At 42.6% G+C, this 72,089-nt stretch overlaps 1 non-coding gene across 1 annotated transcript; it reads right to left on the bottom strand.

Moving 5' to 3' along the window:
• Positions 1-36,474: 36,474 nt before the first annotated feature.
• On the bottom strand, positions 36,475-36,555 carry trnaa-agc (transfer RNA alanine (anticodon AGC)). The gene has a single exon. It is a non-coding gene; the product is annotated as a tRNA-Ala (tRNA).
• Between the last annotated feature and the right edge of the window lie 35,534 nt (positions 36,556-72,089).

The raw sequence follows: 72,089 nt of genomic DNA, 5'->3' as shown, positions 1-72,089 counted from the left end.
ATAAATCTTAGAATGACAATATTACATTTTAAAAATGTTTTCGAATAGTAATTTAGTAAATTGTAGCGCTGTTTCACCGGATGCATTTGAGGGAAAATAGTTAGTCAACGTCACGCACCGATGTAAAATGCTGTTTTTATATATAAATATGAACTTTATCGAACAAAAGAATGCATGTATTGTGTAACATGATGTCCTAGGAGTGTCATCTGATGAAGATTGTCAAAGGTTAGTGCTGCATTTAGCTGTTTTTTGGTTATTTGTGATGCATGTGGTTGGTCGGAAAATGGCTATGTGGCTACTTTTACGATATACTCCTCTAACATAATCTAATGTTTTGCTTTTGCTGTAAAGCCTTTTTGAAATCGGACAACGTGGTTCGATTCAGGAGAGGTGTATCCATAAAACGATATAACATAGTCCTATATTTGAAAAAATATATATATTAAATTTTGTTATGCTAATGGCGATAGGATTTTTCGCTGGATGTCGCCCGACCAGGGGTTAATTGCTATATTGTAGTTACTTCGCCACCATGGCCAATGTATTGCCTTAACTCCCTTATCTTATTTGCACTCACTGTATATAGACATTTTTTTTTCTACTGTATTATTGACTGCATGTTTTGTTTATTCCATGTGTAACTATGTTGTTGTATGTGTCGAATTGCTATGCTTTATCTTGGCCAGGTCGCAGTTGCAAATGAGAACTTGTTTTCAACTAGCCTACCTGGTCAAATAAAGGCGAAATAAAAAAAATGTTTGTAACTCCCTTCTTTGCCACCCTCTTTTCCCAATACTGCTTTCTAGTTCTGCTGCTATGACTGAATTGCATCAACAACGCTACTGCCATCCTAAATGTCCCGTTTTACAAAATAGTTAATGTCAACAGCTGGCAGTAAAGTGCCATGGCAAACGAGACGTCCATGTCCTCTCCACTCTCCATACAGCAACCATGTCGGCCACAGGGAAGGTGGACCAGAGAAACCAACCAGACAGAAAAACATCAAACCAGACTGCGGGTTTGACTATAACCTCAAAATGGGGGCAGTGGATAAGGCTGACATTACATTTTACATTTACATTTAAGTCATTTAGCAGACGCTCTTATCCAGAGCAATTTACAAAATGGTGCATTCACTTGAATGATGAAGAGCTTTGTGGAATTCACTCAGAAAACGACCAAGTGGTATAAGATATTTTTCAATTTTTCCAGGGTAGCTTCAAAATAAAACAAGCCAATACTTCTGACACAATTAGCATTGTTTTACAGAGCTAATAGAAGAATGTAACTAGCTACATAAGCACGATTGAATATAACACCATAAAGGTTATGACATGAGTAACGTTACCTCGCATGTCCGTGGTTATAAGGAATATACACAAATATACACTGCTCAAAAAAATAAAGGGAACACTTAAACAACACATCCTAGATCTGAATGAAATAAATAATCTTATTAAGTACTTTTTTCTTTACATAGTTGAATGTGCTGACAACAAAATCACACAAAAATAATCAATGGAAATCCAATTTATCAACCCATGGAGGTCTGGATTTGGAGTCACACTCAAATTTAAAGTGGAAAACCACACTACAGGCTGATCCAACTTTGATGTAATGTCCTTAAAACAAGTCAAAATGAGGCTCAGTAGTGTGTGTGGCCTCCACGTGCCTGTATGACCTCCCTACAACACCTGGGCATGCTCCTGATGAGGTGGCGGATGGTCTCCTGAGAGATCTCCTCCCAGACCTGGACTAAAGCATCCGCCAACTCCTGGACAGTCTGTGGTGCAACGTGGCATTGGTGGATGGAGCGAGACATGATGTCCCAGATGTGCTCAATTGGATTCAGGTCTGGGGAACAGGCGGGCCAGTCCATAGCATCAATGCCTTCCTCTTGCAGGAACTGCTGACACACTCCAGCCACATGAGGTCTAGCATTGTCTTGCATTAGGAGGAACCCAGGGCCAACCGCACCAGCATATGGTCTCACAAGGGGTCTGAGGATCTCATCTTGGTACCTAATGGCAGTCAGGCTACCTCTGGCGAGCACATGGAGGGCTGTGCGGCCCCACAAAGAAATGCCACCCCACATCATGACTGACCCACCGCCAAACCGGTCATGCTGGAGGATGTTGCAGGCAGCAGAACGTTCTCCACGGCGTCTCCAGACTCTGTCACGTCTGTCACATGTGCTCAGTGTGAACCTGCTTCATCTGTGAAGAGCACAGGGCGCCAGTGGCGAATTTGCCAATCTTGGTGTTCTCTGGCAAATGCCAAACATCCTGCACGGTGTTGGGCTGTAAGCACAACCCCCACCTGTGGACGTCGGGCCCTCATACCACCCTCATGGAGTCTGTTTCTGACCGTTTGAGCAGACACATGCACATTTGTGGCCTGCTGGAGGTAATTTTGCAGGGCTCTGGCAGTGCCCCTCCTGCTCCTCCTTGCACAAAGGTGGAGGTAGCAGTCCTGCTGCTGGGTTGTTGCCCTCCTACGGCCTCCTCCACGTCTCCTGATGTACTGGCCTGTCTCCTGGTAGTGCCTCCATGCTCTGGACACTACGCTGACAGACACAGCAAACCTTCTTGCCACAGCTCGCATTGATATGCCATCCTGAATGAGCTGCACTACCTGAGCCACTTGTGTGGGTTGTAGACTTCGTCTCATGCTACCACTAGAGTGAAAGCACCGCCAGCATTCAAAAGTGACCAAAACATCAGCCAGGAAGCATAAGAACTGAGAAGTGGTCTGTGGTCACCACCTGCCGAACCACTCCTTTATTGGGGGTGTCTTGCTAATTGCCTATAATTTCCACCTGTTGTCTATTCCATTTGCACAACAGCATATGAAATTTATTGTCAATCGGTGTTGCTTCCTAAGTGGACAGTTTGATTTCACAGAAGTGTGATTGACTTGGAGTTACATTGTGTTGTTTAAGTGTTCCCTTTATTTTTTTGAGCAGTATATTATGCTCCATACACACAGTGAGCTACAGTAGAAACAGTATAACACGACACACAGAAACTATTATAACGTAATAAGGCACTTACTTTGATAGAAACGCCGTCTGGATTTGAAGATGGTGTCTGTAGTGACGCCTCTAGAACTGAGACGCTGTGCCACTTGGGAGTCATAAGGTCAGGGTAGCTTCAAATTACAACACATGCTAAAACTTCCCTGAAGCAATTAGCATTGTTTTCCAGAGATAATAGAAGAATGTAGCTACCTAAGCATTGAGTATAACACCATAAATTTTATGCAATTAGTAACGTTACATCGCGTGTCCGCGGTTATAAGGTATATACACAAAAACATCATGCTACAGTAGAAACGACATAACACGACATGCAGAAACTATTATAACGTAATAAAGCACTTACTTTGATAGAAACACACACATTTCCAAAGTTATTATTGGTAATGAAAACAACTTTGATTGCGATGCAGGCAACAGACGGAAAATATGGACACGTGTATGCAGGACAGCAGATGAACAAATGTCTGCAGACTTGTACTGCACAAACAATTGGGAAGTGTTTGGGGAATTTTGTCCGGGTCAGAAATGTCAAAAAATTGTATTGGTCTGCAAAAGTAAAAATGACTACTTTTATGTGAATGAATGAGGCGGAACACACTTCAATTCAAACTGTTATTAGAAAATAAAAAAAACTTGGTTTGAGGGCAGCGCGGATTAAATGTACTGTTACGTAACAATCACATCCTGGAATGGAGAGAACGTTCTAACATCACGTGCATAAAAAAACTCACGCTGGGGTGACCGTTTAGAGATATTTGGAACTCACACATGAATTAAATTATGAGCCTAGTTGGTTTTGCCACGGAAAGAGACAGGAACCTATATGCCATGTAGAATGCTTGTGTCTATAAATGTGAGCTGGTCAGTATTTGTTGCTATTCTTTCTATTGTGCCGTTTTTGAAAGTTATAACGTTAGCGATCGAGACATACAAAAGTTTTGCTACTTTTCTCAACAACATTGATGCCCTGAATTTAGCAGACGCTATTGACAGATCAGTTGGAAAAAGTGATGGGCTAATTTCTGCACACACACCACGGTCAGTGTGAACCGGAGTGACTTAGCACAACGCTGGCCAAACAAGATGTAGCTACAAACCAAACAGAGTTAAATGGTTCCAGTCTGCTGTGAAGCATTCATCCATGTATACTGGTAAGAGTTTAGCTACATTTTCAGATATTAAACATTTGTAATTTTGTCTACGTTGTTTTCATTGCAAGTTTAAGCATACTATTAGTTAATGTAGCTAGCTAACGTTGTGTATGATCTGTGTAGAAATATTATTTGAATCAGAAATCTATTTGCATTGCTAGTTATAGCCTAATGTTAGCTAGCTAACATTGAATATAGATGGTTAGCTCTTTAACTAGTGCAGATTCAAACTATAGCTATGATAATGTTTCTATTGGTAGTTGTAAGAGTTGGGATTATGCCAGTTCATTGTTTAGCTAGATAGCTACATGTCTAAACAAGACTCCACTTTGCCATATGATTAAATGACCCATCAAGTTATCCAGGTGTGTCCGGGAATGAATACAGCCATCTATTGTACTTCATGAACATGTGTACATGTCTATACAATAGTGACCCATCCACTTAGCTCGATGTGGCTGGGGGTGGTTATAGCATTTCCTTCACATCAATCTAGTGTGTCAGGTAAATGTAATTTAAAATATATTTTTATCTGGACACTTTCACTTTATTGCAACTATGCAAGTAACCATTTCACTGTATCGTTGACACCTTCTGTATGTTGTGCATGTGACAAATAAACTTAGATTTTATCTGATAGTGTGTTTACCAGTGATGGTAATGTGAAGAACAACATGACCTGCACCAGTTTTTCCTTATAGTAGGCTACTACTTTTACCACTTTTAGTAGAATGGCGCCGGAGAGCATGGCTGACGTTTTATGTGCCGCAAATCAACTGTGCTATTTTGTTCGTTTTTTTGCATTGTTTGTAACTTATTATTGTACTTAATGTTGCTGCTACCATCTCTTATGACCAAATATAATTTCTGGACATCAGAACAGCGAATATTCAACTCAAACTGGAAGAAGCTTTCTCTTTTAACCTGTTATGGCTAGGGGGCAGTATTTTCACGGACGGATAAAAAACGTACCCGATTTTATCTGATTAGTACTCCTGCCCAGAAACTAGAATATGCATATAATTATTAGCTTTGGATAGAAAACACTCCAAAGTTTCTAAAACTGTTTGAATGGTGTCTGTGAGTATAACAGAACTCATTTGGCAGGCCAAAACCTGAGAAGATTCTGTACAGGAAGTACCCTGTCTGACCATTTCTTGGCCTTGTTGATTATCTCTATCAATTACAGGGGATCTCTGCTCTTACGTGACACTTTCTACGGCTCACATGGACTCTCAGAAGGCGGCAAAATGCTGAATCGTGGCTTTGCAGGCTCTGGCTGAAACAAAGTAGCGCGTTTGGGTAGTGGCTGGTTACAGTACGGTGAGACTCAGGCTCGTGCCCGCGTCGACAGAAAGCTTTGTTTTCCTTTGTCTGTTTAGCTAAACGGAGATTCCCGGTCGGAATATTATCGCTTTTTTACGAGAAAAATGGCATAAAAATGGATTTTAAACAGCGGTTGACATGCTTCGAAGTACGGTAATGGAATATTTAGAAATCTTTTGTCACGAATTGCGCCATGCTCGCGACCCTGATTTACCATTTCGGATAGTGTCTTGGAACGCACGAACAAAACGCCACAATTTGGATATAACGATGGATTATTTTGGACCAAACCAACATTTGTTATTGAAGTAGGAGTCCTGGGAGTGCATTCTGATGAAGACAACAAAGGTAATGAAACTTTTGTAATAGTAAATCGGAGTTTGATCAGGTCTAAACTTGGTCGGTGTCTAAATGGCTAGCCGTGATGGCTGGGCTATCTACTGAGAATATTGCAAAATGTGCTTACACCGAAAAGCTATTTTAAAATCGGACATATTGAGTGCATAGAGGAGTTCTGTATCTATAATTCTTAAAATAATTGTTATGTTTTTTGTGAACGTTTATCGTGAGTAATTTAGTAAATTCACCGGATGTTTGCGGGGGGTATGCTAGTTCTGAACGTCACATGCTAATGTAAAAAAAGCTGGTTTTTGATATAAATATGAACTTGATTGAACAAAACATGCATGCATTGTATAACATAATGTCCTAGGGTTGTCATCTGATGAAGATCATCAAAGGTTAGTGCTGCATTTAGCTTTGGTTTTGTTTTTTGTGACATTATATGCTAGCTTGAAAAATGGCTGTCGGATTATTTCTGGCTGGGTACTCTGCTGACATAATCTAATGTTTTGCTTTCTCTGTAAAGCCTTTTTGAAATCGGACAGTGTGGTTAGATTAACGAGAGTCGTGTCTTTAAAATGCTGTAAAATAGTCATATGTTTGAAAAATGGAAATTTTCAGATTTTAGAGGAATTTGTAATTCGCGCCACGCCCATCATTGGATATTGGAGCAGGTGTTCCGCTAGCGGAACGTCTAGATGTAAGAGGTTAACGAGTCCAACAAAAATGATATACTGCATTCTTTGGAACAGGCCCAAATCCCCATCATTTACATGAAGAAAAGACGGAGAAAAAGGGAGCGGATTTCGGCCTGCCTTCTGAGAATTCGCAGGCGAGCGAGTAAACCCCCACTGCCATCCGTTTTATTGGCCAACATGCAATCATTGGAAAATAAAATCGATAACTTAAGATCAAGATTATCCTACCAACGGCACATTTAAAAACTGTAATATCTTATGTCTCACCGAGTCGTGGCTGAATGACGACACAGATAATATAGAGCTGGCGGGATTTTCCATGCAAGACGAGGGATGGGTGTGTGTGTGTCTATTTGTCAATAACAGCTGGTGCGTGATGTCTAATATTAAAGAAGTCTCAAGGCATTGCTTGCCTGACGTAGAGTACCTTATGATAAGCTGTAGATCACACTATCTACCTAGAGAGACTCATCTACATTATTCGTAGCAGTCTATTTACCACCACAAACCAATGCTGGCACTAAGACCGCACTCAACCAACTGTATAAGGCCATAAACAAACAAGAAAAAGCTAATCCAGAAGCGGTGCTCCTATTGGCTGGGGACTTTATTGCAGGCAAACTTAAATCCGTTTTACCTCATTTCTACCAGCATGTCACATGTGCAACTGGAGGAAAAAAACTCTAGACCACCTTTACTCCACACACAGAGAGGTACACAAAGCTCTCCCCCGCCCTCCATTTAGCAGATGCTATGCTACAGGGCTGTTATGCTAGCACAGACTGGAATATGTTCCGGGATTCATCCAATGGCATTGAGGAGTATACCACCTCAGTCGTCGGCTTCATCAATAAGTTGACGACATTGTCCCCACAGTGAACGTATGTACATATCAATCAAGTGTATTTATAAAGCCCTTCTTACATCAGCTGATCTCACAAAGTGCTGTACAGAAACCTAGCCTAAAACCCCAAACAGCAAGCAATGCAGGTGTAGAAGCACGGTGGCTACGAAAAACTCCCTAGAAAGGCCAGAACCTAGGAAGAAACCTAGAGAGGAATCAGGCTAAGAGGGGTGGCCAGTCGTCTTCTGGCTATGCTGGGTGGAGATTTTAACAGATTGCCAAGATGTTCAAATGCTCATAGATGACCAGCAGGGTCAAATAATAATAATCACAATGGTTGTAGAGGGGGCAACAGGTCAGCACCACAGGAGTAAATGTCAGTTGGCTTTTCATAGCCGATCATTCAGAGTATCTCTACCGCTCCTGCTGTCTCTAGAGAGTTGAAAACAGCAGGTCTGGGACAGGTAGCACGTCCGGTGAACAGGTCAGGGTTCCATAGTCGCAGGAAGAACAGCTGAAACTGGAGCAGAAGCACGGCCAGGTGGACTGGGGACAGCAATGAGTCGTCAGGCCAGGTAGTCCTGAGGCTTGGTCCTAGGGCTCAGGTCCTCCAAGAGAAAGAAAAGAAAGAATTAGAGATAGCATACTTAAATTCACACAGGACACTGGATAAGACAGGATAAATAATACTCCAGATATAACAGACTGACCCTAGCCCCCCAACATATAAACCACTGCAGCATACATACTGGAGGCTGAGACAGGAGGGGTTGGGAGACACTGTGGCCCCGTCCGACGATACCCCCGGACATAGCAAAAAAGGCCGGATATAACCCCACCCACTTTGCCAAAGCACAGCCCCCACACCACTAGAGGATATCTTCAACCACCGACTTACCATCCTGAGACAAGTCCGATTATAGCCCATGAAGATCTCTGCCTCGGCCCAACCCAAGGGGGGGCGCCAACCCGGACAGGAAGATCGCGTCAGTGACTCAACCCACTCATGTGACGCACCCCTCCTAGGAACAGCATGGAAGAGAACCAGTAAGCCAGTGACTCAGCCCCTGTAATAGGGTTAGAGGCAGAGAATCCCAGTGGAGAGAGGGGAACCGGCTAGGCAGAGACACCCTGTTCAATAACTGTTGTAAATTTTATCAACGTTTATGATGAGTATTTTTGTAAATTGATGTGCACATTCACCGAAAGTTTTGGTGGGAATACATTTTCTGAACATCACGCGCGAATGTAAAATTCTGTTTTTGGATATAAATATCAACATTATCGAGAAAAACTTACATGTATTGTATAACATGAAGTCCTATGAGTGCCATCTGATGAAGATCAAAGGTTAGTGAATATTTTAGCTGCACTTTTGGTTTTTGTGATGCATGTCCTTGCTTGGAAAATGGCTGTGTGGATTTTCTTGTGAAGTTTATGTCCTTTCATAATCTAATGTTATGCTTTCGCCGTAAAGCCTTTTTGAAATCGGACAAGGTGGTTAGATTACCGAGAGTCTTATCTGTAAAATCGTGTAAAATAGCTGATTGTTTGAGAAAATGAAATTATGAGATTTTTGCTGTTTTGTATTTCGCGCCATGCTATTTCACTGGCTGTTGAATAGTGTGGGACGGTCACGTCCCACCTAGCCCAGAGAAGTTAATAGGTAATTTACCACCTTCACAAGTGCAGTCTCAGTGCTATGATGGGGTCTAAAACCAGATTGAAGTGTTTCGTATACATTGTTTGTCTTCAGGAAGGCAGTGAGTTGCTGCGCAACAGCTTTCCCAACCAGAAGCCATGGATTACAGACAACATCCGCATTGAGCTAAATGCTCGAGTTTATGTCTTCAAGGAGCGGGACACAAATCTGGACGCTTATAAAAAAAATCCCACTCTGCCCTCAGACGGACCATCAAACAAGCAAAGCGTCACGTCAATACAGGATTAAAATTGTAGTAGGATTCACCGGATATGACGCTCGTCAGATGTGGCAAGGCTTAAAATATTAAGGACTAGAAAGGGAAACCCAGACACGAGCTGCCCAGTGACGCAAGCCTACCAGACGAGCTAAATGCCTTTTATGCTCGGTTCGAGACAAGCAACACTGAAGCATGCACGGGAGCACCCGCTGTTCTGGATGACTGTGTTATAACGCTCTCGGTAGTCGATGTGAACAAAACCTTTAAAGAGGTCAACATTCACAAAGCCGCTGGGCCAGACGGATTACCAGTATGTGTACTCAAAACATGCACGGACCAACCGTCAAGTGTCTTCACTGATATTCTCAACCTCTCCCTGACCGAGTCTGTAATACCTACATGTTGCAAGCAGACCACCATAGTCCCTGTGCCCAAGGAAGTGAAGGTAACCTGCCCAAATGATTACTGCCCTGTAGCACTCACATCGGTAGCCATGAAGTGCTTTGAAAGGGTGGTAATGGCTCACATCAACAGCATCCTCCTGGATACCCTAGACCCACTCCAATTCACATACCGCCCCAACAGATGATGCAATCTCAATCAAACACCTAAGTGAGAATGCTATTCATTGACTATAGCTCAGCGTTCAACACCATAGTGCCCTCAAAACTCATCACTAAGCTAAGGACCCTGGGACTAAACACCTCCCTCTGCAACTGAATCCTGGACTTCCTGACGGGCCACCCTCCACGTGGTAGGGTAGGCAACAACACGTCTGCCACGCTGATTCTCAACACTGGGGCCCCTCAAGGGTGTTTATTCTTAGTTCCCTCCTGTACTTGCGGTTCAACCACAGCTGTGTGGCCAAACACAACACCATCATTATGTTTGCTGACGACACAACAGTGGAAGGCCTGATTACCAACAACGATGAGACAGCCTATAGTGAGGAGGTCAGAGACCTTGTAGTGTGGTGCCAGGACAACAACAACAACAACAACAACAACAACAACCTCTCCCTCAATGTGAGCTGTAGTGGAGCAGGTTGAGAGCTTCAAGTTCCTTGGTGTCCACATCACCAACAAACTATCATGGTACAAACACACCAAGACAGTTGTGAAGAGGGCAAGACAAAACCTTTTCCCTCCCAAGGAGACTGAAAAGATTTAGCATGGTCCCCAGATCCTCAAACGTTTTTACAGCTGCACCATCGAGAGCATCCTGACCTAATGCATCACCGCCTAGTATGGCAACTGCTCGGCATCTGACCATAAGGCGCTACAGAGGGTAGTGCATACGGCCCAGTACATCATTGGGGCCAAGCTTCCTGCCATCCAGGACCTATATACTAGGCAGTGTCAGAGGAAAGCCCAACAAATTGCCAGAGACTCCAGTCACCCAAGTCATAGACTGTTTTCTCTGCTGCCACACTGCAAGCGGTACCAGAGCACCAAGTCTAGGACCAAAAGGCTCCTTTATGGACAGGAGTTCCACTAGCGGAACCCCTAGCCAGCAGCCAATGTAATAGCAGGGCGCAAAATACAAAACAGCAAAAATCTCATAATTCAATTTTCTCAAACATACAAATATTATACACTATTTTAAAGAAAAGATTCTCCTTAATCCAACCACAGTGTCCGATTTCAAAAAGGCTTTACGGCGTAAGCAAAACATTAGATTATGTTAGGACATCAACTTCACAAGAAAAACCACACAGCCATTTTCCAAGCAAGGAGAGGCATCACAATAATCAGAAATACAGCTAAAATTAATCACTAACCTTTGACGATCTTCATCAGATGACACTCCCAGGACTCAATGTTAGACAATACATGTATGTTTTGTTAGATAAAGTTCATATTTATATCCAAAAACCCAATTTTACATTGGCGCATGATGTTCAGAAAATGTATTGCCACCCAAAACTTCCGGTGAATGAGCACATCAATATACAAAAATACTCATCATAAACGTTGATAAACTTTAAAACAGTTATTGAAAGAATTATAGATACACTTCTCCTTAATGCAACCGCTGTGTCAGATTTTAAAATAGCTTTACGGCGAAAGCACATTTTTCAATATTCTGAGTACAGAGCTCAGCCATCGAAGCAAGCTATACAGTTACTCGCCAAATTCTGGAGTCAACTAAAATCAGAATTAGTATTATAAATCTTCTCTTACCTTTGCTGATATTCATCGGAATGCACTCCCAGGACTCCTACTTCCACAATACATTTTCTTTTGTTTGAAAAACTCCATATTTATGTCCAAATACCTCCTTTTGTTCGTGCGTTCAGATCACTATCCAAAGGCAAAATGTGCGAGCGTAAAACCAGAGACAAAAAGTCAAAGTTCCATTACCGTTCTTAACCTCTATGGGCTAGGTGGGACGCTTGCGTCCCACCTACGTAACAGCCACTGGCAGCCTGTGGCGCGATTTTCAAAACGTTAAAAATCCTATTACTTCAATTTCTCAAACATATGACTATTTTACAGCTATTTAAAGACAAGACTCTCGTTAATCTAACCACACTGTCCGATTTCAAAAAAGCTTTACAACGAAAGCAAAACATTAGATTATGTCAGCAGAGTACCAAGCCAGAAATAATCAGACACCCATTTTTCAAGCCAGCATATAATGTCACCAAAACCCAGAAGACAGCTAAATGCAGCACTCACCTTTGATGATCTTCATCAGATGACAACCCTAGGACATTATGTTATACAATACATGCATGTTTTGTTCAATCAAGTTCATATTTATATCAAAAACCAGCTTTTTACATTAGCATGTGACGTTCAGAACTAGCATACCCCCCGCAAAATTCCGGGGAATTCGCTAACATTTTACTAAATTACTCACGATAAACGTTCACAAAAAGCATAACAATTATTTTAAGAATTATAGATACAGACCTCCTCTATGCACTCGATATGTCCGATTTTAAAATAGCTTTTTGGTGAAAGCACATTTTGCAATATTCTAAGTACATAGCCCAGGCATCACGGGCTCGCTATTTAGACACCCGGCAAGTTTAGCACTCACCATAATCATATTTACTATTATAAAAGTTTGATTACCTTTTGTTGTCTTCGTCAGAATGCACACCCAGGACTGCTACTTCAATAACAAATGTTGGTTTGGTCCAAAATAATCCATCGTTATATCTGAATAGCGGCGTTTTGTTCGTGCGTTCCAGACACTATCCGAAATAGTAAAGAAGTGTCGCGCGCATGGCGCAATTCGTGACAATAAAATTCTAAATATTCCATTACCGTACTTCGAAGCATGTCATCCGCTGTTTAAAATCAATTTTTACGACAATTTTCTCGTAGAAAAGCGATAATATTCCGACAGGGAATCTCCTTTTCGGCAAACAGAGGAAAAAATCCCAAAGGCGGGGGCGGTCGGGTCACGCGCCTAAGCCCAGTGTCCCTTGATCGGCCACTTGAGAAAGGCGATAATGTGTTTCAGCCTGGGGCTGGAATGACGACATTCTGTTTTTTCCCGGGCTCTGAGCGCCTATGGACGACGTGGGAAGTGTCACGTTAGAGCAGAGATCCTTAGTAAATGATAGAGATGGAAAAGAAGTTCAAGAAATGGTCAGACAGGCCACTTCCTGTAAAGGAATCTCTTCAGGTTTTGACCTGCCATTTGAGTTCTGTTATACTCACAGACACCATTCAAACAGTTTTAGAACATTTAGGGTGTTTTCTATCCATATGTAATAAGTATATGCATATTCTAGTTACTGGGTAGGAGTGGTAACCAGATTAAATCGGGTATGTTTTTTATCCAGCCGTGTCAATACTGCCCCCTAGCCCTAACAGGTTAAAATATGTCAAACGATGTTTACAATCAAACCTTAGGGTCTTTTTAACATAAAACGTTGATAATATTCCAACCGGACAATAGCGTATTCATTACAGAAGAAAAAGAAGAAGCGGCACACCAATGTGCCCGCGCAGTAAACAACTCACAGCTCCCAGGCAGTCCACTGACTGAAGTGCAATGTGACCCCACAGACACTGTAGTTTCGATAGGGATTAGAAAGAAAAACTACAAGCCTCACATTTCCCACTTCCTGGTTGGATTTTTCTCAGGTTTTTGCCTGCCATATGAGTTATGTTATACTCACAGACATCATTCAAACAGTTTTAGAAACGTCAGTGTTTTCTATCCAAATCTACTAATAAAATGTAAATATTTGACTCTGGGCCCCGAGTAGCAGGCAGTTTACTCTGGGCATGCTTTTCATCCGAACGTGAAAATACTGCCCCCTATCCCTAACAGGTTTTAACAGCTTCTACCCCCAAGCCATAAGACTGCTGAAAAATGCATCAAAATTGCCACTGGACTATTTACATTGACACCCCCCCCCACCATTTGTTTTCTACACTGCTGCTACTCATTGTTTATTATCTATGCATAGTTACTTCACCCCTACCTCCATGTTCAAATTCCCTCGACTAACCTGTACCCCCGCCCATTGACTACGGTACCGGTACACCTTGTATATAGCCTCATTATTGTTATTTTGTGTTGCTTTTTATTTTTTTAATTCGTTTATTTGTTAAACATTTTCTCAACTCTTTCTTGAACTGCACTGTTGGTTTATGGCTTGTAGGTAAGCATTTAGCGGTAAGGTCTACACTTGTTGTATTCGGGGCATGTGACAAATAAAGTTTGATTTGATTTGTAATCTTTGGTTGTTTACTAAACTACTCTGTTTAATAAATGGTCTCACATGTAAATCCTTAAAGAGATAGGGAGGATGTGAACAATGCTGAATGGGTGTAGAGAAAGAGCTCTCCAGTAGGTGTACCAAAATATTCAAGGGCCATTTTCTCAAAAGTGAGGTTATAACTGTCAAATTCAGAATTACTTTCCCATTGTTCCTCAACTGCAGTGTATGATAACATTTTGTAGCTCTAAATCTCTTTCTTCCAATGTAAAAAACACTATTTCAAATTTTGCTACATAAGACCTAATCGAGGTGGTTTGCCAGCCATTAAAGCTGACTGTAAAATAGCTCTTGAATGTAAACTGTTTTATTTTCCCCTCATGCCTTACATTTTGAGTATTCATTTAAGTTAAACTAGATGTACTGTTATTTGTTTTATTGCACTATTTAGCACTTTTTTTTGGTCTAGCTGCGTCCTCGTGTACTGCAAACATCCACCTCATGACGGTCTAGGACTGCACGTAGCATTGAATGATTGGTGAACAAAAATGTTTTATTTGATTTCATGTTGAAATGTTTATTTTGTGCCAAAGTGAATTGAATAAATGTTATTTATTATACTTGAACTTTTCTATAATGTGACTCTGTTGATGCTTAGTGTCTGTTTTGGGCCTTGTTTGCATAACAGGTCAGTTGTTAGTTGTGAAGATTCAATTCTCTGTTCTAACCAAGAATGGTGAGCCAACCCTGATAACGGACCTCAGCTGTTTTTTTGCATGCAAAGACTTGTGTTTCTTCCTTGGAAGGACAATGGGCCCCTTTATTTGCTGCACTTACTCCGGTGTAATAGGAGAAAACTATTCACAACTCACACATTGCACTACACCTATCAGTGTAGGCTCAACTCTCACATTTCTATTGGATTCACTTTGGTTACACTGTGGGTTGTTTACTGACGTTGTGGGATTATTGTATTATTGAATGGGTGAATTAATTGTATTGAACTATTTATCTTCTCATACATTTCTGAAACTGATTTTGTGTACTAAATTCTATTGGTACATTCTATTTCTATCAGGTTTAGATTTAAAGGCTGCACCCGATAAATTATAATTACCCAGTTAGATTATAATTACGATGCAACGCAGAGTGCCTGGACACAGCCCTTAGCCGTGATATAATTGTGTCTTGGTCTTATTATTGACTCATTCTGTTCCATCAGCGAACCTAGACTGACCCAACCCTTGACTGTGGTTTATTATTGAGCGCAGCGGTAATTTACAGTGGCAAGAAAAAGTATGTGAACCCTTTGGAATTACCTGGATTTCTGAATAAATTGGTCATCAAATTTGATCTTCATCTAAATCACAACAATAGACAACCAGTGGGCTTAAACTAGTAACACAGTGTATTTTTCTTGTCTATATTGAATACATCATTTAAACAATCACAGTGTAGGTTGGAAAAAGTATGTGAACCACTAGGCTAATGACTTCTCCGTAAGCTAATTGGAGTCAGGAGTCAGCTATCCTGGAGTCCAATCAATGAGACGAGATTGGAGATGTTGGTTAGAGCTTCCTTGCCCAATATAAAACACTCACAAAATTTGAGTTTGCTATTCACAAGAAGCATTGCCTGATGTGAACCATGCCCCGAACAAAAAGAGATCTCAGAAGACCTAAGATTAAGAATTGTTGACTTGCATAAAGCTGGAAAGGGTTAAAAGGAGCTCTAAAAGCCTTGATGTTCATCAGTCCACGGTAAGATAAATTGTCTATAAATGGAGAAAGTTCAGCACTGTTGCTACTCTCTCTAGGAGTGGCCGTCCTGCAAAGATAACTGCAATAGCACAGCGCAGAATTCTCAAGGAGGTTAAGAAGAATCCTAGTGTCAGCTAAAGACTTACAGAAATTTCTGTAACATGCTAACATCTCTGTTGACGAGTCTACAATACGTAAAACACTAAACAGGAATGCTGTTCATGTGAGGACACCACGGAAGAAGCCACAGCTGTCAAAAAAAACATTGCTGCACGTCTGAGGTTTGCAAAAGTACACCTGGATGTTCCACAGTGCTACTAGCAAAATATTCTGTGGACAGATGAAACTACAGTTGACTTGTTTGGACGGAACACACAACACTATGTGTGGAGAAAAAAAGGCACAGCACACCAACATCAAAACTTAATCCCAACTATAAGTATGTTGGCGGGAGCATCATGGTTTGGGGCTGTTTTGCTGCCTCAGGGCCTGGACAGCTTGCTATCGTCAACGGAAAAATGAATTCCCAAGTTGATCAAGACATTTTGCAGGAGAATGTTAGGCTATCTGTCTGCCAATTGAAGCTCAACAGAAGTTGGGTGATGCAACAGGACAACGACCCAAAACAAAGAAGTAAATCAACAACAGAAGAAAACATGCCTTCTGGAGTGGCCCAGTCAGATTCCTGACCTCAACCCGATTGAGATGCTGTGGCATGACCTCAAGAGAGCAGTTCACACCAGACATCCCAAGAATATTGCTGAACTGAAATAGTTTTGTAAAGAGGAATGGTCCAAAATTCCTCCTGTTGTGCAGGTCTGATCCGAAACTACAGAAAATGTTTGGTTAAGGTTATTGCTGCCAAAGGACAGTCAACCAGTTATTAAATCCAAAGGTTCACATACGTTTCCCACCCTGCAGTGTGAATGTTTACACAGTGTGTTCAATAAAGACATGAAAACGTATAATTGTTTGTGTTATTAGTTTAAGCAGACTTTGTCTATTGTTGTGTTCTAGATGAAGATCAGATCACATTTTATGACCAATTTATGCAGAAAACCAGGTATTTCCAAAGCGTTCACATACTTTTTCTTGCCACTGTACATCACAAGTGCGACATGTAAATTAAAACAACTTTGTGAGCCATTGACCCAACAGATTTTGATGCTGCATTTTTAAAGTCTTTACTGTATTTGTAAATCTCAACTGTAAATTCAGCCCTAACAAAACTATCACATCGACCCCCTAATCCCCAAACTTTTACTCAGAGAGCAAGTGAAGCTTGGCTGCAGTTTTAACACATGTTTTACATTGTTGTGATTAATTGTGTGGTAATCAATCGATCTGTTCCCTTTCTTCCTCTCCATCCCTCTCCCGGTGAACGTGCCCTGTGTGTGCCCTGCCAGCGTGTGGCCCTGTGTCCTGCCTCTGTTTGGCTGGTTATTAATGGAAGCAGGTGCTCTGGCGGACAATAGTGGAGTCGGTCTCCTGCATCTGTCAACCAGGGCCTTGGGGACCAGGGGACTCATGACTCCACTGCCCCTGATCTCCTCCTCTGGCACATGGGGCCATTACTCTGCGTCCCTGCCAGCTTCCCTCCTCTCCCCTGGCACTACTGGACCGCTGATTATACAAAGCTGCCAGTGACATTTAGCAGGCAGATATGTTTTTTGTGGACTGTGCCTTCTTTTGAAGAAAAAATAAGGAAGAATGAAGGAGAAAAAAATAACTTGCGGGAACAGTGTTGAACTTCAGAGTGTGAGACAAATGTCATTTCCACTTTGATGTTTATTCAGAGCGTTCCTTGGAGAGTATTTGGGCAGCAAAGAGAAAGGGGCTCGAAGGGAATGTCTCCTTCATATACAGTGCATTCGGAAAGTATTCAGACACCTTGACTTTTTCCACATTTTGTTACGTTAGCCTTATTAAAAAATATATATATATTATTGTTTTTATCCCCTCGATCTAAACACTATACTCCGTAATGACAAAGCTAAAACATTTTATATATATAAATAAAACCTGAAATATCACATTTACATAAGTACTCAGACCCTTTACTCAGTACTTTGTTGAAGCAACTTTGGGCAATTACAGCCTCGAGTCTTCTTGGGTATAACGCTACAAGCTTGGCACACCTGTATTTGAGGACTTTCTCCCTTTCTTCTCTGCAGATCATCTCTGTCAGTTATTTTCAAGTCTCCAGAGACGTTTGATCGGGTTAAAGTCTGGGCGCTGGCTGGCCATTCAGACACTTGTCCCGAAGCCTCTCCTGCGTTGTCTTGGCTGTGTGCTTAGGGTAATGTCCTGTTGGAAAGAGAACCTTTGATTGCTCTGGAGAAGGTTTTCAACAAGGATCTATCTGTACTTTGCTACGTTCATCATTCCCTCGATCTTGACTAGTGTCCCAGTCCCTGCTGCTGAAAAACATCTCATCAGCATGATGCTGCCACCACCATGCTTCACTGTAGGGATGATGCCAGGTTTCCTCCAGACGTAACGCTTGGCATTCAGGCCTTGTTTCTCACGGTCTGAGAGTCCTTTAGGTGCCGGGCTGTCATGTGCCTTTTACCGAAGAGTGGTCAGACAGATCAACTCAATCATAAAGGCCTGATTGGTGGAATGTTTCAGAGATGGTTGTCCTTCTGGAGGGTTCTCCCATCCCCACAGAGGAACTCCAGAGCTGTGTCAGAGTGACCATTGGGTTTTGATCATCGCTCTGACCAAGGCCCTTCTCCCCCGATTGCTCAGTTTGGAGGGCGGCCAGCTCTTGGAAGAGTCTTGGTGGTTCCAAACTTATTCCATTTAAGAATGATGGAGGCCATTGTGTTCCTGAGGACCTTCAATGCTGCAGACATTTTTTGGTACCCTCCCCAGATCTGTGCCTCAACAGAATCTGGACCTCTACGGACAATCATTTCGACCTTATGGCTTGGTTTTTGCTCTGACATGCACTGTCAGCTGTGGGACCTTATATAAACAGGTGTGTGCCTTTCCAAATCATGTCCAATCAATTTAATTTAACACAGGTTGACTCCAATCAAGTTGTTTAAACATCTCAATGATGATGAATGGAAAAGGATGCACCGGAGCTCAATTTTGAGTCTAGTATCAAAGTGTCTGAATACTTATGTAAATTAGGTATTTCTGTTTTTTATTTGTAATACATTTGCAAACATTTCTAAAAACCTGTTTTCGCTTTGTTATTATGTGTATATTGATAAGGATTTATTTTATAAGACTAACTTAACAAATGTGGTAAAAGTCAACAGATCTCAGTACTTTCTGAATGCACTGTATAATACACTGCTCAAAAAAATAAAGGGAACACTTAAACAACACAATGTAACTCTAAGTCAATCACACTTCTGTGAAATCAAACTGTCGACTTAGGAAGCAACACTGATTGACAATAAAATTCACATGCTGTTGTGCAAATGGAATAGACAACAGGTGGAAATTATAGGCAATTAGCAAGACACGCCCAATAAAGGAGTGGTTCGGCAGGTGGTGACCACAGACCACTTCTCAGTTCTTATGCTTCCTGGCTGATGTTTTGGTCACTTTTGAATTCTGGCGGTGCTTTCACTCTAGTGGTAGCATGAGACGGAGTCTACAACCCACACAAGTGGCTCAGGTAGTGCAGCTCATCCAGGATGGCACATCAATGCGAGCTGTGGCAAGAAGGTTTGCTGTGTCTGTCAGCTTAGTGTCCAGAGCATGGAGGCGCTACCAGGAGACAGGCCAGTACATCAGGAGATGTGGAGGAGGCTGTAGGAGGGCAACAACCCAGCAGCAGGACCGCTACCTCAGCCTTTGTGCAAGGAGGAGCAGGAGGAGCACTGCCAGAGCCCTGCAAAATGACCTCCAGCAGGCCACAAATATGCATGTGTCTGCTCAAATGGTCAGAAACAGACTCAATGAGGGTGGTATGAGGGCCCGACGTCCACAGGTGGGGGTTGTGCTTACAGCCCAACACTGTGCAGGACGTTTGGCATTTGCCAGAGAACACCAAGATTGGCAAATTTGCCACTGGCGCCCTGTGCTCTTCACAGATGAAGCAGGTTCACACTGAGCACATGTGACAGCCGTGACAGAGTCTGGAGACGCCGTGGAGAACGTTCTGCTGTCTGCAACATCCTCCAGCATGACCGGTTTGGCAGTGGGTCAGTCATGGTGTGGGGTGGCATTTCTTTTGGGGGCCGCACAGCCCTCCATGTGCTCGCCAGAGGTAGCCTGACTGCCATTAGGTACCAAGATGAGATCCTCAGACCCCTTGTGAGACCATATGCTGGTGCGGTTGGCCCTGGGTTCCTAATGCAAGACAATGCTAGACCTCATGTGGCTGGAGTGTGTCAGCAGTTCCTGCAAGAGGAAGGCATTGATGCTATGGACTGGCCTGCCCGTTCCCCAGACCTGAATCCAATTGAGCACATCTGGGACATCATGTCTCGCTCCATCCACCAACGCCACGTTGCACCACAGACTGTCCAGGAGTTGGCGGATGCTTTAGTCCAGGTCTGGGAGAAGATCCCTCAGGAGACCATCCGCCACCTCATCAGGAGCATGCCCAGGCATTGTAGCGAGGTCATACAGGCACGTGGAGGCCACACACACTACTGAGCCTCATTTTGACTTGTTTTAAGGACATTACATCAAAGTTGGATCAGCCTGTAGTGTGGTTTTCCACTTTCATTTTGAGTGTGACTCCAAATCCAGACCTTCATGGGTTGATAAATTGGATTTCCATTGATTATTTTTGTGATTTTGTTGTCAGCACATTCAACTATGTAAAGAAAAAAGTATTTAATAAGATTATTTCATTCATTCAGATCTAGGATGTGTTATTTTAGTGTTCCCTTAATTTTTTTGAGCAGTATATAATTCCACTTAAACCACTTAACCTCTATGGGCTAGGTGGGATGCTTGCGTCCCACCTACTCAACAGCCAGTTGAATCCCGTGGCGCGTTATTCAAATACCTTAGAAATGCTATTACTTCAATTTCTCAAACATATGACTATTTTACAGCTATTTAAAGACAAGACTCTCGTTAATCTAACCACACTGTCCGATTTCAAAAAGGCTTTACAACGAAAGCAAAACATTAGATTATGTCAGCAGAGTACCAAGCCAGAAATAATCAGACACCCATTTTTCAAGCCAGCATATAATGTCACCAAAACCCAGAAGACAGCTAAATGCAGCACTCACCTTTGATGATCTTCATCAGATGACAACCCTAGGACATTATGTTATACAATACATGCATGTTTTGTTCAATCAAGTTCATATTTATATCAAAAACCAGCTTTTTACATTAGCATGTGACGTTCAGAACTAGCATACCCCCCGCAAACTTCCGGGGAATTCGCTAACATTTTACTAAATTATTCACGATAAACGTTCACAAAAAGCATAACAATTATTTTAAGAATTATAGATACAGACCTCCTCTATGCACTCGATATGTACGATTTTAAAATAGCTTTTTGGTGAAAGCACATTTTGCAATATTCTAAGCACATAGCCCAGGCATCACGGGCTCGCTATTTAGACACCCGGCAAGTTTAGCACTCACCATAATCATATTTACTATTATAAAAGTTTGATTACCTTTTGTTGTCTTCGTCAGAATGCACACCCAGGACTGCTACTTCAATAACAAATGTTGGTTTGGTCCAAAATAATCCATCGTTATATCCGAATAGCGGCGTTTTGTTCGTGCGTTCCAGACACTATCCGAAATAGTAAAGAAGTGTCGCGCGCATGGCACAATTCGTGACAATAAAATTCTAAATATTCCATTACCGTACTTCGAAGCATGTCAACCGCTGTTTAAAATCAATTTTTACGCCATTTTTCTCGTAGAAAAGCGATAATATTCCGACAGGGAATCTCCTTTTCGGCAAACAGAGGAAAAAATCACAAAGGCGGGGGCGGTCGGGTCACGCGCATAAGCCCAGTGTCCCTTGATCGGCCACTTGAGAAAGGCGATAATGTGTTTCAGCCTGGGGCTGGAATGACGACATTCTGTTTTTTCCCGGGCTCTGAGCGCCTATGGACGACGTGGGAAGTGTCACGTTAGAGCAGAGATCCTTAGTAAATGATAGAGATGGAAAAGAAGTTCAAGAAATGGTCAGACAGGCCACTTCCTGTAAAGGAATCTCTCAGGTTTTGACCTGCCATTTGAGTTCTGTTATACTCACAGACACCATTCAAACAGTTTTACAAAATGTAGGGTGTTTTTTATCCATATGTAATAAGTATATGCATATTCTAGTTACTGGGTAGGAGTGGTAACCAGATTAAATCGGGTATGTTTTTTATCCATCCGTGTCAATACTGCCCCATAGCCCTAACAGGTTAATCTAACCACACTGTCCGATTTCAAAAAGGCTTTACAACGAAAGAAAAACATTAGAATATGTCAGCAGAGTACCCAGCCAGAAATAATCAGACACCCATTTTTCAAGCTAGCATATAATGTCACATAAACCCAAACCACAGCTAAATGCAGCACTAACCTTTGATGATCTTCATCAGATGACAATCTTAGGACATTATGTTATACAATACATGCATGTCTGTTCAATCAACTTCATATTTATATCAAAAACCAGCTTTTTACATTAGCAGGTGACTAGCATGTGACTAGCATTCCCACCGAACACTTCCGGTGAATTGACTAAATTACTCACGAAAAATGTTCACAAAAAAACATAACAATTATTTTAAGAATTATAGATACAGAACTCCTCTATGCACTCGATATGTCCGATTTTAAAATAGCTTTTCGGTGAAAGCACATTTTGCAATATTCTAAGTAGATAGCCCGGCATCACAGGGCTAGCTATTTAGACACCCAGCAAGTTTAGCACTCATCAAAGTCAGATTTACTATAAGAAAAATGTTATTACCTTTGTTGTCTTCGTCAGAATGCACTCCCAGGACTTCTACTTCAATAACAAATGTTGGTTTGGTCCCAAATAATCCATAGTTATGTTCCAACAGCAGCGTTTTGTTCGTGCGTTCAAGACACTATCCGAAGGGTAAATAAGGGTTACGAGCATTGCGCATTTCGTGACAAAAAAATTGTAAATATTCCATTACCGTACTTCGAAGCATGTCAACCGCTGTTTAAAATCAATTTTTATGCCACTTTTCTCCTAAAAAAGAGATAATATTCCGACCGGCAAAGCCTGTTTACATTCAACGAGAGAAAAAGTAAAAGCATGCTATTCCCTCATGCACGAGCCTCGTCTAATGGCCGTCTGATAGAGCACTTGCCAAACGAGCAAATGTGTTTCAGCCTGGGCATTGAATTACGTCATTCAGCTTTTTCCCGGGTTCTGAGAGCCTATGGGAGCCGTAGGAAGTGTCACGTTACAGCAAAGATCCTAAATGTTCAATAAACAGAGGCAAGAAGAACAACCACTTGTCAGACAGGCCACTTCCTGGTGAGAATCTTCCCAGGTTTTTGCCTGCAATATGAGTTCTGTTATACTCACAGACACCATTCAAACAGTTTTAGAAACTTTAGGGTGTTTTCTATCCAAAGCCAATAATTATATGCATATTCTAGTTACTGGGCAGGAGTAGTAACCAGATTAAATCGGGTACGTTTTTTATCCGGCCGTGTAAATACTGCCCCCTATCCCCAACAGGTTAAACACATAGCGTTTAATCTTTGGTTTTAGAAGTGGGGGGGACAATTTTTTTTTATCCAGGCTTCCGCATGGTCCTACAGCACACTGTTGCCTCATTTTGTATCAAATTCCAACGATAAAATTGGGGGGGATGCAATTTCAGAATGTGGCGGCGTTATGTCCCCAGTGAATGCTAACTTTGGACATCTGTGTACAATCATGAAACAGTTATGTTACCATTACCTCGACATTAGCAGAGTACAGTTTTTGAGATGATTCTTGCTGATTATGACCTTCAATATAACTCACATGCAAACTCATTTCACTTACAATTTCAGTGCCCAGCGTCAACCGGGGCCGGCCCCTCGTTTATTTTGGTGTTGGGCTGTCTGTGATGTGACCTGGTTAGCTTGTTAAATCCTGGAATGAGGCAGCCCTTGCTATGTGATGGGCATATGCAACCAACACTTTTCTCCCAACACATCGTGCCCAGGAGGCTAGCAGGCATCAGCGGCCATCCAGGCGTGAAGCAAAGGATACCTGCTTCAAAACCCCAAATTTCACCAGGGGCACTGGCCTGTTAGATTTCCTGTCTGAATGTGCTGGTAATGACTCTTATAGAGTCACACAGGGCTGATTTGATGTTTTCCAGTCAATAGATAATTCATAACTGTTGTATTATACTGCCATTTCACTGGTTTGGAAGAGGTTTAGAACTTTCTCTCCAGGTTATCTAGTTATAGCTGTGTGAGCTTGTAGCGGTATCTGACTTTTTTTTTTAAATCTTTACCACTGCTTCACAGTATTCCCATCAAGCTACAGTATGTCTATGTATTTTTTGGGCATAGCACAGCACATATACCAGGCTCCAGTGTTAACAAACCTAAACTCAATAATATCCTTGAATTTCATTTGTTCCAGTTTTCAATTAATTACAGTGATCTGGTGAACATCCATTGTGGAAAAGATGGCTTTATTCCAATGGAGATGGATGGCACAGTTTATCAAAAAAGGCTTGACGCCAGAGAAACACCACACACACAACAAATACTACAATAGATTTAGCTACACATTTAGCTACATAGCTAATTTACATCTTCAGTCCCTGTTTTTTTGTCATAATGTCCAAGTTCCTGATATGCCTAAGTAGTCAGAGTTTTGCTGTCACGTCCTGACCAGTGAGAAGGGTCATTTTGCCATAGTAGTATGGTCAGGGCGTGGCAGGAGGGTTGTTTTGTGTGTTTTGGGGTTGGTTTGTTTCTAGGGGAATTTGTTCCTATGTTTCATTTTCCTTGTGGGGCCGAGTATGGTTTCCAATCAGAGGCAGGTGTCTTTCGTTGTCTCTGATTGGAAGCCATACTTAGGCAGCCTGTTTTTCTTTGGGTTTTGTGGGTGTTTATTTTCCGTTTAGTGATTGTACCTGACGGAACTGTTGAGCGTTTATTATTTTGTTGTTGAAGTGCATTCGTTAAAATCCAAAGATGATCACTATACACGCTACACCTTGGTCTAATCCTTTCGACACTTGTGACATTTGCCTGAATACATTTTGTTAAACTGTAAAACTTAAAGTTCTTGATGGTTGACAATTGGTTCAATTTCAGTCACACTCTCTGGGAAGAAACTCTTTCTGGATAAAATGCATGTTGTGCTGTTGGGAACATGTGGGGAACACACTTATGGGTGCTTTTAAAAGCTATCACAGAAATGACAAACGAGCAATTTGACATCTCACAGCAAAAATGTCAATGCTGCCAATCTGAGACAAGCAGCCCTCCACAGATGCATTTTGTACATGACAGCAGCAGATGTAGATTTCCTGGATCCATGACGGCACCGTCCCAGTGTGGTACTGGGCTGTTTTCATCACCTGCTGGAGGGCCATGTGGTCGTGGACAGAGCAATTCTTGAAGCAGGCTGTTACGCTTCCGGTCAGGACACTCGATGGTGCAGCGGTAGTATTTGGAGAGGACCCTGGGCGGCATGCCAAATTTCTTCTTGTTGGTGGTCCGTGACAACTCCTCAGTGATGTTGAAGCCAAGAAACTTAAAACTTGTGACTCTCTCTACTACAGTCCCATTGATGTGGATCGGAGCATGTTCCCTCCTATGCTTCACACAATCCAGATGCCTACCTCCATAAATTCATTAGGCCCTCATCTATGGATTTCACATGACTGGGCAGGGGTGCAGCCACTTGGCAGCTATGTCCACACACTGGGAAGCCAGGCCCAGCCAATCAGAATGAGTTTTTCCCCCCAAATTGGCTTAATTACAGACAGAAATATTTCTTAGCACGCCCCCACAACCCTTCAGATGATCCTGCAAGTGTAGAAGCTGGATGTGGAGGTCCTGGGCTGATGTGGTTACACATGGTCTGCGGTTCTGAGGCTGGTTGGGCGTACCGCCAAATTCTTTAAAACAACGTTGGAGACAGCTTATGGTAGAGAATTTAACATTCAATTATATGGCAACAGCTCTGGTGCACATTCCTGCAGTCAGCATGCCAATTGCATGCTTCCCTCAACTTGAGACATCTGTGGCAATGTGTTGTGTGACAAAACTGCACATTTTATTAAAATGGCCTTATTGTGTCTGCAGCACAAAGTGCACCTGTGTAATGATCATGCTGTTTAATCAAATACAATTGTATTTGTCATACAACAATGTAGACCTTGCAGTGAAATGCTTACTTACAAACCCTTAACAATGCAGTTAAGAAAATACCCCCCAAAAAAGTAAGAGATAAAAACAAATAATTAAAGAGCAGCAGTAAATAACAATAGCGGGGCTGTATACAGGGGTTACCGACAACAACCTCTCCCTCAACATGATCAAGACTAAGGAGATTGAGGACTACAGGAAAAAAGAGGGCCGAGCACGCCCACATTCTCATCGACAAGGCTGCAGTGGAGCAGGATGAGAGCTTCAAGTTCCTTGGCGTCCACATCACCAACAAACTAACATGATCCAAGCACACTAAGACAGTCGTGAAGAGGGCACGAGAAAGACTATTCCCCCTCAGGAGACTGAAAAGATTTGTCATGGGTCCTCAGATCCTCAAAAGGCTCTACAGCTGCACCATCGAGAGCATGCTTGGCCTCTGACCACAAGGCACTAGAGGGTAGTGCGTATGGCCCAGTACATCACCGGGGCCAAGCTTCCTGCCATCCAGAACCTTTATACTAGGGGGTGTCAGAGAAAGGCCCTAAAAATGGTCAAAGACTCCAGCCCCCCCTAGTCATAGACTGTTCCCTCTGCTACCGCATGGCAAGTGGTACCGGAGCGCCATGTCTAGGTCCAAGAGGCTCCTAAATAGCTTCTACCACCAAGCCATAAGACTCCTGCTAATCAAATGGCCACCCAGACTATTTTCATTGCCCCCCCCCCCCCCTCCCCCCCACCTCTGGAACACTGCTGCTCCTCTCTGTTATTATCTATGCATAGTCACTTTAATAACTCTACCTCCATGTACATATTACCTCGACACCAGTGCCCCCACACATTGACTCTGTACCAGTACCCCCTGTATATAGCCTCGCTATTGTTATTTAGGAAAATTGAGAGTGGACATCTCTATTGATGCATTTGTTTATGTCAATACTATCTCAGGGTGTCCACTGATCTTTATATATTGAAACTACTCAATAAAATAGTTCGAAGAATATGTATCTATTCATCTCATGTTCACATGTAATATTCTTGTTATGATCTGTCAAGGGCATGACATCTAGGGTTGAATATTTTCTCTGTGTTCCATCCCGAGAATGAATCCCTTTTCTCCCAGGTAACCCGGTATTTTCCACCAAAATTGGAAGTGTTGGATTTGATTAGAGCTTTGATTGAACATTCAAGCCTGATGCTACCTGAGCCTGATGAGCCATACATTAAATATGTTTTATGTTCCCTACATTAAAGACATTTTATAAGCCCAAAAAAGGCCAAATGATCCAATACATATATTATATATAGGCTACTGCACATTATGCAAAACAGAGAAACATTAAAGCCCAAAGATGTAGCTTTCATAAATGCTTTCTTGGGTAAATAAATGAAACAATCTCCTTGAATAATATAGGACTAAAATTAGATGCAGATGGCTTCCAATTCTCTTCACAAAGATTGAATGGTAATGGGTCTGAATAAATAACTGCTATAGCCTACCGCCACGGCGTGTTCGCCCTTCTTTCAAACTCCCCGTGAGTTCTATTGGCTACTGTATTTAACATTCAGAAAACAAGAGCTTCGTCGCTCTTCGAATTGTCTATTGGTATAAGAAATGTAAAATGTCCAGCAAGCTATTCTAGTCTAGCTTTTCCTATATGGGACTCCAAGAGCTAATGAGCATTTTTTAAGTAGATGCCAGCGGAGCACAGGTGGGTGCATATTGCGCAAGAGACAGAGGTTATTTAGAAGCTTATTATGCATAACCCATCATTCAGTAGCTAAATATAAGGCTAATATGGCATTGAATGTATTATCTGAAAGAGGTATGCTAGGACATATATCTCAATCTTGTGCATGATTTTGATGCAATTTGAATGGAATTGATGCGAGAGAGAAAGACTGCTTGTGCATGCTCTGATTTAAGCAATGATATTCGAGAGATAGGCTGTTTCAAAACTCTGCAGATGCAATAAAAAAATGAAGATGACCCCCAAAAGCCAGATGGAGATGTGGAAATTGGTCCTTATATTACTGTAGCATAGGCTATGCTGCAGCAAATGTAGGCCACCTGTCACAAGAAAAAAAGTTACCATGATGAGATGATAGGTCTACATGCATTGTGAACTGCACATTTTGAGATGGGCTGTCTGTCCCCACCATGAGCATTGATTGATCATGCAGAGACCAGAGAGAAGGCCGAAGAGAAGCCATATTTCGACATTGCATATCATTTAACAGTTCAATTTTACGTCATGCTGTTGACATAAATAATTCATTATAATTTACCTGTTTCTCACAGTTATTTATCCCAAGAAAATTGAGTGCTTTTGGGTGGTAAATCTCGGTAACCAGGTTCCCACCATTCAACCCTAATGACATCACTATCTAAAGTGCCTTAGCCTCAGTATCTGTATCTGTCACTATCACTAGTCAATATCAGTCCTACTGTGTATCATTCATTATAATTTACCTGTTTCTCGCAGTTATTTATCCCAAGAAAATGGAATGGTTTTGGGTGGTAAATCTCGGTAACCAGGTTCCCACCATTCAACCCTAATAACATCACTATCTAAAGTGCCTTAGCCTCAGTATCTGTCACTATCACTAGTCAATACCAGTCCTACTGTGTATCATTGCCATGGAAAGGTATTTTATTTGGATAAACAATAAGATCATACCAAGGCAAGTACAACAACTCCAGACCTCCAGGGGCTGGATGCTGAATATGTCTGGCTGCCTATGGAGACTAGAGATGGATTAGTACCTACACATGAGCAAAGACTGAAGCAAAGAACAGAGCAGCTGACGCTGAACCCATGCTAAGTTCTGCCTTGTACAACTGTTGTAATACACTCCCCTTCCCACCTACTTCTATGCTTAATTACTCACTATCTCCATACCTTCACCTACCCATCCATTCTCACATCTCGCCTTCTCCATACCTACCTCCTTCCACCTGCCTACCCCCTCTATCCACTTTCTCCTTCATCCACTCCTCCATTCCTCCCTCCTCCATCGCCATACCTCCCTCCATGCCAGCTCCTCTGACACTACATCACTCTGGCAGCACCGGGGCGGGTTCTGCTCTGCTGTTAGACTGCTTCCCGGAACCACCGGCCATCCTCCAAGTGGTGAGTCAGTGTGTCACAGCAGATGAATGCCTAGCCTGCTGATTGATCAACGCCCGCTGATGTGGTCCCTGAAGGGGCTGTGGCATGGCCCTGATAGGGAGGTGATGGTGTCCTGTGTCACTGCCCCTCAGATGGTCCAACCCAGGAAAACTACTAGGCTCCTCACATCTCATCTCCCAGACAGTGTCATGGAACACGGAGGGGTCAGGGGGGTGGTGGGGGATGAACGTACAGTAGCAGTCCTCTACGTTGTTGTGAGGAGTGTGTGTGTGCGTGTGTGTGAGAGAGAGACAATCAGTGTAAGTGCCTGTTTATGAACAGGAAGATGGTTTGTGTGATTAAACTTTGCATTCCTCATAAAGCCTGTGTTGTTGATAGGTGCTTGTGACTTATTTTCCTAGAGACAAGGCATCCTTTTTAAAGGGGCAATCAGCAGTTGAATTAATTATTGAAGAATATAAGTTATAAATGCCTCAAGCTTAGTTCAACTGTTGTACACCATCAGAAGCCAAAATATAAGCTTGTTTTACTCCAATGTCGGTAAACCAAGTACATGTAATCAAACACTATATAGCCTCAACATGGTTAAAACCATAATTTTGATATCATGGATGGTCATTCCTTGCATCCATCGCTCTGTCTATGAATTTGAGAGTGGTTACATTTCTCCAGCCCCATCCCTCAGCTTTTTAACAAAACAGAGGTGGTGAGTTGGCTTTGTTATTGTTTCAACTGCTGAATGCCACTTTAGAAGTGTAGTATTTCTGACTAGAATGCATGGCAAATTGCAATTAGGTGAAGTGAGATCTGACTGGAGAAATTACCTAATATTTTTATTGTACACACAACATTTAAACAATGTTTTATTAAACAATGTATTATCTTCCTACATAATTTTCATATTTATTTTAAGTAGTAATTTCAATACATAATCATCTTTGGCATTCGACTAAATCTGGTTTCCAATTCTGTCTATGTCATTTACTAATCAGAAATTATGTATTCAGTATCCTACACTAAAATCCTCTCCAATCTATTTAGCTTTGTCCTTTTTTCCTCCTCGACAATTTGTCAAAGAGGATTATAGATGCCTGTAAAAAGGGGGAATCAACACCTGGACTGGTTAAAATAATTTGCCAAATTACAGTAACACGGTCAGCATGCCTGTTGTCCTCAGCCAATTATTACCCGTAAAGGGAACTGACATGGAAAACATGAAATATCCCATTTCTGAAAAAGCTTGCCCCAACCCCAGTAAAAAATTATGGGGTCATTATTTTATCCCCTCTTTCCTGAAGATGATAGTGTCGTTCAAAACTCAATTACACATTAGTATGATGGTTTCTGCCTTTACCTATGACACCTAATCAAGTGGAGTCCAACCTCACACTAATGATTACCCATTAAAACTATCACAGTGACCAGAGAGTAACTGCACAAGGTCCCACTTCCAGGTCTTCAATGGTTGAATATGGTCATAAACCCAATAATGGAATGGATTTGGAAAAATGTATGGCATGCGTAAGCTAACAAGAAAGAGGGCCTAGCAGTGGATAGCAGCTGTCTTATGGGCTCCTGAGCAATTGTTTTATGCTGATTTTAACTTTTGTTGTACATAATGTCTCCGCCATAATTTCATATGACCAAAAACAGCTTCTGGACATCAGATCAGCGTTCATTATCCTCGATTTGGATGAACATTTCCACTGCAATGAGTCGGCAGCTCTGGACGTTCTGCATACTCCGGACCAGGCCCTAATCCCCAGAACTCAAAAGAGGAAGCAGCAGCGAAAAGAGAGGCAGGCGAGCCGGCACCCTGACTGCCCTTTGTTCCATTGGCAAATGTGCAATCACTGGAGAACAAACAGGATGAGCTCCGTTTGAGACGGTCCTTACAACGAGACCTAAAAACATGAATATCTTATGTTCCTCAGCGTTGTGGCTTAACCTGTTATGGATAGGGGGCAGTATTTTCACGGCCGGATAAAAAACTTACCCGATTTAATCTGATTATTACTCCTGCCCAGAAACGAGAATATGCATATAAGTTTCTAAAACTGTTTGAATGGTGTCTGTGAGTATAACAGAACACATTTGGCAGGCCAAAACCTGAGAAGATTCCAAACAGGAAGCGCCCTCTCTGACCATTTCTTGGCCTTCTACACTCTCTTTATTGAAAACTGAGGATCTCTGCTGTAATGTGACACTTCCTACGGCTCCCATCGGCTCTCAGAATGCAGCAAAAAGCTGAATGATGTCTTTGCAGGCCCTGGCTGAAAAATACTAGCGCATTTAGATAGTGGTCGATCAGAGAACAGAGACTGGAGGCGCGTGCACAAGGCAACACCATGTTGTTATTCTTTCGTCTTTGAACGAAAACAACGACTCCCGGTTGGAATATTATCGCTTTTTTACGAGAAAAATAGCATAAAAATTGATTTTAAACAGCGGTTGACATGCTTCGAGGTACGAAATCGTCCCACCTACTCAACAGCCAGTGGAATCCCGTGGCGCGATATTCAAATACCTTAGAAATGCTATTACTTCAATTTCTCAAACATATGACTATTTTACACCATTTTAAAGACAAGACTCTCGTTAATCTAACCACACTGTCCGATTTCAAAAAGGCTTTACAACGAAAGCAAAACATTAGATTATGTCAGCAGAGTACTCAACCAGAAATAATCAGACACCCATTTTTCAAGCTAGCATATAATGTCACATAAACCCAAACCACAGCTAAATGCAGCACTAACCTTTGATGATCTTCACCAGATGACACTCCTAGGACATTATGTTATACAATACATGCATGTTTTGTTCAATCAAGTTCATATTTATATCAAAAACCAGCTTTTTACATTAGCATGTGACGTTCAGAACTAGCATACCCACCGCAAACTTCCGGTGAATTTACTAAATTACTCACGATAAACGTTCACAAAAAACACAACAATTATTTGAAGAATTATAGATACAGAACTCCTTTATGCAATCGCTATGTCTGATTTTAAAATAGCTTTTCGGCAAAAGCACATTTTGCAATATTCTGAGTAGATAGCTCGCCATCACGGGCTAGCTATTTAGACACCCACCAAGTTTGGCACTCACCAAACTCAGATTTACTATAAGAAAAATTGGATTACCTTTGCTGTTCTTCGTCAGAATGCACTCCCAGGACTTCTACTTCAATAACAAATGTTGGTTTGGTTCAAAATAATCCATAGTTATATCCAAATATCCTCTGTTTTGTTTGTGCGTTCAAGACACTATCCGAAGGGTAACGAAGGGTGACGCGCCCGGCACGTATCGTGACAAAAAATGTCTAAATATTCCATTACCGTACATCGAAGCATGTCAACCGCTGTTTAAAATCAATTTTTATGCGATTTTTCTCGTAAAAAAGCGATAATATTCCGACCGGGAAACCCTGTTTTCGTTCAAAGACTGAAAATCTAAAATGGACTCTTCACGTGCAAGCGCACGCCCGTCTCATTGTTCTCAGATCTACCACTATCCAAATGCGCTACTGTTTTTCTGCCATGGGCTGCAAAGTCATCATTCAACGTTCTGCCGCCTTCTGAGAGCCTATGGGAGCCTCACAAAGTGTCACGTTACAGCAGAGATCCTCAGTTTTCAATAAAGAGAGTGTAGAAGGCCAAGAAATGGTCAGAGAGGGCACTTCCTGTTTGGAATCTTCTCAGGTTTTTGCCTGCCATATGAGTTCTGTTATACTCACAGACACCATTCAAACAGTTTTAGAAACTTTAGGGTATTTTCTATCCAAATCAAACAATTATATGCATATTCTAGTTTCTGGGCAGTAGTAATAACCAGATTAAATCGGGTACGTTTTTTATCCGGCCGTGCAAATACTGCCCCCTACCCTAGAGAGGTTAAACAGGTCAACATTCACAAAGCCGCTGGGCCAGATGGATTACCAGGACGTGTAGTCAAAGCATGCACAGCCCAACTGACATTTTCAACCTGTCCCTGACCGAGTCTGTAATACCTAAGGGTTTCAAGCAGACCACCATAGTCCCTGTGTCCAAGGAAGTGAAGGTAACCTGCCTAAATGATTACCGCCCTGTGTTACTCACGTCGGTAGCCATGAAGAGCTTTGAAAGGCTGGTCATGGCTCACAAAAAACAGCATCCCCCCAGACACCCTAGACTAACTCCAATTCACATACTGCCCCAACAGATCCACAGATGACGCAATCGCACTCCACATCGCCCTTTCTCACCTGGACAAAATCAACACCTGTGTGAGAATGCTGTTCATCGACTACAGCTCAGCGTTCAACACCATAGTGCCCACGAAACTCAGGATCCTGGGACTAAACACCTCCCTCTGCAACTGAATCCTGGACTTCCTGATGGGCTGCCCCCAGGTGGTAAGAGTAGGCAACTATAGTCTGCCATGCTGATCCTTAGCACTGGGGCCCCTCAGGGGTGTGTACTTAGTTCATCCTGTATTCCCTGTTCACCCACATCTGGTGGCCAAACATGACTCCAACACCATCATTAAGTTAGCTGACGACACAGCAGTTGTAGGCCTGATCACCGACAACGATGAGATGGCCTATAGGGAGGAGGTCAGAGAACTGGCAGTGTGGTGCCAGGACAACAACCTCTCCCTCAATGTGAGCAAGACAAAGGAGCTGATCGTGGGCTACGGGAAAAAAAGAGGGCCGAACAGGTCCCCATTAACATCGATGGGGCTGTAGTGGAGCGGGTCCAGAGTTTCAAGTTCCTTGGTGTCCACATCACCAACAAACTATCATAGTCCAAACATACCAAGACAGTCATGAAGAGGGCAAGACAAAACCTTTTCCCCCTCAGGAGACTGAAAAGATTTGTCATGGGCCCCCAGATCCTCAAATGTTTCTACAGCTGCACTCTCGAGAACATCCTGACCGGTTGCTTCACCACCTGGTATGGAAACTGCTCGGCATCTGACCATAAGGCGCTGCAGAGGGTAGTGCGAATGGCCCAGTATATCACTGGGGCCAAGCTTCCTGCCATCCAGGACCTATATAATAGGAGGTGTCAGAGGAAAGCCCATAAAATTGTCAGAGACTCCAGTCACCCAAGTTTTCTCTGCTGCCGCATGGCAAGCGATACCGGAGCGCCAAGCATAGGACCAAAAGGCTCCCCAACAGCTTCTACCTCGAGCCATTAGTCTGCTGAACAATTCATAAAATTCGCCGCTGGACAATTTACACTGACATTCCCCCCTCTTGCACACTGCTGTTACTCGCTGTTTGTTTGTTACCTATGCATTGTCACTTCGCCCCCACCTACATGTACAGATTACCTCAACTAGCCTGTACCCCTGCTCACTGACTCAATACCGGTGCCCCCTGTATATAGCCTCGTTATTTTTATTCTTATTGTGTTACTTTTTATTATTAATTTTTATTTTAGCCGACTTGGTAAATACTTTTTTCTTCTTGAACTGCACTGTTGGTTAAGGGCTTGTAAGTAAGCATTTCACGGTAAAGTCTCAACTGTATTCGGCGCATGTGGCAAATAAAGTTTGATTTGACCAGTGCTTAACACGGAAGTGTTCTGATGAAGTTGATGCTAAGTTACAGGACTGTTTCGCTAGAACAGATTGGAATGTATTCCAGGATTCATCCAATAACGTTGAGGAGTTCATCACATCAGTCACCGGCTTCATTAATAAGGGCATCGACGACATCGACCATACATATACTGTACATACCCCGAAAAGAAACTATGGACTACAGGCCACATCCGCCCTGAGCTAAAGGCTAGAGCTGCTGCTTTCAAGGAGAGGGACACCAATCCGGACACTTACAAGAAATTCCACTCCGACCTCCAACGAGCCATCAATATAGGACTAAGATCGAATCGTACAACGCCGGCTCTGACACTCGATGGAGGTGGCAGGGCTTGCAAACTATCAGGGATTACAAAGAGAAACCTAGCTGCAAGTTGCCCAGCGACGCGAGCCTACCAGACGAGTTAATAAATGCCTTCTATGCTCGCTTTATGCCCACTCCAATTCGCAAATCCGCCCCAACAAATCCACAAATGAGGCAATCTCTATTATGCTCCACACTGCCCTCACCAGCATTTTTACAAAGGAATACATACTGTATGTAAGAATGCTGTTCATTTACTATAGCTCAGCATTGAACCCCATAGTCCCCTCCAAACCCATCACCAAGCTCAGGACCGTGGGACTGAACACCTCCCTCTGCAACTGGATCCTGGACTTCCTGACCACCAACACAGGGGCCCCTCAGGGGTATGTGCTTAGTGCCCTTCTGTACTCACTTTTCACCCATGACTGCATGGTTGTGCATGACTTCAACACCATCATCAAGTTCGCTTAAGACACAACAGTGGTAGGACTGATCACCAACGATGATGAGGCAGTCTATAGGGAGGTCAGAGACCTAGCAGAGTTGTGCCAGGTCAACGATCTCTTCCTCAAAGTCAGCAAGACATAGGAGCTGAACGTGGACTACAAGAAACGGAGGGGTGAACACGCCCCCGTCCACATTGATGGGGCGGTAGTGGAGCGGGTCGGGAGCTTCGAGTTCCTCAGTGTCCACATCACTAAGGAATTTACATAGTCAGCGCATACCCGCACAGTTGTAAAGAGGGCGCAACTGTGTCTCTTCCCCCTCACAGACTGTAAAGATTTGGCATTGGTCCTCAGATCATCAAAAATGTTTACAGCTGTACCATTGAGAGCAACTGCAAGGCACCTGACCGCAAGGTGCTACGAGGGTGGTGAGTACAGCCAAGTACATAACTGGGGCCGAGCTCCCTGCCATCCAGGGCCTCTATACCAGATGGTGTCAGAGGAAGGCCCCAAAAATGTCCAACTCCAGCCACCCAAGCCATAGACTCTTCTCTCTGCTACTACACGGAAAGGGGTACCAGTGCACCAAGTCTGGAAACAACAGGGCCCTGAACAACTTTAGCAGTCTCACAGCCATGAGACTGCTAAACAAGACAGCTAAATAGCTAATCAAATGGCTACCTGCTGCTGCTACTGTCTATCATGTTGCCTAACCACTTTAACCCTACCTAATGTATGTATACATAGTTACTGCACCTCTATTAACTCATACCCATGCACAGCAACTCAGTAGTAGTTCTCCCTGTATATAGCCATTTTTTTTTTACTCATTATTTACATTTTAGTCATTTAGCAGACACTCTTATCCAGAGCAACTTACAGTAGTGAATGCATACATTTCATACATTTTTTTCCCATACTGGTCCCTGTGGGAATCGAACCCACAACCCTGGCGTTGCTAACACCATGCTCTACCACTGAGCCACACGGGAGCGCCATTATTCACTTTGTCTTTATTCTTTGCGTCACTAATTCCATTTTTATATTTTCTTTTTTATCTTTAACTCTGCATTGTTGAAAAAGGACCCGTAATTAAGCATTTCAATACAATTTCAATGCATGTGACAAATGCAATTTGATTTGATGACATACAGTAGTGAAGTGAAAGGGAACACATGGGCTTATTTTCTCGAGGGACTGCGTTCTGGAGGGACTACTTTCAGTTGTAGACTACTTTCTGGAAGGACTAATTTCTGTAGGGTCTAATTTCTCAAAGAGGGACTAATATCTGGATGCACTACTTTCTGGAAGGACTACTTTGGAGGATTGACTTCTTTTTGTTGTTAAAATATTATACAACAAAGAAAACCTATGGGAAAACAAAAAACTGCATTGAGATTCAAACAGCAATGCATTCATTTAAAAAAGAAACAGGCCTGAGGAAGGCACCTTGGGTTGTGAGTCTCACCGTTACCATAAGGCTAATTTCTCCCAAATGTACTTTGCTGTAGGTATGATGAACTGTCACCAGCTTAAATAGGATCGATTTCACATTCCTCTTTAGAGCCACGCGAGCCGAGCATCACACACCCACCACATCCTGTTCACACCCACCTCAGTGCCTCCATGTTGGATGGCTGGACCGGAGTTAGCTTCTGGGCTTTGGGCTTTGGCATACATGCATATCATGAAACTGGCTCCCAAAATTCATGTTGTTATTATTCTGTCTTATGTTCAAGGTCATCCATCTAGCTGACGTGTGTGTGTGTGTGTGTGTGTGTGTGTGTGTGTGTGTGTGTGTGTGTGTGTGTGTGTGTGTGTGTGTGTGTGTGTGTGTGTGTGTGTGTGTGTGTGTGTGTGTGTGTGTGTGTGTGTGTGTGTGTGTGTAGTGCTCTTATGAAGTCTTCCTCATGCATTACTTCAACAGAGCTTGCTGGAATAGTTGGACGCTTAGGCTTAGTGTAGTAATTTAATAAATGCAGATGCATTATGATGCCAGTCAAAGAAACATTTGCTACCATTATACTTTTTCATTTCAACAACTTGTTCCAATGCATCGTCTTTTCATCTCTCTCTCTCTCGCTCTCTCGCTCTCTCGCATACACACACACATATATTCATGAAATGACTGTATTTGCATTCCACTTGATTAGTGATATGTATTTGAATTGCTCTTTGTTCTTTCGGGCTAAATGCTATGTCATACATGCACTTCAGAATTTACAGCCATTAGCCTTTAGCTGCACGATCCTTTTCATGAAACCACTTCACTGTCCATGTTTAATGAGATGACACTCAATTCACACTTTAAAACAGCTTCATTTATGTTTTGCATTAACGTCCATATATTTGACATGTTACCTTGCCACACTACAAATGTTATCTCATCTCTATCACAACCATATATTCCTCAGGAACACAATCCAGCTTCTCCAATCATGAACATTATAACTTTTGAGTAAAAAAAAAAAATTAACATGTATGTATTACCAATATTACACTACATTGCTTCATTTCCCCAGCCATCTGTGTCTGAAAGCAAATAGTTAAAATATGAGGTTTACCTGAGTTTACCCTCCATAAACACATATATACATTTGATTATATTACCTGCTATTTTATTGACTTTGTCCATATTGCTAGCATCTTCTCCTTCATGTATCTTTTCATCTGAAGAGAACCAAATGTATTTTCTTGGAACCTGAAATGAACTCCTATTTCAATCATTCAGTGCATGAAGGATGTTTATATTGGATTTTTTACAAGACTGGGAGTTCTGCATTAGTGCTCCTGTCATGCAGTCAGGTCACATCCCAAAGTTTATTATACTGATTTAAAACCTACAGATACAGATTTTTCTACATATCCACCACCACAACTGACTTCTTGTAATAAAAACAGCAGGGCCATATTCTTGCAAACATTAGCAAGCATTTCAAGTTAAATGGGTTCTCGCTCACAAAATGCATATCAGCCAATGAAAAGCGTTGGTTTACTTGCATGTGACAGAACACTAAATTGTAGCTGGTCCCATCAGATAACATGGCACATGTTAGCCTTACGCTAACCTCAACAGGTGGTAATGATTATATACTGGCACAACTTCTTCATCAGTCTATGAAAGATCTTAGACTTTATATCCATATTTCATATTTCTTAAAATGTGTCAACACTGGCCACTAGAGGGATATTTTAAACCTACAAATTCAAGATGTAATTGTTTGGTTGGTCTGTAACAAAATCTTGCGTGCCAATATTGCACTGCTGCATTCTTGACTAGGCTACTAGCTACAAAAGAAATGGGGGTGATGGTTCTATGTGGAACAATAATGACTCAAAGAACCATTTCAGCTCTTCAATGGTTGTTTACAGATCACAAAAGGGTTCTTTGCTCTTTTAGTGATAATTCAAATGTAGTGGAGGCGGCTCATTAGAATATTGTGGGGTGTGGTTTGCACACCACTTTTGTGCAACCGTGAGAGTGTCATACCAGTTTAACTAATGTGTGATATAGCCATTGACATATAGTATTGTTTCCCAGTTGTCTTGAACATACTGACGTCAGAAGTCTGAGATTTTGAGTTGTCCATTCTGAGTTCCCAGTTGTTTTGACCGTGGCATTAATTCTCAGAGGGAAATGGCAGCGTGTATTCCCTTAGAGTCAGGAAGCAAAACTCCTCTGTAGTGACCTGTGAATGCGTTGTCTGCAGCATTCAGTCACATGACAGCTCAATCAGCTTTTTAATTTCACTTCCCAGGATGTGAACTGAGCCATCCTGGTAAGTGAAATTAATGTGAACTGAGCCAGTACAGTCAAAAGTATTGGGAAGTAGTTCCCAAAGTGCTCTTACAAGCACTGGAGGTTAGCAGTCATCACACATGTGAAGGGGTGCACGGTTAGCTTTTGAAAGACTCTCCAATAATAATTATTTCCTCTGAATGCACTAATTTGGTCACTCACGTGTAGAACGTTTTTGTATTTCCCCTGCATGCTTTGTTCAGTTTACTAAATATGTCTGTTATATAGGCAAGGAGATACATTTTATTTTCATTACACAGAAAGACATTCCAGTCTTTTTTTTTTAGATCCAATGTGAAAAATGTTTCCTACTCTCTCCCTCGATAACCACCAAGCCTCGGTGTGAAAAGGAACATTGTCATGCTCTGACCCCATATCTCCACATAGTTTTGTGAACAGGCTTGCGCGCAGTAGATATGGTTGATTTATACTGACCAAAAATATATATACGGCACATATAAAGTGTTTCATGAGCTGTAATAAAATGTTTCATGAGCTGTAATAAAAGATCCCAAAAATGTTCCATACTGTATGAATAAAAAAGCTTCTTTCTCTCAAATTTTGTGCACAAATTTGTTTACATCCCTGTTGGTGAGCATTTCTCCTTTGCTAAGATAATCCCTCCACCTGACAGGTGTGGCATATTAAGAACCTGATTACACAGCATCATCAATACACAGGTGCACCTTGTGCTGGGGACAATAAAAGGGCACTCTAAAATGTGCAGTGTTGTCACACAACACAAGGCCACAGATGTCTCAAGTTTTGAGGGAGTGTGCAATTGGCATGCTGACTACAGGAATGTCCACCAGAGTTGTTGCCAGAGAATTGCATGTTAATTTCTATACCATAAGCTGCCTACAATGTCATTTCAGAGAATTTGGCAGTACATCCAACCAGCCTCAGACCACGTGTAACAGCAGACCACATGTAACCACACCAGCCCAGGACTTCCACATCTGACATCTTCACCTGCGGGATAGTCTGAGACCAGCCACCTGGACAGCTGATGAAACTGAGGAGTATTTATGTTTGTAATAAAGCCCTTTTGTGGGGTAAAACGAATTCTAATTGGCTGGGCCTGGCTCCCCAGTGGGTGGGCCTTGCTCCCAAGTTGGTGGGTCTATTCCCTCACAGGACAAATCATGGCTGCGCCCATTCCTAGTCATATGAAATCCATAGATTAGGGCATAATTAAATTATTTATAGTGACTGATTTTCTTATATGAACTGTAACTCAGTAAAAGCGTTTAAATTGTTGCATGTTGCGGTTATATTTTTGTTCAGTATAGTTTGCAATTGAAGTTACCTGCTCCAGTATATCTTTGAGTTCTGTGCTCAGCTCTTTTGCCGCTAGTTGCTCTCGGCGTATCATACAATTCGAACCCATGGAATATTTTTGTTGTTGTTGCCAATATAGCCACACAGCACACTGAACATCCCCTGTGCCGTTTCATGTTCGGTAATCGTGAGACAGAACAGTATGTCCTTGAGAATAGCTTCCCCAGACATGTATAGCGAACAAAAGTCAATACATGGGCATCTCGGCCCCTACAGTTTATTTATCTATTTGGAGAGTATAAGCTGGGGAGTTTGAGTCATTCAGTCAGAGTTTCCTCTTGATTGCTAGTAATAGCATACATTCTTCGTTTTACAGTGATATCTGAGAAGGGTATTGACTTGATTTTCTGTGCCTCTTCCTCACCACACATATAAATTGTGGCCGGTAATATCAAAGTCTTTGTTATAGTGTGTGGTTTCCTAGTGTAGCCATTCCCCGTGGGAATGATTCAAGTCAACCATGATTTAAGGGCGCTCTGTTTGAATTTTATTTTTTAGATTTTAATCATTTGTATTTTATTTATTTTTAAGGTTAACCTTATTACAAAGACAATATTATGATATATATATATATATATATATATATATATATATATATATACACTACCGTTCAAAAGTTTGGGGTCACTTAGAAATGTTTTTGAAAGAAAAGCACATTTTTTGCCCATTAACATTCATAAAATTGATCAGAAATACAGTGTAGACATTGTTCATGTTGTAAATGACTATTGTGGCTGGAAACGTACGATTTTTTATGAAATATCTACATAGGCGTACAGAGGCCCCATTATCAGCAACCATCACTCCTTTGTTCCAATGGCACATTGTGTTAGCTAATCCAAGTTCATCATTTTAAAAGGCTAATTGATTATTAGAAAACCCTTTTGCAATTATGTTAGCACAGCTGAAAACTGTTGTCCTGATTAAAGAAGCAATACAACTGGCCTTTAGACTAGTTGAGTATCTGGAGCATCAGCATTTGTGGGTTCGATTACAGGCTCAAAATGGCCAGAAACAAATACTTTTTTCTGAAACTCGTCAGTCTATTCTTGTTGTGAGAAATGAAGGCTATTCCATGCGAGAAATTGCCAAGAAACTGAAGATCTAGTACAATGCTGTGTACTATTCCCTTCACAGAACAGCGCAGAACTGGCTCTAACCATAATAGAAAGAGGATTTGGAGGCCCCGGTGCACAACTGAGCAAGAGGACAAGTACATTAGTGTCTAGTTCATTAAACACCAGTGCCCAAAGTAAACTGCCTGCTACTCAGGTCCAGAAGCTAGGATATGCATATAATTGGTAGATTTGGATAGAAAACACTCTAAAGTTTCCAAAACTGTTAAAATAATGACTGAGTATAACAGAACTGATATGGCAGGTGAAAACCTGAGGAAAATCCATCCAGGAAGTGCTATTATTTTGAAATGCCTGTTTTTTCATTGAAAGCCTATCCATCATACAAAGGCTTATGACCCAGTTCACGATCCCTATGGCTTCCACTACATATGGCCAGTCTTTAGGTATTGTTTCAGGCTTTTACTCTGAAAAATGAGGGAGAAACACCACTTTCAATGAGAGGACAGTGGAAATTTCCAGACATGAGTTCGGTGTGTGACCGGGAGTGTGCCTTTCTTGTTTTTCCTTTTCTATTGATGAAGCTATTGTCCGGTTGAAATATGGTCAATTATTTAAGACAAAAACAACCTGAGGATTAATTATAAACATTGTTTCACATGTTTCTACGAACCTTTATGGTACTTTTTTGATTTTTCGTCTGCCTGCTGTTGACCGCGCTTTGTTCCAATGGATTACTGAACAAAACATACCAACAAAACAGAGGTTTTTGAATATAAAAAGGAACTTTATCAAACAAAACAAACATTTGTGTAACATAGAGTCTTGGGAGTGCAACCATATGAAGATCATCAAAGCTAAGTGATTCATTTTATTGCTATTTCTGACTTTTGTTACTCCTCTACTTGGCTGGTTACTGTTTGTAATGATTTGTCTGCTGGGTGCTGTTCTCAGATAATCGCATGGTTTGCTTTCGCCGTAAAGCCTGGTCTGTCGTATGGTCTGACCATTTGAGCAGACACATGCACATTTGTGGCCTGCTGGAGGTCATTTTGCAGGGCTCTGGCAGTGCTCCTCCTGCTCCTCCTTGGACAAAGGCAGAGGTAGTGGTCCTGCTGCTGGGTTGTTGTCCTCCTACGGCCTCCTCCACGTCTCCTGATGTACTGGCCTGTCTCCTGGTAGTGCCTCCATGTTCTGGACACTACGCTGACAGACACAGCAAACCTTCTTGCCACAGCTCGCATTGATGTGCCATCCTGGATGAGCTGCACTACCTGAGCCACTTGTGTGGGTTGTAGACTCCGTCTCATGCTACCACTAGAGTCAAAGCACCGCCAGCATTCAAAAGTGACCAAAACATCAGCCAGGAAGCATAGGAACTGAGATGTGGTCTGTGGTCCCCACCTGCAGAACCACTCCTTTATTGGGGGTGTCTTGCTAATTGCCTATAATTTCCACCTGTTTTCTATTCCATTTGCACAACAGCATGTGAAATTTATTGTCAATCAGTGTTGCTTCCTAAGTGCACACTTTGATTTCACAGAAGTGTGATTGACTTGGTGTTACATTGTGTTGTTTAAGTGTTCCCTTTATTTTTTTGAGCAGTGTATTTAGACCCCTTGATTTTTTCCACATTTTGTTATGTTAAAGCCTTATTCTGAAATGGATTACATTTCAAAAAATCCTAAGCAATTCACACAATACCCCATAATTACAAAACAAAAACAGCTTTTTAGACATTTTTTGAAATGTATAAAAAATAAAAACAGAATTAACATATTTACATAAGTATTCAGGCCCTTTGATATGAGACTCGAAATTGAACTCAGGTGCGTCCTGTTTCCATTGATCATCCCTGAGATGTTTCTACAACTTCATTGGAGTCCACCTGTGGTAAATTCAATTGATTGGACATGATTTGGAAGGGCACAGACCTGTCTATATAAGGTCCCACAGTTGACAGTACATGTCAGAGCAAAAACCAAGCCATGAGGTCGAACAAATTGTCCGCAGAGCTCTGAGACAGGATTGTGTCGGGGCACAGATCTGGGGAAGGGTACCAAACAATTTCTGCAGCATTAAAAGTCCCCAAGAACACAGTGGCCTAGATCATTCTTAAATGGAAGAAGTTTGGAACCACCAAGACTCTTCCTAGAGCTGGTCACCCGGACAAGGGCCTCGGTCAGGGAGGTGACCAAGAACCTGATGGTCACTCTGACAGAGCTCTAGAGTTCCTCCATGGAGATGGAAGAACCTTCCAGAAGGAAAACCCTCTCTGCAGCACTACACCAATGAGGCCTTTATGGTAGAGTGGCCAGACAGTAGCCACTCCACAGAAAAAGGCACATGCCAGCCAACTTAGATTTTGCCAAAAGAAACCTAAAGACTCTCAGAACATGAGAAACAAGTTTCTCTGGTCTGATGAAACCAAAATTGAACTCTTTGGCCTGAATGCACAGCGTCACGCCTGGAGGAAACCTGTTACCATCCCTACGGTGAAGGATAGTGGTGGCAGAATCATGCTGTGGGGATGTTATTCAGCGTCAGGGACTGGGAGACAAGTCAGGAATGAGGTAAAGATGAACAAAGCAAAGTTCAGAAAGATCTTTGATGAAAACCTGCTCAAGAGCACACAGGACCTCACACTGGGGTGAAGGTTAACTTGAACCAGATGGAACATCTCTGAAGAGAACGGAAAACAGCTGTGCAGCAACACTCCCAATCCAACCTGACAGAGCTTGCGAGGATCTGCAAAGAAGGATGGGAAAAACTCTCCAAATACAGGTGTGCCAAGCTTGTAGCGTCATACCCAGGAAGACTGTAATCACTGCCAAATGTTCTTCAACAAAGTACTGAGTATAAGTTCTCAATACTTATGTACATGTGATATTTCCATTTTTTAAACCTGTTATTGCATTGTCATTCTTGGTTACTGTGTGAAGATTGATGAGGGGGAAAAAATTATTTAATCAATTTTAGAATAAGCCTGTAATCTAACAAAATCTGGAAAAAATCTGGGGATCTGAACACTTTACGAAGGCACTGTACATGGAACCAAACGGGGTCCTCCTATGGGGACAGCCACATAAGCCTTTTGGAATATTTTTTTTCTAAGAGTGTACATATCTATCCAACCTATCAATGAACAACACTCACCCCATGCCCAAAGACATTGTTGTTGATAAAATCCTTCTTTATATCCCAAAAGTCTGTTTTGTTGGCACCATCGATTTGAGTAATCCACGCTTTCAACATGCAGAGAAAGGAATCCATAAAGCTACTGATAAACTTTGTTAAAACAAGTCAAAATATGTTTCTATGTAATCCTCAGGTACTCTAAAAAGGGCCCAGGTCTGACAGAATCTCTGCAGAAGATCTAGATGCTGCTGTAGGCAATCCTTGGATCGGGACAGAAGCACCAGATCATCAGCAAACAGTAGACATTTGACTTCAGATTCTAGCAGGGTGAGGCTGATTACTGCAGATTGTTCTAGCGCCCTCACCAATTTGTTGATATATATGTTGACGAGAGTACATCCCTGTCTCACCCCATGGCCCTGTCGAAAGAAATGTGTTTTTTGCCAATTTTAACCGCACACTTGTTGTTAATGTACATGGATTTTATAATGTCTAATGTTTTTCCCCAACACTACTTTCCATCAATTTGAATTGCAGACCCTCATGACACATTTAGACAAAATCTTTTTTGAAATCAACAAAGCTTGAGAAGACTTTGCCTTTGTTGTATTATGTTTCTTTGTCAGTTAGAGTGTGCAGGGTGAATACGTGGTCTGTCGTATGGTCATTTAGTAAAAAGCCAATTTAACATTTGCTCAGTACATTGTTTTTACTGAGGAAATGTACGTGTCTGCTGTTAATGATAATGCTGAGGATTTTCCCAAGGTTGCTGTTGACGCATATCCCATGGTAGTTATTGGGACCAAATTTGTCTCCATCTTTGTGGATAGGTGTGGTTAGCCATTGGTTCCAAATATTGGGGAAGATGCCAGAGCTAAGGATGGTGCTAAAGAGTTTAAGTATAGCCAATTGGAATTTGTGGTCTGTATATTTTAGCATTTCATTTAGGATACCATCAACATCACAGGCCTTTTTAGGTTGGAGGGTTTGTATTTTGTCCTGTAGTTCATTCAAAGTAATAGGAGAATCCAGTGGGTTTTGGTAGTCTTTAATACTTGATTCTAAGATTTGTATTTGATCAGGTATATTTTTTGCTGTTTGCCAAAAAGATTGGAGAAGTGGTTTATCTATACATCTCCGTTTTGGATAGCTAACGCTTCATGTTATTGTTTGTATAGTATGTTCCAATTTTCCCAGAAGTGGTTAGATTCTATGGATTATTCAATTACATTGAACTGATTTCTGACGTGCTGTTCCTTCTTTTCCCATGGTTTATTTCCGTATTGTTTTAAACATTCACGAAAGTGTAGCCGTAGACTCAGGTTTTCTTTGTCTATGTTTTTGGTTGGATAGGTTTCTCAATTTCTTTCTTAGGTATTTGCATTCTTCATCAAACCATTTGTCATTGTTTTTCATTTTCTTAGGTTGTCTGCTTGACATTTTTTTGTTGTTGCGTAATTGTTTTTTGCTAGGTTTCTACACTACTTTCCTTCCATCTGTCACCAGGACCAGGACCAAGCAGCGGAAGAGGAAGGAGCAGCGACAGGAGAGAAAAAGGGAGGAATGGACATAGGAGGACGTCCTGGACGGCAAGGGAGCCTACACCTGGGAAGAGATCCTGGCCGGAAGGGATCGCCTCCCATGGGATCAGGTGGAGGCACTCAGGAGAGTGGAGGCAGCTGGACAGAGGAACCATCGGGAATGTTACGCTGGAACACGGTTGGTTAGGAAACCCGAGAGGCAGCCCCAAGATATTTTTTTTGGGGGGCACACGGGTAGCTTGGCCAGGCCAGGGAAGAGCCGTAAGCCAGCTACCCGTGACTACAGGGAGGTGCAGAGGAGGTGGAGGGCGCCATGTTACGCTGAGGTACGCACCATCTCGCCTATACGGACGCACAGCCCAGTTCGCCCAGTACCAGCGCCCCGCAGGTGCTAGGGCAAGGTGAGCATCGAGCCGGAAGGGGGGATGCCAACCCTGCAATCAAGACCGCCAGCGCGCCCTTTCGGTCCGGTGTTTCCCGCCAGACGCACTAGCATGGATGTGCGTGCCTCCAGGCTGGCACGTCCTATACCAGCCCCACGCATCAGGAGTCTAGTGTGTCAGCCCAGCCTCGCCAGTCAACAGTCACCAGAGCTGCCCGCCAGTCAACGGTCACCAGAGCTGCCCGCCAGTCAACGGTCACCAGAGCTGCCCGCCAGTCAACGGTCACCAGAGCTGCCCGCCAGTCAACGGTCACCAGAGCTGCCCGCCAGTCAACGGTCGCCAGAGCTGCCCGCCAGTCGTAGGTCGCCAGAGCTGCCCGCCAGTCGTAAGTCGCCAGAGCTGCCCGCCAGTCGTAAGTCGCCAGAGCTGCCAGACTGCCCGGTTCTGCCAGGGTGACCAGACTGCCCGGTTCTGCCAGGGTGGCCAGACTGCCCGGTTCTGCCAGGGTGGCCAGACTGCCCGGTTCTGCCAGGGTGGCCAGACTGCCCGGTTCTGCCAGGGTGGCCAGACTTCCCGGTTCTGCACGAGTGGCCAGACTGCCCGGTTCTGCCCGAGTGGCCAGACTGCTCGGTTCTGCCTGAGTGGCCAGACTGCCCTGAACTGCCCGAGTGGCCAGACTGCCCTGAACTGCCCGAGTGGCCAGACTGCCCTGAACTGCCCGAGTGGCCAGACTGCCCTCCGGCCCAGCCCGAGGGGCCCTCCTGCCCTCCGGCCCAGCCCGAGTGGCCCTCCTGCCGAGGGGCCCTCCTGCCCTCCGGCCCAGCCCGAGTGGCCCTCCTGCCCTCCGGCCCAGCCCGAGGGGCCCTCCGTCCCCCGGCCCAGCCCGAGTGGTCCGTCTGCCAGGGTCAGCCCGAGTGGCCCGTCTGCCCGGCGCCGCTATCGCCACCATCAAAGTGAGCGACGCCGAGGGTGGAGCGAGGTCCACGGCCTGCACCTGAGCCACCTCCAGGATAGGTGGGTTGGGGAGGGAGGGTGTAGCACAGTGCTGTCGGTGACGGCAGCCACCCTCCCTTCCCTCCCTTATTGTTTAGGGTTAGTGTTTATGGGTTTTGTTGGGGATTTTGTTTGTTGGTGTTTTTTTTGTGTGGTTAGGTGCATTCCGGGGTCTGCACCTTGAGGGGGGGGTACTGTCACGTCCTGACCAGCAGATGGAGCTGTTGTAGTAGTTTGGGGGTCAGGACGTGGCAGTCTTGTGTGTCTTGTGACTCCTGATCAGGAACAGCTGGGAATCGTTGTTCCTGATTGGGAGTCATATATGTAGGAGTTGTTTGTCACTGGGGTTTGTGGGTGGTTGTACTTGCACTGCGTTTTGTATGCCTGTAAGACTGTCACTGTTGTGTTTATTGTTTATTCAGTGGATACTTTACTCCTTTTTTTGAAAATTAAAATATGAGTATCCATATTCCCGCTGCGCCTTGGTCCTCCTTTCAACAGCACGAAGGATTTTGTGACACCATCTATAACATTTCTTAATATTGTGTAGTTCCTTTGCATTTGATGCCTCATGATTGAGTATTGCTCTGTTCAGGTAGACTGTGATTTTTCTGTGATCTGATAGGGGTGTTGGTGGGCTGACTGTGAACACTCTGAGAGAGTCATTGATAAAGTGTACCTACCATAGGAATTCTCCTCGAAGCCTACCATTGACTATGAGCGCATGATAGAGCTGCAGGGGTTGTGACCCATTTTTGTTGGTTGTTTTGTCATAGTCTAGGGGGACATATTTGGGAGGGAATATTGTCACCTCCAGGTAGGTGTTTGTCCCCATGTGTGTTGCGAGTGTCATGTTCTTTCAGTGCAGTTCTTTCGGGTGGGGGTTTCGCAGGTCTGAGAGGGTGTCTCACTGGTTGGCGGGGTGTCCGTTGCTGTATTGGTCCTGTGTGAGGTGCTGGGGTTGCGGTTGTGGCTGACGTCCTTCAGGGTCCTGGCAAATGTTGTGATTGCTGCCTTGTAGAGGTGGACCTGTTCGTAAAGGCTATTCAAGGCCAGGGTGGAGTGGTGGGCCAGGTAGACATTAGGTTTCGAGGCACAGTCCCAGGAAATGCTTGCATTCACCTGCTGTATTGTGGCAAGGTGAATGTCTTTTCGTAGTAGGATGGAGAAAGTGGAAGTTTTTCCAGTCACTCCCTTGAGTGCTGTGGCCACCATTTCCTGCTGGGCACTCAGGTCATTTGTGCCCGTGTGAATTAGGATGTGGCTTGGGGACCCTAGTCTGTCCTCTGACAACAGCTCCAGGGCATACTTAGTTTTTGGGCAACAGTTTACCACTTTGTTCTTGGAAAATGTTTTATTCTAGAGAGAATAAAGGAGACGGCATCGGTCAAAATCGTGATTTATGACCCTATGCGTCTGATTTATGACCCTATGTCCGGCTGGTTCGTACATGCCCAAATAAGGGCATCGGGTCTGGACATCCTGGCGGGAAGGTGTCACGTGGTTAGGGTCATATAGTTTTATCCTGTTCTGTCACGTGTTAGAGTGTGTGTTATATCTATATTGCATCTCTTTGAAGTAGTCATGATGATTGATGTGTAGGGCCCTCATTGAACTGGGGGGGTTGTGTTTGAACATTTCAAAGAGGATGACCCCACACCCCCCTATTTTATTGCTCTTAGGGTTGTTGTCTATGAATTAGGAATGTCCGGGGGGTTATGTGTTGGAGGCAGACGTCTTATAAATACGCCCCAGACACACATGCGGCCCCAGAACACTAAACAAGATTTAAAAATAAAAACCCTGAACATTAAACAGCAAATTATGACTCCTAGGCCAATTCTCGGGGTACTATGCGTCTCTTGTCGCGAACCCAATGATAAAAGCATCGAGGATCTTTGGGGTGAGGCCCCAGAATGTTTTAAAGAGTTTTTGGATACTAGTGATGGCCACATGACATATATGTTCAAACCTGAGGATTCAACGGTGAAGATTTTCACAGACAGCGGCCCCAGACCCCTTTATCATGCAAAAGCCGGGAGTTTTTCTCCTGCACTGCGTATGAGAGAATGGCTTAAGATACGGCTAGCGCTCTGTCAAATTGAACAGGCCCTGAGTGGTACAGCCGTGCCAGGTTATGCTATGGAAGAGAGGGTGAAGGGTCGCTATGATTTACAAGCCATCAGGATCTCTTCAATGGCTTATAGCCCCGACTCCAAAGTGACAATTTTAGCATGTGAAAAATATGATAGTACAAATGCTACCAAGTCTGTAAATTCATATGTATTATCGAAAGCCTGCAAGGATGTGAATTTTTTTATGCCTGTGTTTAGCTTTAAATGGAGGGATTACCCTATATTCATAACCCTGATGAATAAGCTGGACAATCTTTTCAAAAATCGTGAACAATTACGTCGATGGCCGCTTCTATCCTTAAGACACACGGGCGAGAGTCTACAGGCCAGACGTAGGATATATCCCTGGGGTGAAAACTTACCGAGTCTTGACGCTGGGGAGTTGGACACAGACGGCGGTTGGGGTTCAGTGACAACCCTATAGCCGGGCCCGTTATCCGTAAGAAAGGAACAGTAAAAATGTATTGTATTAATTATGCAAAGGTCTGTACTAAATATTATGAATTAAATAAATGGTTTTAAAGCTACCCCTTAACGAACGGGAATCTGTCATTTCTTCAAACGTTGTTTATAGCTCGAACATTAATGCGTGTTACAATATTGCACAAGCTGTTAAAAAGGTCTGTACTAAATATTATGAATTAAATAAATGGTTTTAAAGCTGTATCTCACCTTTAAAGTTAGGGGCTATGCATTTTCGAGCCATCCCCAGGCAGCGCTTGAGAAAAAAGGAATTCCGGAAAGACGTGTGCGTGCGCAGGGGGGTGTGTGCGTGTGAGGGTGGGTAATTGTGTGTGTGTGTGGGTGTGTCTCTGCATGGGGGTGCTTTTGAAACCAGAAAAGGTGTGTGTAAGTTTGTTTAGGATTGCCGGCTTCTCTTCAATTGGTCTGGGCACTTTCCATTTTATTACCCCCCATGCCCTTTCAAATACGTATTTATCTCACCTTCAAACATGTGGGGGCTAAAAAAGTGAAAAAGCCCAGGCATAAGACATCAGGTCTAGACGAACTCCTAATGTTTAAAACATATGTTATTTTCTAATCAGCGCATATACTAACGGTCCCCCACCCCGGGATATAAATTTACAACGGACACCCCAACGCTGTGCTATGATGCATAAGTGCAATATCGGCAGACCGAATATGTCGAGACACCCGCCTGTGGTTTGGGGTCTCTAGACATTCGAGTACTTTATATGGCCCTTTTTTTTTGCATACAGGATGACGCCCGAAAAAAAACGGCACCCCCGCTCTGTAAACTCATTGCAGGATAGTGAAGCCAGACGTTAAGACATCCTATAGAGCACCTCGAAAAGACTCCGGGCCATCTCGGAATCTCGGAATCGGTCCTAATGGAGCTTTCTGAAGGTGAGTTTAAAAAATCCCTAAGAAAATGTATACATTTAAAACAAAAAGTGTGAACCCTATATTAAAAGCTATTTTTTGTGTTTACAGCGGACAGACCCAAAAGAAGGATCACGGGTGCTTCGGGTACTCTGAACGAGGACATCGATGCTATTCTGCCTTTCTGTTCGAACGGGTTTACCCTAACACCACCCAGGAACCAAGCGACATATTTCCGCCCCAAAACATCGGCGCAAGTGCATTGCGAAGAATCTCCCAGGCCCAAAAAGTTACTTCTTCAAGAAACGGCCCTACACGGACATGGTATGAAGCCCTTATGTTATTAGTAATACAGAGTTTTATTATAATTTATACATTTCTATGATTGAAAATGCTAAAACAATGACAAATAATGTTTTTACAGACTCCTCCCCGGCGTATAACGGCACAGAAGACCATACACACCGAGAACCCGCGGAGGATTTCGGAGCGCCTGACATTCACAATAAAACAAGGAAAACTGATGATTTCAACGTTTTAAATGACATTTCACAGGTAGACGACTGGCTATTCTGTAACGCAGCCAATCTTCTTGATTCCTCCAATTCTTATGTAGAAACACCCAAACCTGAAATAGACCAAGCGGAGTTTATCAAGGCCGTTTCAAAGGCTCTAAAATCCAGAAATGTCTTGCTACACCAACGAATGGTTGATTTACTCGAGCGGCAATACAGTCAGGATCTATCCTTCTGGCATAGAACAATGCCCCGGTTGTTAAAACGCAAATACCGGCGCAAAAAAACAGTTACCGAAATGAACGTGCCTATAATTGAGACAGTTGAAAGCCTTTTGGCGAAAATACCCCCCGATCTACTAGCTTTAATTGAACGGATGAACGAGGGTGGGTTATCAGACATAATTCCGATAGACGAAAATCTATATTCCCAAATTCCCGCCGACCTAATTGAAATAATTAAACATATGAACGAGTCAGGAACAACATATGAAAACCAATTATCTCAAATCCCGCCAGCCCTAGTTTTTTTAATAAACCAGATGAACGAGAGCCTGAAATCTTCTACACCAGACCCTCCAAGCAGCCCGCTATTAATGCCCCTTTCAGAAGAGTCTGAAACGGAATATGATGTTTTTGAGGAATTGGAAAATTGTCTAATAAATCAGGAGGGAGATGGTCTTGATAGAAGTGTCAGGGTTGTGTACAGAAATAAATTCAGCAATACAGAGATTAGACAGTTTTTCAATTTCACATGGGTGAATCAAAATCTCGATTATGCTGTTTTTTACGTGATGATTTTGGATACTCTGAACGAACTGTTAGAGAGGGCAAGAGATTATGGTGAACCTTGTGATGTCTTACAGTTGGAAATTTGTGGAGATAGCATGCAAAACACTGTATCTCTTATTTTACCCAATGGTGAAGCAGATCTTGAACAATTTATAGCCCTGCTGGAACGACTTGTTCAATCAAATTTATCCATCATAGCCGATAGGTCGCTGGAGCTTGTTGTGCAAATAATACGGCAACCCCTGGGTGGTGGGGGGCAGAGAAGGAAGCTAGATAGCCTAATGCAATCAGAAATCATAAACAATAAAAGGGCATGCCTCATAAACGTTCACAATCACGGTAATAAGCTATGCTTTGCAATAGGCCTAGCACATTTACTAAACCCCGGATGTACGGATCTAGAGGCGTTGCAAAAGGCTAGAGAGCTTCAAAATGCTGTCGGTCTGGGTATACATGATGCTGTCGCATTCTCTGACATAGTCAAATTTGAAAACTTTCTGAACATCAAGATTGTGGTTTTGTACCACAGTAGAGCTAATGCTTCTCTCTTTAAATTCCAAAACAACCCCCAACCTCATCCTCAGATCCTGTACTTTTATGTGCAAAACGACCATTACTATGCAGTTACCAACATCGGAGCGTTTTTAGGCGCCCCCTATGTGTGTCCAGCCTGTCATACCGGCTACACCCGAAAGGGTGGCCACTCGTGCCGTTATAACTGTTCCGTATGTCTGGATGAAAAATGTCCGATGCAGCCCTTAAACCTGACACCCTGTGCCGATTGTCACAGGACATGCCGTTCGGCCTACTGTTACGAAAAACACAAAATTGAAACATGGCACCCCAAGGCCTGTAAATCTGTAAGCAGTTGTGATATTAACAGGAAATGTCCAAAATGTCAATGCAATTACAACCTTAAAATAGACAGCCCTAAACCTCATGTGTGTGGAATCATTCATTGCCCAATCTGTAAAGGGCCTTTGAAAAGCAGAGACTCTGAAATTGTTCAAGATGTTCCCCACGAGTGTTATATTCAACCCTTGGCTGAAGATGAACATTCAGAGAAATACGTTTTTTATGATTTTGAGACTAATCAACAATCAGGGGTTCATTTGCCTATTTTTGTATCTACCATGACTTTCAAGGGGGATAAGTGGTCAGCTGAGGGACCCAATTGTGCACTCCTCTTTCTAAAACACTTCAGAAAACCCCAGTACAGAAACTTTACGTTTATAGCGCACAATTCTAGAGCATATGATTCGTACCTTCTTTTGAACCCTCTGATACAGCAAGGCGTTGCGCCCAGTGTCATAGCTCAAGGTAGTAAAATCTTGTGTTTTGTAGACCCCGCTTTCAACCAGAGATACATTGACAGTTTAACCTCTTGGGGCTAGGTGGGACGCTAGCGTGCCACCTGTGGTGCACTCCATCAACAGCAGGTGCATTTCAAGAGCGGCAAATTTGAATCCAAATAAATGTCAAAATTCAAATTTTTCAAAAATACAACTATGTTACACCATTTGAAAGATAAACATCTCCTTAATCTAACCACGTTTTACGATTTCAAAAAGGTTTTACGGCGAAAGCATAAATTTAGAGTATGTTAGGACAGTACATTTACAAGAGTTGTGTGTAATGTTTTGTCAAGTCAAAGACAGGGTCACCAAAACCATAAAACCAGCTAAAATGATACACTAACCTTTTACAATCTCCATCAGATGACACTCCTAGGACATTATGTTAGACAATGCATGCATTTTTAGTTCTATCAAGTTCATATTTATATACAAAAACAGCGTTTTACTATGGCATTGATGTTGAGGAAATCGTTTCCCTCCAATAACCGGCAGTCAAGTCAGCGTCACAAATTAAATAATTAAAATTAGAAAACATTGGTAAAATATTATATTGTCATTTAAAGAATTATAGATTTACATCTTTTGAACGCAATCAACTTGCCAGATTTAAAAATAACCTTACTGGGAAATCACACTTTGCAATAATCTGAGCACTGTGCCCAGAAAAATACGCGTTGCGATACAGACTAGACGTCATGTTGGGGAGATCTAAAATCGAAAATACTATGTAAATAATCCATTACCTTTGATTCTCTTCATCAGATGTCACTTCCAGGTATCACAGGTCCATAACGAATGTAGTTTTGTTCAAAAAAGCTCATCATTTATGTCCAAAAATCTCCGTCTCGTTAGCACATGATGTAAGCCAGCCGGACTTCTCGTCATGAACGAGGGGAAAAAATATATTTCCGTTCGTTCAAACATGTCAAACGTTGTATAGCATAAATCATTAGGGCCTTTTTTAACCAGAACATGAATAATATTCAAGGTGGACGAATGCATAGCCTTTTATAACGTATTGGAACGAGGGTACCCAACATGAAGTAGCGCGCCAGGTGTCTAATGGGACATCACCGTTCCATGGCTCTTGTTCGGTCAGATCTCCCTCCAGAAGACTCAAAACACTTTGTAAAGGCTGGTGACATCTAGTGGAAGCAATAGGAAGTGCCAAAATATTCCTAAACCCCTGTGTTTTTCAATGGGAGAGGTTTAAAGTCAATACAACACATCAGGTATCCACTTCCTGTCAGAAAATTTCTCAGGGTTTTGCCTGCCAAATGAGTTCTGTTATACTCACAGACACCATTCAAACAGTTTTGGAAACTTTAGAGTGTTTTCTATCCATATATAATAAGTATATGCATATTCTAGTTACTGGGTAGGATTAGTAACCAGATTAAATCGGGTACATTTTTTTTATCCAGACGTGCAAATGCTGCCCCCTAGACCCAACAGGTTAAGCTTCTTACCCATGAGATTGTCTCAAATGCCTGAGGCCTTGGGTTTTGAGAACTCTGTGAAAGGTTGGTTTCCCCATTTTTTTACATCTGAGGAGAATTTACACTATATAGGATCTTATCCGAGACCTGAAATGTACGGTTGTGATCAAATGTCTCCCAAAGAGCGAGAGAGATTCATGACATGGTACGAGACAGTATGTCACAGCACTTTTGATTTCCACAAAGAGATGGAGTCATACTGTGACAACGACGTGGTTATCCTTCGCGAGGGGTGCCTCAGATTCAGAGCAGAGGTCATCAAAGATGCAGGCATTGACCCCTGGAGTTGTACAACTATTGCATCGGCATGCATGAAAACCTATCGTACACACTTTCTACCTACAACATCTATAGCTATCCCCTCGCCTGACAACTACCGACGCCAATTTAAGTCATACTCTAGTGGCTCCATTCAGTGGTTGGAGTACTTGGCCCAGGATAAAGACATTTTTATTCAACATGCTTTGAATAGGGGTGAGAAGGCGTTTGGGCCTTATCATGTAGATGGATACACACAGATTGACGGTGTTGAGACTGTGTTTGAGTACAACGGTTGTTTCTTCCACGGTTGTAAATCTTGCTTTGAGCCACAGGCCCTGTGTGTCCTAACCCAAAAGACTTTTGGTGAAATGTACCTAGAGTTTCAAGACAAATGTGAATCTTTACAGGCTACTTATGGTTTGAAAGTGAATGTTATGTGGGAGCATGAGTGGACCGCACTCAAAAAGTCTGATCCTCATGTTCGAGCTTTCCTTTCCAGCTTTGACACACCCGAACCCTTGGAGCCACGACAGGCCCTGTATGGAGGCCGTACCAATGCTTTGACCTTGCGGTATGTAGCGCAACCAGACGAGACAATAGGTTATGTAGATTTTACATCTCTTTATCCTCATGTAATGAGTTCCTCATGCTATCCTATGGGACATCCTGAAATTATTCACCGCGACTTTGACATACCCCAAAACTATTTTGGTCTGATCAAAGCAACGGTCTACCCACCTAGGGGTTTGTTTATACCAGTGTTGCCTTACAAGGGACCTCAAGGAAAACTTTTCTTTCCCCTATGTCGCACCTGCAGTGAAAACAACAACCAGGAAAAGCCTTGTGATCACTCAGATCAGGAAAGAGCCCTTACAGCTGTATGGGTTACACCTGAATTCACAAAGGCTCTAGAGAAGGGGTATCGTGTGGCCAAAATCTTTGAAGTGTGGAACTTTTCCAGGAAATCAGACACTCTTTTTAAAGAGTACATCAAGACCTTCTTGAGATGCAAGCAGATGGCTTCAGGCTATCCTTCATCGGTCACAGATCAAGAGAGCAAAGACAAGTACATTCGAGACTATCACGACAGAGAAGGCATTCTTCTTGACCCTGACAGAATAGAGGTCAACAAGACCAAACGAAATGTGTCGAAATTGTACTTAAACTCGCTTTGGGGGAAGCTTTCGCAGAGATGCAATATGCTAACAACGACGATCATTAAAGACCCCGAAGAATTTTTGGAATTTGTTTTTTCGGACCAATACGAAATTTCACATTTTTCATTCTTGAGTCAAGACATTTCCCTCGTGCAATGGAGACGTAACACAAAGTGGGTTCTACCCCCAGGTAATGTAAATGTGTTTCTTGCAGCATTTACCACGGCCTATGGCCGACTTGAATTGTACGCCCTCATGGAGCAGCTTCAGAGGAGGGTTCTTTACCACGACACAGACTCTGTGGTCTATGTAAGCAAACAGGGTGACTGGAGCCCCCCACTTAGCAACTATCTGGGTGGTTTAACGAGTGAACTCAAAGATGGCGACCATATCACAGAATGGTCCTCCTGTGGGCCCAAAAGCTATGCTTTTAGGACTAAAGACAATCACGTGGTGTTGAAAGCTAAAGGCGTGACTCAAAACTACGAAAATGCCCCGCGTGTAAACTTGGAATCAATCACACGCTTGGTCGAGGGGTTCATAAACGATCGGAATAGTGACTTGGAGATTTTGAGCTCCTACAAAAAAATTGTTAGGGATAAAAAGGGCTTCCATCTCAGGAATGCCCCACTTACTAAAAGATTCAGGGTAGTCTATGACAAGAGAATGCTTTTACCTAACGGGACCACACTGCCCTTTGGCTACTGACTTATGCTACAAGCCCCATTGTGTCTTAAAGCTTAAGATATAATGGCTGCTGTAGAAGGTTTTGACCCCCGGTTGCAACTACCATTTTAGGCCTTAATCGCAGGCCCCTCCAACAGTGGTAAAACTTGTTTTGTAAAAAGTATTTTAGAGAATTCTGAACATGTGTTATCTCAGAAGCCTGACAATATTGTGTGGTGTTATTCATGTTATCAACCTATGTATGATGAATTGTTGAAGAAAATAAAAATCAAGTTTGTTGAAGGAATACCTGATTCCCTGTCTGATGATGAACTTTTACCTCCACATAAAAACAATCTGCTGGTTTTGGACGATATGCTATTTGCAGGTAGCGAACATCCTGAAATTGCACGAGCATTTACCCAATATACTCATCATAGAAACCTGTCTGTGCTTTACTTGGTGCAAAATGTTTTTGTTTTTTTTAAACACACACACACACAATTACCCTCCCTCACACGCACACACCCCCCTGCGCATGCACACGTCTTTCCGGAATTCCTTTTTTCTCAAGCGCTGCCTGGGGATGGCTCGAAAATGCATAGCCCCTAACTTTAAAGGTGAGATACAGCTTTAAAACCATTTATTTAATTCATAATATTTAGTACAGACCTTTTTAAAAACAGCTTGTGCAATATTGTAACACGCATTATGTTCGAGCTATAAACAACGTTTGAAGAAATGACAGATTCCCGTTCGTTAAGGGGTAGCTTTAAAACCATTTATTTAATTCATAATATTTAGTACAGACCTTTGCATAATTAATACAATACATTTTTACTGTTCCTTTCTTACGGATAACGGGCCCGGCTATAGGGTTGTCACTGAACCCCAACTGCCGTCTGTGTCCAACTCCCCAGCGTCAAGACTCGGTAAGTTTTCACCCCAGGGATATATCCTACGTCTGGCCTGTAGACTCTCGCCCGTGTGTCTTAAGGATTGAAGCGGCCATCGACGTAATTGTTAACGATTTTTGAAAAGATTGTCCAGCGTATTCATCAGGGTTATGAATATAGGGTAATCCCTCCATTTAAAGCTAAACACAGGCATAAAAAAATTCACATCCTTGCAGGCTTTCAATAATACATATGAATTTACAGACTTGGTAGCATTTGTACTATCATATTGTTCACATGCTAAAATTGTCACTTTGGAGTCGGGGCTATAAGCCATTGAAGAGATCCTGATGGCTTGTAAATCATAGCGACCCTTCACCCTCTCTTCCATAGCATAACCTGGCACGGCTGTACCACTCAGGGCCTGTTCAATTTGACAGAGCGCTAGCCGTATCTTAAGCCATTCTCTCATACGCAGTGCAGGAGAAAAACTCCCGGCTTTTGCATGATAAAGGGGTCTGGGGCCGCTGTCTGTGAAAATCTTCACCGTTGAATCCTCAGGTTTGAACATATATGTCATGTGGCCATCACTAGTATCCAAAAACTCTTTAAAACATTCTGGGGCCTCACCCCAAAGATCCTCGATGCTTTTATCATTGGGTTCGCGACAAGAGACGCATAGTACCCCGAGAATTGGCCTAGGAGTCATAATTTGCTGTTTAATGTTCAGGGTTTTTATTTTTAAATCTTGTTTAGTGTTCTGGGGCCGCATGTGTGTCTGGGGCGTATTAATAAGACGTCTGCCTCCAACACATAACCCCCCGGACATTCCTAATTCATAGACAACAACCCTAAGAGCAATAAAATAGGGGGTGTGGGGTCATCCTCTTTGAAATGTTCAAACACAACCCCCCCAGTTCAATGAGGGCCCTACACATCAATCATCATGACTACTTCAAAGAGATGCAATATAGATATAACACACACTCTAACACGTGACAGAACAGGATAAAACTATATGACCCTAACCACGTGACACCTTCCCGCCAGGATGTCCAGACCGGATGCCCTTATTTGGGCATGTACGAACCAGCCGGACATAGGGTCATAAATCAGACGCATAGGGTCATAAATCACGATTTTGACCGATGCCGTCTCCTTTATTCTCTCTTATTCTATTTAATGTATTTTCCATTTGAGTCAATGAGGAGCACAATTTCTGGATTTTGTGTGTCCTCAGTGGATGTGTGCGGGTTGTCAGGAGGGCTATCGGGGGGAGCTGTCAGGAGGGGGTGGGGTCTGTTGGATTGGTGGGTCCTGTGTTGTCTGTCCGATTGTGGTCTGGGTCTGAGGTTGGCTGTTCTGCTGGCTTCTTTGGGGGAGTTACCTGCTCTCTGTCACACCTCAGCTTTCTCACCTCGTCCTTCAGTGCTGTTATCTGTCCCATGTGTTCCTCTCCCTCCTAATTCGGTGCTGTTATCTGTCCCATGTGTTTCTCTACCTCTTTCAGTGCTGTTATTTGTGGCATGTGTGCCTCTCCCTCCTCCTTAACTGCTATTAGCTGTGCCATGTGTTACTATCTCTCCTCAAGTTCTCTCACCTCAGTCCGGAGTGCAGCCAGCTCTCTCAGACAGTTATCCATCTCCACCTTCAGCCACCCAGGTCTTGCTGGGGGGTGTTGTTGTACTGGTCTGTTTTGTGGGTTTGTTCTGTCTGGATTGTGTGGACTAGCTCTCTGAGCTCCACAGTGTCTCTCTCCAGCTCTGTGAATGTATCCCTCTCAATGATGGACGAGCATTGCAGTTGTGGGACCTGGGTTTGTTCAGTGCTGGGGGGTTGACTATCCTCGTCTGCAGGACAGTTTGAAGAGGTGTGATCAGACTCACTCAGGATGGGGGAGTCATCACAGAGAGAGAGAGCTTTTCCTGCTGTGCTCTCTCTTTGATCCCGTAAAAGTCCTGCTGGAACTGCTTGAGGATGCCCTGTACCATTACTGTCTCAAACTTGAAAACGTTGACAGAGGTTGTCTCAATTTCCTCAATGTCTAGTATTCTGTGTTTCCACTCTGAGCCACTCTCTTAATAACATAGGGGTGGTGTGCTCTTGTAGTACTGTGCCATGCCAGGGGTCTGTGTGGAAAATTAAGTTGCTTACATTCCCCTCTTTGTAGCAGTAGGCAAATAGTGTCTCTGAATGGTCCTTGAGGAGCTTTGTTTTGTACTTATTCTGTTCAGTGTTATGTTTAATATCCATGGGGTAGTCTATTGTAATGACCTCTGCACAGAGAGGGGGCTTCAAAGGCCTCTGCATTTGGGTGGGGGAGGCTGCGAAACTCTCCTGCCATTGTTAGGCTCAAGAGCTTTGACACATATCACTTCACACATCAATGCTAGTTGAAGTTGCAGCCAGGTCTGTTCTGTCCTAGCAGCTTGGTAGCCTAGTAGCCTTGATAGTCCTTTGTAGTAATATTCCAGTCAGATAATTTTGTCCAAAATCAAGATTTTAGGTATCGAATTTTGATTTCATTGATCTACATTTATCCAACTCTAATTCAATTTTTTTTCAGAAGAACTCAGAAGCCCATGAGCTCAGTGACTAACTCTCGCTCTCTCTCTCTCTATTTCAATTTAATGCACTTTATTGGCATGGGAAACATATGTTTACATTGCCAAAGCAAGTGAAATAGATAACAAGCAAAATTAAATAAACTATAAAAAAATGAACAGTTAACATTAAACACACAAAAGTTCCAAAATAATAAAGTCACTTCAAATGTCATATGTCTATATACAGTGTTGCAACAATGTGCAAATAGTTAAAGTACAAAATGGAAAATAAATAAACATAAATATGGGTTGTATTTCCAATGGTGTTTATTCTCCACTGGTTGCCCTTTTCTTGTGGCAACAGGTCACAAATATTGCTGCTGTGATTGCACTCTGGTATTTCACCCAATAGATATCTCTCTCTCACTCTCCATCTCTCCCGCAATAGCTATGGGCCATGGCACAAGCCATGGATTGTTTGTCTTTCTCTGATCATACCAATAGATAATTGATGCTTGGTTAATGCCAGTATTGTAACTTAAGCTTCCTGCCTTGTATTATGCCTTGATTTCATACATTTTACAATGTTAATAAGTAAAATACAATTCTCAGACCTTTCTTGACCTTTCTGTTACTGTAAGTCAACTATAGACTCTTGCATACAGTATTGCTAAATCATCTTTATGTGGTCAGATATTCCGTTTTAACTTCTCTAGGGTAGGGGGCAGTACTTTGACGTCCGGATGAAAGGCATGCCCGTAGTAAACTGTCTGCTACTCAGGCTCAGAAGGTAGGATATGCATATTATTAGTAGATTTGGATAGAAAACACTCTGAAGTTTCTAGAATTGTTTGAATGATGTATGTGAGTATAACAGAACTCATATGGCAGGCAAAAATCTGAGAAAAATCCAACCAGGAAGTTTGAACATCCTAAATAGTGTATAGACGCTAGAGTCCCACATACCCCAGAGAGGTTAATAAACGTCTTATTACAGGTCGCATGTGAGACACAGTGCCTTCAGAAATTATTCATATGGCTTGACTTAAAACCTGTTGAGGTGTAGGGAGCAGTATTTTCATGGCCGGGTGAAAAAACATACCCAAATTAAACTGGTTACTACTCTGGCCCAGAAACAAGAATATGCATATTATTAGTAGATTTGGATAGACAACACTCTGAAGTTTCTAAAACTGTTTGAATGGTGTCTGTGAGTATAACAGAACTCATATGGCAGGCAAAAACCTGAGAAAAATTCTACCAGGAAGTGGAAAGTCTGAGAATTGTAGTTCTTCTTTTGAATGCCTATCGAAACTAGTGTCTGTGGGGTCACGTTGCCCTTCCTAAGGCTTCCATTGGCTGTCAACAGCCTTTCAGCATTCTCCTGTCACTGGGCAGAGAATAGTAGCTCAGTCAATCAGTGGACTGCCTGGGGACAAAGGGATTGGATATGCGTGATCCTGCGAGCGCACCGTTCCTTCTTTTTCTTCTTGAATGAATATGCTATTGTCCGGTTGGAATATTATCGCATTTTTATGTTAAAAATACCATAAAGATTGATTTTAAACAACGTTTGACATGCTTCTAAGAACGGTAATGGAACATTTTGACTTTTCTTCTCTGGTACTGCGCTCGCGCGTTATGCCTTTGGATAGTGCTCTGTACGCACGAACAAAACGCCGCTATTTGGACATAAATATGGATAATTTTGAACAAAAACAACATTTCTTGTGGAAGTAGCAGTCCTGGGAGTGCATACTGACGAAGATCAGCAAAGGTAAGAGAATATTTCTAATACTAATTCTGAGTTTAGCTGACCCCGAACTTGGCGGGTGTCTGTATAGCTTACTGTGATGCTGAGCTATGTACTCAGAATATTGAAAAATGTGCTTTCTCCGTAAAGCTATTTTAAAATCTGACACAGCGGTTGCATCCAGGAGTAGTCCATCTATAATTCTTTAAATAATTGTTATGTATTTTGTCAACGTTTATGATGAGTATTTTTGTAAATTGATGTGCACATTCACTGGACGTTTTGGTGGGAATACATTTTCTGAACATCACGCGCCAATGTAAAATACTGTTTTTGGATATAAATATGAACTTTATCGAACAAAACATACATGTATTGTGTAACATGATGTCCTAGGAGTGTCATCTGATGAAGATTGTCAAAGGTTAGTGCTTCATTTAGCTGTGTTGTGGGTTTTTGTGACATATATCCTTGCTTGGAAAATGGCTGTGTGGTTATTTTTGTCTATGTACTCTCCTAACATAATCTAATGTTTTGCTTTCGCTGTAAAGCCTTTTTGAAATCGGACAATGTTGTTACATTAAGGAGAAGTGTATCTTTAAAATGGTGTAAAATAGTTGTATGTTTGAGAAATTTGAATTATGACATTTTGTTGTTTTTGAATTTGCCGCCCTGATATTTCACTGGCTGTGTCCCACAGGTGGGACGCTAGCGTCCCACGTAGCCCATAGAAGTTAATCCACATTTTGTTGTGTTAGAGCCTTAATTCAAAATGGATTAAATATATATTTTGTCTCACCCATATACACACAATACCCCATAATGACATGTTTTTGGAATAGAAATTCACACCCCTGAGTCAATACATTTTAGAATCTCCTTTGGCAGCGATTGCAGCCTTGAGTCTTCCTGGGTAAGTCTCTAAGAGCTTTGCACACCTGGATTGTACAATATTTGCACAATGTTCTTAAAAAATATATTTAAAAATATACTCATAGCATGATGCAGCCACCACCATACTTGAAAATATGAAGAGTGGTACTCAGTGATGTGTTGTTGGATTTGCCCCTAACACAATGCTTTGTGTTCTGAACGAAAAGTTAATTGTTTTGCCATATTTGTTTTGCAGTTTGACTTTAGTTTGACTTTTGCAAACAGGATGAATGTTTTGGAATATTTGTAATCTGTATAGGCTTCCTTCTTTTGGCTATGTCATTTAGGTTAGTATTGTGAAGTAACTACAATGTTGTTGATCCATCCTCAGTTTTCTCCTATCACAGTTATTCAACTCTGTTGGCATTGGCCTCATGGTGAAATCCCTGAGTGGTTTCCTTCTTCTCTGGCAACTGTTAAGAAGGACACCTGTATCTTTGGAGTGACTGGGTGTATTGAATCACCATCCAAAGTGTAATTAATAACTTCACCATGCTTCACAATCACCATTGCACTGCACACTGCCCTTACCCACCTGGACAAAGGAAATGTGAGGATGCTGTTCATCGACTACAGCTCAGCCTTCAATACCACAGCGCCCTATAAGCTCTTTACAAAGCTCATGTCCCTGGGTCTGAACTCCTCCCTATACAACTTGGTCATGGACTTCCTGACGGGCCTCCTCCAATTGGTGAAGGTAAGCAACATTACCTCCTCGACACTGATTCTCAACACGTGGGCCCCACATGAGTGCGTCCTCAGTCCCCTTCTGTATTCCCTGTATACCCATGACTGTTTGGCCTCACACAGTTCCAACTCCATCATCAAGTTCGCTGACGACACAACAGTAGTAGGCCTGATTACCAACAACTGTCACGACTTCCGCCGAAGTCGGCTCCTCTCCTTGTTCGGGCGGCGTTCGGCGATCAATGTCAACGGCTTTCTAGCCATCGCCGCTCTATTTTTCACATGTCCATTTGTTTTGTCTTGTTCCATACACACCTGGTTTTCATTCCCCAATCAATCTACATGTATTTAGTCCTCTGTTCCCCATCATATCTTTGTGTGTAATTGTTCATTGTTAATGGTGTATGTTCATGCGCGATACTTTTATAGTTTATGTTCCGTGGTTTTGGGCACTTATGTCATTTTTTGTGCCTATTGTTGAACGGAATAAAAGTGTGCCTGTTTACTCTACTCTGCTCTCCTGCAACTGACTTCGCCTCCCTTACACAGCCTTAACAACAATGACGAGATGGGCTACAGGTAGTAAATGTGAGGCACCCTGACCGCGTGGTGCCAGATAAACAACTTCTCCCTCAACGTTAGCAAAACAAAGCAGCTGATTGTGGACTTCAGGCTGGATCAGACTAGACACGCCCCCATCCTCATCAACAGAGCCACCATGGAGACAGTCAATAACTTCAAATTCCTCTGCATACACATCTCAGAGAAGCTGAAATTGTCTAACCACACTGACACCATAGTGAAGAAGGTACGACAGTGACTCTTGTGGTGGATGAATCAGAATTAGTTGGGTAACATAGATAATTAAGATGCCTTATCTGCATAATATGCTTATGTGATATACTTTTAATTAGAATGTATCCCTTTGGACCTTGGTGTTGGCAGTTGTACTTCTTCCCTCAGCTGGGGCTCAGTCACTTGGGGCCCAGAGAGGGGAGAGGTCAAGCTTGTCTTTTACATGTCTCTGGTGCTATGCAGAATATCAGAAAGGGAAGAGGACAGGTGTCTTTACCTATTCTTAAACCATGTGAAGGGATGGCATGATTAAGGGGGAAAAAATTACTTGTCTCCACAATGTCTGTGCTCAAGTCACTCCCTCCTTTGGCATTGGGGGGAGGTGTATGGCAGTGTCTGGAACCATTGTATGTCCCCTCTGATGTTGCACTTATCCTGGGATAGTTTATGACCTAGAGGCTCACTCCCCCCAGTGAGCTTGTCCAGGAGTTGGGTCAAGAAGGGGTTTTACTTGAGATGGGAGTATCTAGAGTTGACAATTGAGTTATGCCATTGGATGAGTTGGTGGTTTTGTGCTATGAAGTACCAGGAACAAGATTAGAACCTCGTCTTAGGGACCAAACTGAACGATAATTTATAGCAAATGCTATCTGGCTACGGGATACTCCTTTCTCATTATAAACTCTTCCTTTGTGAACTGTTCCTAATATCTGTGGTTTGTTTTGTTATGTCGACTAGGGGGCTGGATCTTTGCTATAAAAGATCTCAGTAGCCATTGTGTGGTCACTCTCAACGGTTCATTACAAATAGGGAATCGTTGAAAGTCATTGCTATTGCAAAGCTCTTATTATTAAAGATGGAGTTTAAGTATAACTCTGACTGGTGTGTGAAGTTTGTCTCTCCTCATTTGGTAATACAGAAATTAACCATCACATTTGGCGATAAGGGTGGGATGTGAATCTTCACTCGGTGACCGAACCTGAAGACCTAGGTGAATCGTGCACGAAAGATCCCTCAAACTTGGGATCTCAGGGAAACCACACTTCGGGAACAAAGCAGATGGACCCACCTTTGATCTGAGAGGCAGCGAGCCGAGTGGATACCACATCTCGAACCTAGTTTTTTAAGAAAGAGGTGAGCAAACCACACTTGAAGTCGAGTTTTTAGAAAAGCCTCTTATGTAGGCTCTGAGTGTATATTCCTTTGTGAGGGGGCACCTTGGAAGCGTAAGCAGGGCCGAGTCAGAGGAGAGTAATCTGAGCATTTGCGGACTCAAAGATACTCTGCCACTGGTCGGTTGCCGTCGACCTAGAGCCGTCCTGACACTGAATTGATCACAGTGGGGATTGGTGCGGTCTGTAGGTGTGAGGGGCCAGGGTGACTGTGCGTTCTGTGTGAAACACGGTACTTGGTGAAGCCCTATTGGAAGAAGGACCTCGTTCTGAAAGAGTCTAAGTGACCCTCAGAAGTGGTGAAATCCAATTATTTTAAATGTGCTAGCCAGATATGCCCTGGGTTACTCTGTGTGAGTGTTTTGTTTTGGGACCACTAGGTAATATTTTGATTACATTATGGATTCCCTGTACATATAGACAGGGTTTGAAATCCTGTGTAGGTAATCTTTGTAGTAGCGTTCTGTGTGGGCGCGGTAGGTTGACTCTGTGTGGGTAACCTTTCAATTATGTTCTGATGTTCTGTGTGGACATCTGACCTATTCTGTGTGAGCAACTGACCAATCCTGTGTGGCTGATCATTAAAGTTCTGTGTGAGTACCTTAGAATTTCTTACGTTTTATATGGATTCTGTGAATATATGAAAATATGATAAATTGTATGTGTGTATAATCGATTACTAGAGATTTGATAAAGTAATGCTGGGAATATAATTAGATACAATTTAAACCACCCATTCGTAGACGTACGTAGGTTTTGAGTTGGTATCTTTAATGGATAATTTGATAAAGATTAGGTTTTAAGCATTATTAAACTGTCTACAAAATCTGGGCAATTGTGCTCTAGAAAGTGTGTCCACTTTTGGTTATCTTACCCTAACGATGTAACTATAAATGCTTATTGGATTTTCTCCGTCTGGGTACTACATTTAAAATAAAACTGCCCTTAAGGTCTGAATTTATTTAATTTTTTTCTTCCCAGTATGTAAGGGAACCCCCCCTCCAAATGGACAAAAATGAATGGGAACATATTGGCACTGTACGAATCATACACTCGATGGACAATACCACCCAATTTGGCCCATATTTATCCAAATCATATTGCAAATGTCATATGGCAAATTTCAAGTGTCACACCCCAATAATCCTGTAGATGGCGAGCGCTGCTCCACCGTGGATTTTCATATTGCAAATGTAACACAAGTCAACACCCAAGGGTCAAATTTTTATTTTTTTATTTTTATCACCCCCTTAACAGCTTCTATCCCCAAGCCATGAGACTCTTGAACAGTTAATGAAAAACTAAACCTTTTGCAAAAACTAGACAGGAAGACATTTTAAGGCACATGCACCGAGTACAACAGATGTAGACCTTATCGTGAAATGCTTACTTACAAGCCCTTAACCAACAATGCAGTTTAAAGAAAAATAAGAGTTAAGAAAATATTTACAGAATAAAGTAAAGTAAAATAAAAATAAGAATAAAATAACAATAACGAGACTATATACAGGTGGTACCGGTACCGAGTCAATGTGCAGGGGTATAGGTTAGTTGAGGTAATTGAGGTGATATCCACATGTACATAGGTAGGGGTAAAGTGACTATGCATAGATAATAAACAGCGAGTAGCAGTAGTGTAAATTGTCCGGGTAGCCATTTGATTCGCTGTTCAGCCGTGTTATGGCTTGGGGGTAGAAGCTGTTAAGAAGCCTTTTGGACCTATACTTGGCACTCCGGTACCGCTTGCAATGTGGTAGCAGAGAGAGCAGTCTATGACTAGGGCCTTCTTCTGTCACTGCCTGGTATAGAGGTCCTCTTCACGACTGTCCTGCTGTGTTTAGACCATGATAGTTTGTTGGTGATGTGGACACCAAGGAACTTAAAGCTCTCGACCTGTATGTGACTAATACAATTTGATTTGATTTTGATTTGATTTGTGTAAAAAGTAAAAGGTTCTTAAAGGTAACATAAAAACAGACATAACAGAAGTAATCCATCTTAAAATGAGTATTTAACCCACATCTCTCTGTTAAAAATGTTATTTCCGAGGCCTCAGGATGTAGTCTTCAGAGAATGCTAATAGTGATGGCCATAATCATTGATATGGATCCACAGTGCTTATAAAGATATTAAAGTTTCTTGACTTCTATCTTCATCCCTCGCTCTCATAAAGGAAGTCAGAGGTATGGGGCTTTATTTTGGGGAGGTATGATACAGCTTATGCCTTCCAAATGCATGGGAGGCTTTTTCAACAATTCTTTAATACTCCACAAACAATGGGAAGGATCTCTTTTGTTTGTTTTTTGTTTTTTAATTATCACTATGTGAATCTCATTCACATAGATTCACTTCAATCCATTCAGCCAAGAAGACAGTCAGACATGCAAGCAGCTCAGTTGAATAATTGAACAGTAAGTTTCACAAAAGCATCCATCTCTACTGTAACAGGCATCATATGAATGGGGACCAAAGCGCAGCTTGTTGAGTGCTCATCGTTAATTTTAATGAAAATCGAACACTAAATACAAATAAACAAAAATGACAGCCGACAGTTCTGTCAGGTTAATCTAACAAAACAACTACCCACAAAAACAAAGGGAAAAACAGGCTGCCTAAGTATGGCTTCCAATCAGAGACAACGATAGACAGCTGCCTCTGATTGGAAACCATACCTGGCCAAAACATAGAAAAACAAAACATAGAATGCCCACCCACCTATCACACCCTGACCTAACTAAACAGAGAAAACACAGCTCTCCTAGGTCAGAGCGTGACAGTACCCCCCCCACCCCCAAAGGTGCGGACTCCCGGCCGCAAACCTGAACCTATAGGGGAGGGTCCGGGTGGGCATCTATAATTGGTGGCGGCTCTGGTTCAGGGCGTAGCACCCCCACCTCCCGCTGATCCCCCCGCTTCTGTGTATCCGGAGGAACCAGACCGTGGATCATCGCCGGAGGCTTTGGGACGCCAACCTGCCGCTGAAGACTCCGGGCTGCGGACCGCCGCTGAAGACTCCGGGCTGCGGACCACCGTTGAAGACTCCGGGCTGCGGACCGCCGTTGAAGACTCCGGCTGCGGACCGCCGTTGAAGACTCCGGCTGCGGACCGCCGTTGAAGACTCCGGGCTACAGACCGCCGTTGTAGACTCCGGGCTGCGGACCGCCGTTGAAGACTCCGGGCTGCGGACCGTCGTTGAAGACTGCGGACTGCGGACCGTCGCTGGAAGCTCCGGACTGGGGAGCGTCGCTGGAGGCTCCAGACTGCGTAAATTAAATAGCCAGAAAGGTAAAAAAAAAAGAATTGAAAAACCTGATTTGTTGCATGGTTGCTGTGTGAGACTTCTCAGACAGTGAGAATTGTCTGTGGTATTGAGCTCCACTGTCCAAGAGGAGGAGGAGGAGGAGGGGCAGAGGTGTCATGCCCATAAGGGGCACAAAGAAACATGCCCCATCAGATTTTTTTTTTCAGATGTTCAATTAATTACTAAACTTCATTTTTAAGCCCAAAGATGTTCTACATCAGTGGAAGAGGAGAGCGAGTGTTGAGTGACATAGAGTGCTTGATATGATTTTAGCTGCCGGTGATGGCCAGGACTCGCAGGAGGTATGTTTGTAAATTAATTTGATCAAGCTATGTTGCCTATTGATTCCTTATTAATGAATAAATAAAACTAAAATGTTTTGTTTCTCTGTAATACTAGCCACACAATTTTATGAAGTTGGCTTTAACTAGCCAGCTAGATACAGTAGGTTCCCAATTTCCGAACCTCATAACTAACTTCCAAGCCATTTCAGGCTATCAATCAAGTTATTGTAGCTTGTCTAACTGTCTTAGCTGGCATGCCTGCTTGCAAGGTTGCTAGACTTTAGAAAACAAAAATGATGATACTATATACTAGTGTGGCAGTTGTACTAAACTCCTAAGGCACAGAAATTCTCAAAATAATGAATGTGCATCGTTAATTAAAATGACAATTGAACAATTGCATACAAAATGTATGCTTAGATAACCTTTGCAGAAAAATAGACATAGAATTAGACATAAGGATTATGGCTCTAGATTGCAGGAAATAAACTTTTTCCGGTTTTTTAAAAATTCTAAATTCTTCGACTTCCACCCCCTCCTTCTTTACGTACTTTGTGCCCCCTCTAAAATAATGGGTGCATGACGCCCCTGAAAGGGAGGACAGTTGTTGGGCTGTGAGAGGACTACACCTCTCCTTCCATCCATCACTCCTGCCAAGGTCCCGCCAGAGAACCTGTCTACCCACCTAGATATCTCTCTCCTCCTTCTCTATCTTTCTTTCTCTCTATATACCCCTCTCCTTTACACTGTCCTCTCTCTTTTTATTTTTCTCTTCCTCTCTCTCTCTCTCTCTCTCTCATTTTTCTGTAACTCTAACCCTCTCCTTTCTATCTTTCTTTTTTCTCCCTCTTTCTCCTTCTTTCACTCTCCCTCTATTGCTCTTCTCCTTCCTCATGATGGATGATGCAGCCACATCCAATTCTCTAAATATGAGCCAGAGGAGGAGGAGAGGGAAGATGAGCCATAAGGACATGGCTGCCAGTCAGTCAGCCAGGCAGTCAGTGTGGGAGCCTCCTCCAGGGAACGTCCCCCCTGCCATAGAAGAGGAGGAAAGGCATATGGGTGTGTCTAAACTGGGATCATGAAGTGTGCAGTCTATAGCGGTCCCTGCCATGAGTGTCACTCCTGTCGTCTCTGGTATTAATACATTTATCAGTGTTGAGTTTATGTTCTGCAGGTGTGATCTAAAACTCAACAGATTGTCAACGTCTTACATTGGGCTTAAAGGTGCTTTATATTAAGTACGCATGGGGTAAACTTGAGGGATAATCTAAAGGCACAGAAATCTACTGATGCCCTCCACTTGCTTTGCATACCCGTCTGAGTTGAAAAGTTTGGTGACTTATGTAAAGTTGTAAACACCTGCTCACTGTATAGTTGTGAGGTGTCAGGGGGAAAGGGCCTGTGATCGGTGCTGCTGAGCTAAATCTAATTGAAAAGGTGAGTTGCCTCCAGGTTTCTGTTCTCTCTTCTTAGTATCAAACTCTCATTAAATAACTGTTTCCACAGGTACTATCTCCTCTCCCGCACTGCACAATTTAAAGATCCCCAATAAAACAGAGCCCAGTGGAAAGTCTCTTTGCCAAACTGATAATTCTTTCACAATTTACTCTCCACAACTCTTCAGCTCCTTCTCTCTCATTTGGTTCGATAGCCAGTGATACTAAACCACCTCACTAAGGACTGGAAACAGATTGCATGGGATATATTGCCTTTGGAGCCAAAATTATTTCCCAATCGTTTCATTCTGTACAGAACCACTATTATTTTTGTTACGTTCCACTGTTCTGACCAACATAATGTAGTTCTGAGACAGTTTGAACCCCAGAAAAGTACCGGTTTATATCGTTCCTTTCTGTTCCTTTTATACCCTGTGAAATCAACATAGTTGTTGCGTTTAGCTAATTAAATAACTCCACCAATCAGTGCGAATAGAGCAGCTTGTTAGGACATGGCAAGTGTAGGGTGCGAAATGCTAATTAAGTTTTCTGCTTGGAGTGAAAGAGAGGGGTGGACATGAACGAGGCTTGGCTTAAAGCACTGGGCATCATAATATGATGTGCATTATAATGTGTTTGGGATATTAGTATATCTTGCACCACAAAATGAGCTATTTATATTTTACAGTGTTCTTGTAATACGATGTATATTGGAAAAATATC

The sequence above is a fragment of the Salmo salar genome, chromosome 16, assembly GCF_965601325.2.
Source record: "Salmo salar chromosome 16, fSalSal1, whole genome shotgun sequence".
Taxonomy (NCBI): domain Eukaryota; kingdom Metazoa; phylum Chordata; class Actinopteri; order Salmoniformes; family Salmonidae; genus Salmo; species Salmo salar.
Note: the sequence above shows the minus strand (reverse complement) of the source record. Positions and strands in the feature narration are given on the sequence as shown.